Genomic DNA, 72,089 nt, shown 5'->3' on the forward strand with positions numbered 1-72,089 from the left:
GCAAGCTCCCCACCACCACCCTTTTCCAAGGGGTGAAGCGTACATGTGGGTATGCATACTTTTCCATAGCTGACTAAAATATGAAAACACACATTGTCCCATGATGCATATTAAAATGCACATTTTCCTAAAGTATACATTTTGTGAACAAGCCTCACAAGCTCAGGAATGTACAAGCTTTGCCCACAAAATGTGCTTGCATTTGCATTCAGAGAGGATCCAAACAGTGCAAGTTCTGGTCTTAAAGGAAAGGAAAAGGAAATTTTAATACACTCCTGTTCTAAAGTACAACATGAATCTATTTTTATTTTATTTATTTCTCTCTAAGCATTTTATCTTACTGGTTTCATTTATTTTTCCATTACCGTTTTGGTAAAGTGATGATTGGATTCCTGGCTTTAATTGCAATCTGTTTATTCCTTGAAAGAACTGAGAAGATTTTTTTAAATTAAGATATTAAGGGCACAGTCCTATGGGGCCGCGGTGGCTTAGTGGTTAAGACACTGAACTGCAGACCGGAAGGTCAGCAAGACAGCAGTTCGAGACCTGAATGCCGCATGACGGAGTGAGCTCCCGTCTTCAGTACCAGCTCCTGCCAACCTAGCAGTTCGAAAGCAAGAAATTGCAAGTAGATAAATAGGTACCACTTCGGAGGGAAAGGTAACAGCATTCTATGCACCTCGGTGTTCAGTCATGCCGGCCACATGGCCACGGAAGCGTCTTCGGACAGCGCTGGCTCTTCGGCTTAGAAAAGGAGATGAGCACCACACCCTAGAGTTGGACACAACTGGTTGGGGACACCTTTACCTTTTTTTTTTCCCTATGGGGATAGTCCTCCACTGCCTCCAAACTTGGAGGCAGCCAACTATCCAGTCCAATCTTCTTCTCCCCACTCCAGCCACCCTGCAGTTGTGGCTAGATGGCTGATTTCAGCTGTCTAACCAGGGTGCCTCAGAGTGGGGGGGGGGAAGTTGGCTGGACAGTGCATAGGAAACATCATACCTGCACTTCTGCAATCCCCTCCCCGCCCCCAGGAATGCCCCCTTTCAGCCACTCCACACTGCTCTTCTGAGCACAGAGCTGGGGATGGCCCATGCCTCCTACAAGGTGGTTGGGGATGGGGCAAGGAGTTGGATTTCTGGGAACCAAGCTTGGAGCACTGGCTCCGAGCTCAGTTCCTACAAACCAAAAAATCCTATGGCCATCTAGATGCTGTCTAGCAGACATAGGATTGCGCCCTAAAGGAATCACAGGTTTTGAATCATGCATTTGTTAATGTCTAAGTCTTCCCTTTTATTCACTATCACCAGCTCCTGTCTTCTACATCTTTTAAATAACATGTTAGGTAAAATGAGATGTAGGAAAGGAAGACGTCAAGATTTCTTTTTGGAAGGTAAGGAAGTCAATGCCAACTCCAGATGCAGCACCTGGAGAAAGCTTTATGTAATGTGAATTAAATGTATCACAATGGAAATGAAAGTAATTGTAGGTTAGCTGAGTATTGCTGGTAAAATTTGACTCAAAGGCATGGCAACCAATGCCAGACAGATGGGACTGAATGCTGCATGGAAATTTTAAAAGGTTGATTGTGTGTTTGCATACAAAAGCAAATTGAAATACTAGTCTTTTAAATATTTGTTCTCAATAATTCTGAAATAACACCACATAAATGGTTGCAACTCGTATCGCATCATACCAAATCAAGAACAAGGGGGGTGGGGAGTGGGAGAATAATATGCTATTATATAATCTAAAAAGCAAATTTCTTACAGTGCATTCTGATTAAATGCATTCCAATAATGTATTCCAGTTTTCAAAACAGTTCCTTAAATGATGGCTTTAAACTTTAATGTCATGTTTTTTAAAAAAATCTTACCTACAGAGAGGTAAGACTTCTGAGACATCCTGGCATGCAAAAAATCCATGCTTCATTCCTGAGAACTTGCATTGAAATACCTTTGGGTGCAATCCTGTGCAGGTTTAGACAGAAAAAAATCCCTACAACTCCCAGCATTCCCCAGCACCAGCATGACTGGCTGGGGAATGCTGGGAGTTGGAGGAGTGTTTTCTGTCTAAACCTGCATAGGACTGTGCCCTAGGACACAGTGCTGGGAAAGCCACTACCCGTCAGAGTAGATTGTATTGGATAAGGGTTAGGGATGGACAAATCTGACAGTTGTGCTTTCTCTTAGTTTCTCATTTTTCCAGTCTGGAATTTGGTTCATCCTAAACATTGGGAAACTTCTCATAAGCATTTTTGTACACACTTCTCCTAATGCATTCATTTTTGCCTGACGGCACCACAAACAATGGTGCCGAAGCAGTGATCCCTGGGAAGGCACTGCGAGGAGGAGAGGAGACTTCAGCACAAAAGCAGCCAGCATCGCTGCTTTGTTGCCACCAATAGCGGCACTGAAGCAGTGGTGCCCATCAGACCACTGGGAGGAGAAGGAGGAGGCTGAATATCCTCCTCCCTGCAGCAACCCAGCAGCAGTTAGCATCAACACTTCTGTGCTGCCATTATTGCTTCTTCTGTGCCTTCTGCACCACCAATGCCGGCCGGGGACCCAAAATGGCAGATATTGCTGTTTCTGCAGTGATGGGGAAGCAGCACTGCTGGGGGAGGAGGCTTTAGCCTCCCCATTCCTCAGCAAGCCAGAAGCCGTCTCCCCCAACCCTAACCCCAGCAATCTTGCTGCAGGAAGGCTGAGATGGTGGGGCAAGGTTAAGGCCTCCCACTTAGCGTGTGTGTGTGTGTGTGTGTGTGTGTGCACGCGTGTGCACGCACTGATACCAGATGTGGTCCTTGGTGCTAAAAAGGCTGTGTGCCCCTGCTATATACAGTGCCTTGCTGCCGTGCAGTGTCCACATCTAGAGGGAGGTATGAGGGGAAGAGTATGAAGGGTAGAGTTCAGATCTCAGGACATGTTTGCATGATTGGCAAACAGGAATGAAAGTGCTGTGCATCCCTAGTGTCAGATTCAGATGCTGGAAAGGTGTTAAACAACAAAAGCAATCCAAGGCTTACCTAGAGGGAAGTATCAGTGGACCAAAACTAATGTGAAGAGAATCAAGAGATTATATAGATCAGAAGGTATCAAGGCAGCCTTCCCCAACCTGGCACCCTCCAAGAGTGTTGAACTACAACTCACATAATACCCAGCCAGCATGATCATGGGCCGTGCTGCCTGTGGTGATGGGAGCTGTAGCCCATCTGCGGGGGGAGGGGGAAACCAGGTCATTGTCATAGCTAACTATACTTTTAAGCTCAGGATATCAGATAGCTCCACAGCCATTAATTCTGACATCCTAAGCTGAGCCAAGGATTTAAGAGTTTCACACTGCAATTCTATACATTCTAGTTGGGACTAGGTCCCACTGATTTCAATGGGGCTAACTCAGGAGTAGGGATGTACAAAGTCATTTACCTTTTCGCGGAATTTTTCACGGTGGGGGGGAGGCGCTCCTTCCCTCCCCCCAGAATCCTCTACCGGGGGGAGGCGATCCAGTCCTCTCCCCCCCAGAATCCTGCCCGGCCAGCTCCACTCCGTGGCGGCTCTTCGAGGAAGCCGGCCAGGGCCATCCGCAGCTGGACTTCTGGCTGTGGACGGGCTGCTGTGGACGCAAATAGTGGCCTCCGTAGCGGCCGCCATTTGCGTCCTTCCAGGCTGCCATGATAGGATATGTAACTATTTATGTAGCCTATCACGGCATGCCCCCCCCAAAAAAAACAGCATACGCAAATGGGGGAAGCTAAGACAGCTGCCATTTACATTCCCTATTTTTCACCATTTTATCCTATGTAAATATTTACGTAACTTGGAAATAGAAGGAGAAAACATGGAGGCAATGACAGACTTTGTCTTTTTAGGCGCAAAGATTACTGCAGACACTGACTGCAGCCAGGAAATCAGGAGACATTTACTTCTTGGGAGGACAGCAATGACAAATCTCGATAAAATAGTGAAGAGCAGAGATATCACACTGACAACAAAGGTCCGCATAGTTAAAGTAATGGTATTCCCCGTAGTAATCTATGGCTGCGAGAGCTGGACAATAAGGAAGGCTGAGCGAAGAAAAATAGATGCTTTTGAACTGCTGGAGGAAAATTCTGAGAGTGCCTTCGACTGCAAGGAGATCAAACCAGTCCATACTCCAGGAAATAACGCCAGACTGCTCACTTGGGGGAATGATATTAAAGGCAAAACTGAAGTACTTTGGCCACATCATGAGAAGAGTCTAGGGATGTCAGAGAATTTCTCCACGAATCTCCGGGAGGCCGAATGCCAACGCATTCGGCCCCCCGAAATTGGTGGGGAAATTCTCTGACACCCCCCCCCGGGATGGGACTTACCTCGCGCGAATGTCCCTCGCGGCGGCTGGTCCCAGCGGCGCTTCGGCTATTTGCGTTGCCCTTATTTTCACCGTAGTCTATGAAAATCTTTATGTAGACTACCTGTGCCCAAATAAGGAACGCAAATGGTGGCGCCCATGGGCGCCGCCATTTACGTACCTGCTTTTTTTCTTTTTTTCAACGTCAGCCTTGATAGGCTACGTAAAGATTTATGTAGCCTATCACGGCTGACTTTGAAAATCAAGCCGTGATAGGCTACGTAAATCTTTACGTAGCCTATCACGTTTTTTTTTTTTTTTTACTTTACTTTTTCATTCGCAGCCGGGGAGACGGGGCGCTCCCCCCGGCCAGAATTTCGGTGGGGAGGGGTGGGGCGCCTCCCCCCCGCCAAGAATTTCGGGGGGAGAAACGGAGTGCCTCCCCCCACCGAAAAAAGCTGTGGGACCAGGTAAGGGACTTTTGTCCATCCCTAGAGAAGACGGGATACCCTGGAGAAGATGCTGATGCTAGGGAAAGTGGAAGGCAAAAGGAAGAGGGGCCAACTATGGGCAAGATGGATGGAAGATATTCTGGAGGTGATGGACTCAACCTTGGGGGAGATGGGGGTGGCGACGGCCAACAGGAAGCTCTGGCGTGGGCTGGTCCATGAAGTCATGAAGAGTCGGAAGCGACTGAACGAATAAACAACAACAAAATATTTACGTAGGCAATTAGGGCAAAAAAAAGGGAACGCAAATAGGGCCCACTATACTATTTGTGGTTCCCTTTTTTTCACCATAATTGCCTACGTAAATATTTACGTAGGCTAGAACGGCGAAAAATAGGGAACATAAATGGCGGCCTCCGTAGCCGCCGCCATTTGTGTACGAGGGTTTTGTTTGTTTGTTTTTTGCTTGGCTTGCCATGACAGGCTATGTAAATGCTTACGTAGCTTATCACGGCAAAGACCAGGATGGAAATGGCGGCTGTGGCAGCCGGTCGAAAGACCAGCTGCCGCCGGAGCCACCGCAGCTGGAGCTGCCACCGGAGCTGCCGCCGTCCGGAACATCCACCCCAGGTAAGCTTTGTCCTGGGGGAATCCGCGGGGGGGGGGGTGGCAGGCGGTTCCGCCATGGATTTCGGGGGGGTGAATGCCAGTGCATTCGGCCTCACTGAAATCCGTGGCGGAATTCTCAGCCATCCCTACTCAGGAGTAAGTCCTGTTGATTTCAATTGGGCTTACTCAGGAGTTAGTCCCATTGATTTCAATAGGGCTTAATCCCAGGTAAGTTGGGCTACGGCTGCAGCACTGGAAACAACAAGGTAGTAGCTGGATCTGATAAGGAAACACACGAGCCCCTTAAGGGTAACAAAGGTGAATGGTGGGCAAAATGAGATCCTTACACATAGGCAACCTAGACATCAGGGGCAGCAGAGTTAAGAAGCACAGTCAATTGCTTGTTTGTTGGTGCTCTGGGGTACTTCTCCTTTTATAAAATCAAATAGAAAAATTAAGGGCCACTACACTGTCATTTTTAAAATTGCTGTCATTTAATTATGTATTATTACAGGCAAAACCACAACACCATCATTTGATTATTCATGGTTCTGCTTTCTCTAGTGGTTTTAAGTGAGTATATAGAATACCTCATTGTCTACCTAATGCACTGCTCTGAAATATCCGTATAATCATAGGACAATGGTTAACTTGGCCTTCATATGAATTGTTAACATGTTCATGTTCCATGAGAGTGTAGTTTTGTAAATTCTATAAGGCTATCTCTGTTAGTCTCTTAAGCAAAAGCGAACAAAATGTCCTTAAAGACTATCTCATAACATTACTTTTTGTAGGGAGGAGGCCACTTCAACAGTGCATTGTTCTGACAGTTCCATTGTACCCAGAGCAACGTTTAAAACCAAAGGGTTTTGCAAGTATAAATGAATTTAAGACATTTTCCTAAGCTGCAAATATCCAAGTGGCTAAGTAGAGTAATAGAATGAAAAAGTGGAACTCATACATATGCGTATTGCAGCTGAAATAAAGTGTGTGTGTGTGTGTGTGTGCACGTGCATGTATAAATGCACCCACACCCCTTAGAAAGGAATCCCATGGCCCCTAGAGGGTGTCTCTCAGGCCATAGACAGAGCTTCGACCTCAGAGGGGAGAACCCCTGCTCAAGTTTCCACTGGGGTGATAATCTAATTTCAGTTAGAATTTGGTAAGGATTTAATAAAATTTGTGAAGTTCTCCATATTCAAGATAAAAAGAACACGAGATTTAAGAAATTCGGATGTGGGAGAAACCAAAACTGACAGATTCATCCATCCAAGCCCAGGGTGTTGAGTGCTTAGCGCTGTGTATTCAGCCATGTTAGAACTCAATTAGGGTTGCCACCTCTTCTTTATGACAGACTCCTTAGCTTTAACAGCTCTGCAGTAGGCAGGCACATCGTGGGCTTCTCTGCAGCTATACCTCTTGAATTACTGGAATGCGTTATAGTAGGGATGTACGAAACCCCTACCTGGCTCCACACTGGGCAATCTGCAGTGGGGGGGAGGCATTCTGTCCCTCCCCCCGGAATCCTCGATGGGGGGGAGGTGCTCTGTCCCTCCCTCCGGAATCCTGCCTAGTTATATGTAGGGATGTTACAGAATTCCGCCACGGATCCCAGGGGGGCTGAATTCCAGTGAATGTGTCCCTCCAGAATCCGTGGTGGAAGGGAGCCCCCACACCCCTCCACCCCACAAAAGCCCCGAGAAACGGAGCCTACCTGGCTGAGGCTCCGGCTCTGGCTTCGGTGGTGGTGGCGGCAGCAGCAGCGGCTCCGGCTGCTGCTGGGCTGGTGCGGACACAAATGGTGTCCTGAGTAGGGGACACCATTTGCATTCCCGTTTTAGCAGTGATAGGCTACATAAATATTTACGTAGCCTATCATGGGCTATCATAGGGATGTAAATGGCGTCCCCTCCTCAGGACGCCATTTTCATCCGCACCAGCCAGGCAGCGGGCGGAGGCCCTGCTGCGGGTTGGCCCGGCCAGCGGCTCCGTGGCCTGGCCACAGAGTGGAGCCAGCCAGGCAGGATTCTGGGGGAGAAGAACCAATCTCCTCCCCCCACCTGCAGAACCCAGCGGAACCAGGTAAGCAGGGTTTCGTAAACCCCTAGTTATATGGGGGGCTGTCTTTGAAAACAGTCTGGAAACTTCAGCTGGTCCAGAATAGGGCAGTGAGACTATTAATGTGGACTGGCCAATGTGATCATATTATGTTAGTGTTTGTTCATCTGCACCAGCTGCCAGTCGATTCTGGGCCCAATTCGAAGTGCTGGTATTAACATTCAAAGCCCTAAACCAGCGTGGTGCCAGTTATCAGAAGGATTGACCCCTCCCATATATACCTGCCCAAACCTTAAGATCATCTTCAGCAGTCATTCTTCAGGAATCCCCACCAAAGGCAGTGAGTGGGTGGGTGGCTACTAATAAGAGGACCTTTTCTGTTGTGGCACCCCGTTGTGGAATAAGCTTCCCAGACAGACTTGCATGGCACCTACATTGCACTCTTTTTGGTGCCAGTTGAAGACCTTCTTATTCCCTCAGGCATTTTAGACATCCAGCTTCTGTTGTTTTAAAACTGTTACTGTATTTTAAAATGTTGCACCGCTGCCGGGTTTTTTATTTTTTATTGTAGTTTTAAACTTGTACGTTGTATTTTATCTTGTTGTATTTCATTGTTTGAATTGTTGTGGACTGCTGAAAGAGCTTCAGCAGCTACTGGGCAGTAGGGCTGTACACCGCTTCAGCCCGAGGCCTGAACCCCAAGTTGAATTGGGCTGCTTTGGGCCACTTTGGGCCCCCTCCGAGGTGACACGGAGGGGGCACAAAGTGGCCCAGAGTGGGTTGGGGGCTTGGTGCTCTTTGGCCCCCAGCCCAGCCCCCCTGGCACCTCCAGGTCCTTACCTGAGCCACCTTCTCTTCACCGCTACCTCAGCCGCCGCATGGCCTCCTAAGGCCTGGACACGCAGTGACTCTTCTTCTAGGGATTCACCATTTTAAAAATGGCAACCTCCTGGAAGTTCCAGGAAGTTGCCATTTTAAAAATGGTGACTCCCTGGAAGAATTGTCACCGCGCATCTAGGCCTCAGGAGATGGGGCACCGGTGGGGATTGGGGTCACCGAAATGAATGACACTGCACAATCCACAAAACACACACGGGACAGATTTCACAAGAACTGGACATCCCTAGTGCAAATGGATGAGAATGCTGTTTCAGTTCATTTTTAGTCAGGATTTTCCTGGATTTGCAAAGTTCTTCATATTCAGGAGAGAAAGAACTTGAGGCTTAAATAAAATTCAAAAACAAGAGAAAGCAACACTGATCAATTCACCTATCCCTAAGGGGCAGGGGCTTGGCAAGTGGGGCTTGGGGTTGTGGGCAGGGGCAGTTCCACCAGATTCTTGCATAGAATCGGGTGCCCGCACCATCCCTACCCCACCTAGCCTGAAATACAACAAAGGTGGATGGAGAGGCTGTAAAAGCCTCCATTGCTGTTCCTGCCCTGCCTGGCTCTTGGCTAATAAGCATCTAATGAGCACCAAGCCTATAGGATTGCACTCTTAATTTATTTTGGCTGCAATCCTATATACGCTACCGGGAAATAAGTCCCACTGAAGTCAATGGGGCTTACTTCTGAGTGGACATGTTATTGTACTTATATAGCTTACATCCTCAGCCTATGCAGGTTTAAATGAAGAGGCCCATTAATAGAAAATGTACCAATTAAAATATAGCCACTTCACTGCAATAGGTCACACACACACACACGCACACACACACACTGCCTTCTACTCTAAGTGAGAAAAATGTGAAACACTTAAAGCCTTGCGCGTTGCTCTAAAATGCAGCTTCTGAACACCCATGTTCTGCATCAGCAACAGAAAGCAAATTCACAGCCCAGTCATTCACTTTGTGGGTCTTCCCCATAGGTCAAGAAAGCTGCCAGGGGATTCACAGTATTTTCAGGCCTAGCTGTTAAAATGGATGAAAGGAAGCTCCTTTGAGACTGCACGAAAAAAGCTTCTTTTTATTATTATTACTTCACTGCAAAAAAACTGTCCACTGGGCAAATGCAGCTTCAACTCTGGCCTATAGAAGGGCCCTTTTTGGAGGATATTAGTGTTTGGCTTTTTCTTTGTTTAATGAGAGGCTGTATTTGACTAGGATGAAGATTAACATAATGCAGTCATTGACTTAGACATTTTTTTTTTTAAAGCCATCAACTAATACGTTTGTGCCCCTCAAGGAAAACCACAATCATTAAACGATTATGAAAAAAAGGATACGCGTACATCTTAAATCACTGAATTAGAGGTTATTAATGTACTTCTTTCCCCATGCATTCAAGCAGAACATAATCTTTCCCCATGTACTCAGACACAATCCCGTTCATCCAAAATATCCTTCGCAAGTGGTCATATATATATATATATATATATAATGAAACAATGCCACTTGTAGTCAACCGAGTCAGGAGGCAACAAGCTGCGTGCTCCAAATATGAATAAACCTGAAAGGGATGATCCACACAAAGTTATGTACTGTAAGTCCTATTGATTTCAATGGAAGATAGATAGCTGTGGTTGTGGAAGGCATGGCATGGCAGAAGCTGAGAATTTGTTTCTGCACGGTGGGCGGGATGGGGTATGCAAGATGCTACTGTATTTTCATGCAGGTCACCTAGTTTGCATGGCTTATTTATTCATGTATTTATTATTGACATGTATTGATATCTGCTAAAAAGCCATCAAGGCATAGTTAAGTATCCAACACCACACCTCTGTGAGTGTCAGGGGTCCATAGCGGAGAAGGATAGTGGAGCCCTGAGTGAATCTCAGTAATGAATCCTGAGTGAACTGCCTGAGCCCAAGTAGCCATTCCAGCTCTTCTCCTGACTCTGTTCATCTCCTTTATGGGTGGTTTCTAATACTGCTTTGCCAAAAATTTCTCCTACATTTTTTGACAATTCTCATTCAATTTGATAGAAGAGAAATTGCTTTCAAAAAGAAATTCAAAGGAGGAGAAATTTCAGAAAAATTCCCATGGGTTGAGTTTGGATTTCTTGGGCTGACCTTACTTAGGAGGTGGCCGAACAGTGAGCACAAGTGTCCTGTTTTTCATTGTACAGTCACCCCTCTGGCAGCCTGTAGCCTCCTCAACTCCCTACACTTCAGTTAAAGCCCAGTTTAAGGCACCATGAGGTAATTCCTCCCATAGGGCTTTCTCAGACCAGGATGTGCAGGCAGCCCCAGATGCTAGCTGTGATTAGGTTAGGGATGGTGGAGAATTCCACCACGGATTTCAGTGAGGCCGAATGCACTGGCATTCGGCCCCCCAAAAGCCATGGCAGAACAGCCTGCCCCCCCACTCCACCCCGCAGAATCCCCCAGGATGAAGCTTACCTGGTGCAGATGTTCCGGATAGCGGGGGCTCCAGTGGTGGCTCTGGCGGTGGCGGCGGCAGCTGGTTTTTCGACCAGCTGCCGCAGCCGCCATTTCCCTCTTGGTCTTTGCTGTGATACGCTACGTAAGTATTTACGTAGCCTATCACAGCAACCCAAGCAAAAAAAACACAAAACGACATACACAAATGGGGGCGGCATTTTTCGTCGTTTTATCCTACGTAAATATTTACATAGGCAATTACGGCGAAAATAAAGGGAACCGCAAATAGTGTAGTGGGCACTATTTGCATTCTTTTTTTTCGCCCTTTTATCCTACATAAATATTTATGTAGGCTTTTTAGGGATGTCAGAGAATTTCTCCATGAATCTCAGGGAGGCCAAATGCCAGCGCATTCTGACCCCCGAAATTGGTGGAGAAACGGTCTGCCCCCCCGCCCCCCCCGGGACGGGACTTACCTAATTAGGGATGTACGAAAGGGACTTACCTGGTCCCGCAGCTTGCTTCACGGTGGGGGGGAGGCGCTTCGGTTCTCCTCCCGAAGTTCAGGCCAGGGGGGGAGGTGTCCCGCCTCGCCTGGCCGAAATTCAGGCCAGGGAGAAGCGCCCCGTCTCCCTGGCCGCAAAATACAAAACACACACACACACACACACGTGATAGGCTACGTAACGATTAACGTAGCCTATCATGGCTGACTTTGGAAATCTAGCCGTGATAGGCTACGTTAATCATTACGTAGCCTATCATGGGTGTGTTGTTTTTTTTTACTTTATTTTGTAATGGCAGTGGCGGCAGCCGGTCGAAAGACCGGCTGCTGCCCCCGCCCCCGACGAAACGCCCCCGAAATCCTGCGGGGACCTGCCGCCGAGAGGGACATTCGAGGGAGGTAAGTCCCATCCCAGGGGGCTGGGGGGGGGAGAATTTCACCAACAATTTCGGGGGGCCAAATGTGTTGGCATTCGGCCTCCCCAAGATTCGTGGAGAAATTCTCCACCATCCCTACTTACCTTGCTCGAATGTCCTTGGTGGCGGCGGCGGCTCTGGCGGCGGTTCAGCAGCGGTTCAGCGGCAGCGGCAGCCAGTCTTCCGACATGCTGCCGCCACCGACATTTCCAAGTAAAACAAACAAACAAACAAACGTGATAGGCTACGGAAAGATTTACATAGCCTATCACGGCTAGATTTTTAAAAAACACTGTGATAGGCTATGTCAAATGTTTACGTAGCCTATCATGGCTGACTTTGAAAAAAAAAAGCGCGTACGCAAATGGCGGCCACCATAGGGAGCTGCCATTTGCGTTCCTTATTTTGGCACGTGTAGTCTACGTAAACATTTACGTAGACTATGGTGAATATAAGGGGAATGGAAATAGCATTGCCCTTATTTTCGCCGTAGTCTACGTAAATGTTTACGTAGACTACATGTGTCACAATAAGGAACGCAAATGGTGGTGCCCATGGGCGCCACCATTTCCGTACGTGGTTTTGTTTTGTTTTTTTCCAATGTCAGCCATGATAGGCTACGTAAACATTTACGTAGCCTATCACGGCTGACTGCAGGGACGCAAACAGCGGTGGTTACGGCCGCCGCCATTTGCGTCCCGGCAGGAGACGAGGTTTCGCAGCCGGAGTGACGGGGCACCTCCCCCCCGGCCAGAATTTCAGGGGGAGAGACAGAGCCCCTCCCCCCCACCGCGAAGCAAGCTTCGGGATCAGGTAAGTGACTTTCGTCTATCCCTAAGGCTTTTACGGCAAAAAAAAAAAAGAAACGCAAATAGCGCCCACTATGCTATTTGTGGTTCCCTTTTTTTTTGGCCATAATTGCCTACCTAAATATTTACGTAACATAAAATGGTGAAAAATAGGGAACGCAAATGGCGACCACCGTGGCCGCTGCCATTTGCGTACGCTGGGGTTTTTTTTAGCTTGCCGTGATAGGCTACGTAAATAGTTACGTAGCCTATCATGGCAGCCTGGAAGGACACAAATGGTGGCCACTATGACGGCCACCATTTGCGTCCGCAGCAGCCCATCCGCAGCCTGAAGTCCGCCTGTGGACAGCACTGGCCAGCTGCTCCGCGGAGCCGCCGTGAAGCGGAGCCAGCCAGGCAGGATTCCAAGGGGGAGGACAGGATTGCCTCCCCCCCCATCGAGGATTCCAGGGGGAGGGACGGAGCAAAGTTAAGTGAGTTTTGTACATCCCTAGATTAGGTAAGTTCAAACACACCACAAAAATAAACTATAAACCATCCTGAATGAAGGAGAACAATGGAAGCCTCTTTCATGGGGTTGGGAGATAAACCTTTCAGGAAATTGGAGGACAGATTTTGGCAAAGCACTATCTCTACCTCATCTCTAAAGCTAGACACAACACTGCCCCCACCTGCTTTGCAGTGGATGCAAACTGGGGGCCAGCTTGCCAAGGCAGTTGATGCTGTTGCAGCACCCCATCCCCCCAAAAAAACCCTTACCAAAAAAGAAAGAAGCTGTGCTACAAGCCGTGCCAATGGGGAGCCCTACCTGGGAGAACTGTTGAGAATTTCTCTTCCCTCTGGAGAAATTTGATGAAATTGTCTCCCAAATTCCTCTGCCCACAAATAAGATGGAGAATTTTGAGAGGCCATTTGCACACAGCTCTACTTCCGAATCCTGTCCCCCATATCAACTTCCCCCTCATTTCAATTATTTGGCTCTGCAATGAACCAATTACAGGTATGCAGCTCGTAGACCTGCTCATTCTTTTTGTTTCTTGGTGTTCCTCTTTCTCTTCTGGCTCTTTAAGCCTAACCTCAGTTGGTTCAGTCCACTGCTAGTTTTTCCTCCATACTCACCTGACTGCTTTGACTGGATTTGAAGCCTGGCTTGCATTCTCACTTTGCTCTTTTGAACCAGGTGCCTTTACTCTCCTCCCTCCTGCACACGACAGAGGGGATCCATGGTGTTGATATAGAGTCCTCACTACATGGGGGGCTGGGGGACAGAAAATTCTCTAGAAACAGGCTCTATGGTTCCTGCCATAGGAGTTTCATTCCTAGAGCATCCCAGGAAGCAATACCCAAATGTGTCTGTGTGCTTCCTAGGATGCTCCAGGAATGAGGCTTCTATGGCAGGAATCATAGAGCCCATTCCTAGAGCATTCTTTTCTTTGTTTTTTTCAGAGGTGGTGGAAGGAAGGGTTAAAGCTGTGAGTGAATAGATGTGTAGATGTGTGAGTGAGTGTGGGGAAGTGACAGTAAGTGAGTGAGTGAGTGAGTGAGTGAGTGAGTGGATAAGTGAATGGCTGTATGTGAGGGTTAGTTTGTGGGTGTTAGGAGGTGCACAGGGGAACACCAACCACTGACAGATTATCCTGAAGGAAATGCAGCACAGGTTGCCCACCCCTGTCTTAAACTGAAGGGTTTTCTAAAATAAGCAAATAAATATTAGAATGACCATAAGAGAAGCACAGTGTGTGAGTGAGTAGTGTGTGTGTGAGAGAGAGTGAGTTGTATATGAATGTGTGTGCGCACATATGTTGTCAGTTCAGCCCTCGGTGCTGAAAGTTTTGTGCACACCTGCACTACACTATGTGGTTGAGCCATATGGGAAATCAATTCCAGATGTCATAAGACATCCTGGAATGCCCATACCACATGTACTTTGCAGAGAGAGCTCCCGCTGTTTGAAAGTCTCCCTCAGGCTGAGATTATAAGATATTGAGGATATGACTTTCCATGGACCACTGCATAGTTAAATCAATCAGAGAGAAATCCTGATTCCATTGAAGTCTAATAAACAACCAGATATAGGGGAAGGAGAGGGGAATGCCACCTCTTGCAACTAATAATCTAAACACATGAAGTTACAAATATCTAGAGGCATATTAAGAAGATATACTGACGAAGAACAATTGGTGAAGCATTGCACAAGCCATTTCCCATACATCTCCTATGAAATGTTCTTCTGAGATCTGCTTGGGAGCAATAGCAAAAAGATGGAATTTATCAGAATCAATCATTAACCATGGTTTCCCCACCACCACCACAGATCTAATAATAAGTTGCTGTTCACAGATGTCATTGAAGTACACTATCTTATCTTTCAGACTCCTGATGGTAATGCAGCTGATATGAAGCTGAAGCCAGACCTTCCAAGTACAAATTACTTGTGTGTCTCAGAACCCAGTGTGGCTGCAGCTGAACTTACCTCCCCTCAGAGTCTGTCTGACACATTCCTCATCACTGAACGCAACCGGCTCCTTCCCAGCATGGGCCTCCTGAAAGGAAAAGTACTCAGGAGGAAAATACACAGGGACTGAGGAGGAAAGTTGAGTGGATCAAACATAACCTCTGGGGAAGTAGGAAGGGAGGTGAGAGTGGAAAGCAGACATTTTCCACACCTGCAGCAACAGGAGGTTCAAAAGAGCAGGGACGCAAATGGCGTCCCCTACGCCGGACGCCATTTGCAGCTGCGTGGCTCCATGGACTCACCACAGAGCAGAGCCAGTCAGGCAGGATTCTGGGGGGAGGGATGGATCGCCTCCCCCGCCGCGGATGCCCAGACAGGAATGGGGTGGCTCACCTGAGGAAGCATAGGACAGAGCAAGCCTAGGGATGGGTGAGAATTTCATTTCTGTTCATGTTTTGATAAGAATTTACCAACATTCACATAGTTCTTCATATCTGCTATGGAAAGAACTTGAGATTAAAAAAGGGGAGGGGTGCAGGAGAAACCCAAACTGACAGATTTGTCAGTCTATGCCCAGGCCTTTGAGTTCTTAGCAATTAAAAGTCTGGGTTTGAATCCCTGTATATCCAACCATGTTAGGGCTAGGGATAGGGGAGAATTTCTCCCCGAAACTTCGGGGGGCCGAGTTCCAACGTATTCGGCCCCCTGAAGTAGTTTAGGGGAGAAATTCTCTGCCCCCCCGCCCCCCCCCCCGGGATGAGACTTACCTTTCCCGAATGTCGCTCCCGGTGGCAGGTCGCAGCGGCGCTTCGGCAGGGCTTCGACAGGGGCAGGGGCGGCAGCCGGTCTTTTGACCGGCTGCCGCCGCCGCCATTCCAAGAAAAGTAAAAAAAAAAAAAAACGCCCCCGTGATAGGCTACGTGACGATTAACGTAGCCTATCATGGCTAGATTTGCAAAGTCAGCCATGATAGGCTATGTAAATCATCACGTAGCCTATCACGGGTGACTTAAAAAAAAAAAAAAGCACGTACGGCTAATGGTGGCCCCCATAGGGAGCCGCCATTCCCATTCCTTATTTGGTCGCCGTAAAAAGATTTACGTAGACTACAGCGACCAAATAAGGAATGCGAATGGCGGCTCCCTATGGGGGCCGCCATTTGCGTATGCGCTTTTTTTTTTTAAAGTCACCCGTGATAGGCTACATGACGATTAACGTAGCCTATCACGGCTGACTTTGCAGATCTAGCCATGATAGGCTACGTAAATCGTCACGTAGCCTATCACGGGGGCGTTTTTTTTTTTTTACTTTTTATTTCGCAGCCGCGCGAGGCGAGGCGTCTCCTCCCCGGCCTGAATTTCGGCCGGGCGAGGAGGGAAGCCTCTCCCCCAGCCTGAACTTCGGGGGGAGCAGCGAAGCGCCTCCCCCCCACCGCGAAGCAAGCTGTGAGACCAGGTAAGTGACTTTCGTGCACCCCTAGTTAGTGCTGAATTAGGGCTGAATTAACCACCTCTTCCCCCCCACGCACACACACCTCATCTTGGACAGCTTTATAGCAGACAGGTACAACATGGTCCTCTCCATGCTGGGAATAGCTTTATCAATTGAATTTGGCTAGTGAAGATGGATGAGAATTTTGTTTCAGCTCAGTTTTGATAATATTTGCACACTTCTTCATATTCAGGGTGGAAAGAGCTTGAGATTGAGCAGGAGGAGGAGAAGGAGAGGGGGGAGAGAAAGAAAGTGGAACTGACAGATTTATCCATCCCTAAGCATATCTAGGGAGGTGAAAGACTGTACCCAACCATAGCCCCGGGCCCCCAGTGCAGTAACTCAGGGTTGACAATCAAAAGGCATTGAGTTGCTAATTGATCTTTTCTTCCTTCATGATAAGAATGGGCTTTTTCTGATAATAAAAAGACGGGTAGAAGAAACAGTAGAAACAGATGGAAGGGCTCCAAGGTGGGGACACTGTCATCTGGACTCCTGCCTCTATATAATTCCATGAACGAGGCAGTGCAATTGCACAGTAAAAGCACCCCTGATGTCCAGAGAAGTGAGCTACTTACTCAAGAAATGGACCATGCAGGGTCCATCACTATTATACCTACATACTTACTTAATCTACTACAGCCCCAGAGATAAGCCTTTTTTTCAAGCCCTCTCTGTATGCTGGTATAATGTAGAGTGAGATGTGATTTTTCTCATGGGGTCGACTAATGGTTCCATTGACTTACAATTATGTAGAAGGATAGTCCAGAGTTATGCTGCTCCTAGTGCTTTGAGAAGCAGCACATAAGGGTATAGCTGTATTGTTACATGTCCATCCACCCCCCCCCCACCCCAGACTGATGAGAAATTCTGGGGCAGGGCTTACAGGGTTGGCTTTCATTAGAATGAAAGATTGCAAAAGGGTTGTGGTGTTTTGTAATATTAGGTTTATTTATAAATATGTAAGTTGAATGTATAGATTAGAACAGCACAACCCCTCTCAGCAAGTAGAAGACACATTGTTCTACATTAGATTCTCAGAAAGAGGCATAATTATTCTAGTAGGTGCCTTCAGCTCATAATCCCCCCCCAAAAAAAACCCTCTGCCTCATTCTGTCTCTCTTTATTTTTTTAAAGCACACTCCTATTGTTTCCTCACACATACACACTTGAAGATCCACCCTTAGTGTGGTGGTGAGAAAAATTACCTTCGCTGAGCTCTGATGGGTTTCACCATTAACAATATTCCAGAGAAAAAATATTTTCTATCCCTTGGTTCCAATTAAGAAATCATCAACAAGGCATGAGCATTCTTTTGCCTGACAATAGGGATGTTAGAGAATTCCACCATGGATCCCAGGGAGGCCGAATTCCAGTGAATTCAGCCCCTGGAAACTGTGGTGGAATGGAGCCCCCTGACCCCACCACCCCACGAAAGCCCCACGAAACAGAGCCTACCTGGCTGCAGCTGCGGCTGCAGCTCCGGCAGCAGCAGCTCCGGTGGCATTTGCGTCCCTATGTCCCTACGTCGGCCCATGATAGGCTACATATATATTTACTATCACAGCTAAATCAAGGACATCCCCTACGTAAAACCCCCCACTGTGGGTTGGCCTGGCCAGCGGCTCCACTGCCTGGCCATGGAGCAGAGCCGGCCGGGCAGGATTCCGGGGGGGAGGAACGGATCGCCTCCCCCCCTGTCGAGGATTCCAGGGGGAGGAATGGATCACCTCCCCCCACCTACAGAACCCAGCGGATCCAGGTAAGCGGGGTTTCATACACCCCTACCTGACAAAGAATAAGTATCAGGGTGGAAACTGAGCCCATAGAACCCCCGAGCAGTTCTGATTCTGAGGAGGAACAGCAATCCATGGGATAGGAGCCCACTCATCCCTCACAGGCACAGCAGCTGGCAGAGATTCCTCCTGCCAGCATTCCTGAGATAGATAGTGACCCTGGCAGTGAGAGAATGCGGGAGGGGGGCTTGCTAGACGCTCGACGCAAACGCAGGGAGCGATGAGTGATGGAGGGCGCAGAAAGGCGTAGCACCCGTTTGGCATGCGAGCAACGGTGGCATCCCGTGGACCCAAGGGAAAGAGGGAGAAACTCTCCCTATCCCATAAGTTCAGGGTCTGCAAGTGATTCTCCTTCAAACAGGGACCAACTGCCTAACCCGGAGCATAGGCTACTCTGCTGTTCATTGCTTAGTCACTGGTGATTGGCATCTGAAAGAGTCATTAAGGTGTAAAAGGATTAAAGCCTTGAAAAGAATCCTTTTGTCTGTGTCTTGAGTAGGGTTGGCAGAGAATTTCTCCCTGAAACTTCGGGGGGGCGAGCGCCAATGTGTTCGGCCCCCCGAAGACGTTTCGGGGAGAAATTCTCTGCACGCCCCCCGCACCCCCCCCAGGACGGGACTTACCTTTCCCAAATGTCCCTCCTGGCGGCGGGTCCCGGCGGCGGTTCGTCGGGTCTTCGTCAGGGGTGGGGGCGGCAGCCGATCTTTCGACCAGCTGCCGCTGCCGCCATTCCAATAAAACTAAAAAAAAAAAATGCCCCCATGATAGGCTACGTGACAATTAACGTAGCCTATCATGGCTAGATCTGCAAAGTCAGCCGTGATAGGCTACGTAAATCATCACGTAGCCTATCACGGGGGCGTTTTTTTTTTTACTTTTTATTTCGCGGCCGGGCGAGGTGAGGCGCCTCCTCCCCGGCCTGAATTTCGGTCGGGCAAGGTGGGAAGCCTCCCCCCCAGCCTGAATTTTGGCTGGGCGAGGCAGGAAGCCTTCCCCCTGGCCTGAACTTCAGGGGGAGAGCAGCGAAGCGCCTCCCCCCCACCGCGAAAAGCTGCGAGACCAGGTAAGTGACTTTCATGCACCCCTAGTCTTGAAGTTGGCTATTGGAGTGGACTGAAAGAGGCCACTAGGGTGCTCCTGACAATAAGGTCAGACCAGGGTTCATAGCACAAAGAGTTGTATCCAGACTCAGTCATACTTAGACTAGACCCAGTAAAAAAGTCTTAAGTAAGTCATTACTAACTTAAGTCTCACTGATTTAGGGATGTCAGAGAATTCTGCCACGGATCTTGGTGAGGCCGTATGCCAGTGCATTCGGCCCCCCAAAATCTGTGGCGGAACGGCTTGCCACCCCCCCGCCCCCCGCAGATCCCCCCTCGGGATGAGATTACCTGGGGAGGATGTACCGGACAGTGGTGGCTCCAGCGGTGGCTTCAGTGGAGGTGGCAGCGGCGGCTGGTTTTCCAACCGGCTGCCACCGCTGCCATTTGAAGTCTTCTTCTTTTTTCCCCCCATTCATGGTAAGCTACATAAAGAGTTACATAGCCTATCACGTCTGGGTTAAGAAAAAAACAAAACCATGTATGCCAATGGCGGTGGCTACAGCCACCACCATTTGCGTTCTCTATTTTTGGTTGTCTTAGTCTACGTAAATATTTACTTAAACTAAGATGGCGAAACTACGGGGGAACGCAAATAGCATAGCGGACGGTATTTGCATTCCTCCTTATTTTCACTGTCTTAGTCTACATAAATATTTACGTAGACTAAGACAACCAAAAATAGGGAATGCAAATGGCGGCAGCCGTAGCTGCCACCATTTGCATACGTTTTGTTTTTTGTTTTTAACCCAGACATGATAGGCTACGTAAGTCTTTACGTAGCCTATCACGGCTGAATACAGGGACGCAAACGGTGGTGGCTACAGCCACCACCATTTGCATCCCTGCTAGCCAGCGGCCGGATGTCCGGCTGCTGGTGGAGCCGGCCGGCGGCTCTGTGGAATCCCTGTGGAGCGGAGCTGGCTGGCCAGGATTCTGGGGGGAGGGACGGAGCACCTCCCCCCCTCAGAGGAACTCGACGGAGCCAGGTAAGGGGGGGTTTGTACATCCCTACATTGATTTCACTTTGTTTACTCAAAGTATGGCTAAGTCAGCATCAAACCCTATGTGTATAGAGGTAACCAACAGTGTTTGGTATTAAATAGCTTGGTTTTGTCAACTTCCCTTTTTAGCCCTTTTACAATGTGTCGTTAAGGTGCATATGATTACTGGTTCGGAATCCAAGCTAATAACACTTGATTGCCATCAATTAAAGGATGTAGCTAGAGTTGAATTTTAAAACTTGAAAGTATGCTGGTAACTCAAGATCATTTGGCCCATGTATTTTAAGAGACATGTATTTTGTCTCTTAAAGAGTAATATTATGGTCCCTGAGCACACTTCCAGCTCACTGTCTGTCAGCCACACTTCTTGCAGTTAGGGATGTACGAAAGTCACTTATCTTTTCGCAGATTGTGTTCATGGTGGGGGGGAGGCGCTCTGTCCCTCCCCCCGGAATCCTCAACAGGGGGGAGGGGATCCTGTCCTCCCCCCCAGAATCCTGCCTGGCTGGCTTTCCTTCCGCAGCTGGATTTCTGGCCGCGGACTGGCTGGTGCGGATGCAAATGGCGGCCACTGTAGCGGCTGCCGTTTGCGTCCAGCCATACAGCCATGGTAGGCTACGTAAGTCTTTATGTAGGCTATCACGGCTGGGCCAAAAAACCAAAAGTGTACGCAAAGGGCAGCGGCTGTGGCGGCTGCCATTTGTGTTCCCTATTTTTCTCCATTCTAGCCTACATAAATATTTACGTAGGGAATTACGGCGAAAAAAAAGGGAACTGCAAATAGCATAGTGGGAGCTATTTGGGTTTCTTTTTTTTCGTCGTAAAAGCCTGCATAAAGATTTATGTAGGATTAGGGATGTCAAAGAATTCCACCACAGATCTCGGGGAGGCCGAATGCCAGTGCATTCGGCCCCCCGAAATCGGTGGCGGAACGGTCTGACCCTCCACCCCCCCGGTATGGGACTTACCTTGGGTGGATCTTCCTGGTGGCGGCGGCTTCGGCGGTGGCTCCAGCGGCGGTTCGGTGGTGGTTCGGCAGCGGTTCGGTGGCAGCAGCTGCGGCAGCCGTTCTTCCGACCAGCTGCCACCACTGCCATTTCCAGTCTTGTCTTTTTTGTCTTTTTTTTAACAAGACATTATAGGCTACGTAAAGATTTACGTAGCCTATCATGGCTGGGTAAAAACAACAACAACAACAAAAATGCGTATGCACATGGCAGCGGCGACGGCTGCCGCCATTTGCGTTCCTTATTTTTGGCCGTCTTAGTCTACGTAAATATTTACATAGACTATGACAGCAAAAATAAAGGGGAATGCAAATAGCGTAGCGGGCGCTATTTGCGTCCCTTTTTGATTCTCCGTTTTAGCCTATGTAAATATTTATGTAGGCTAAAACGGTGAATCAAAAAGGGATGCAAATAGAGCCCGCTACGTTATTTGCGTTCCCCTTTATTTTCGCCATCATAGTCTACATAAATATTTACGTAGACTAAGATGGCCAAAAAGAAGGAATGCAAATGGCGGCGGCCATAGCTGCCGCCATTTGCGTATGCAGTTTTTTTGTTTTTGTTTTTTTACCCAGAGCCCTCCGCGGCCGGAAAACCAGCTGCGGACGGCTCTGGCCTGGGCCTGGCCAACTGCTCCACGGAGCTGCCGCGGAGCACAGCCGGCCATGGAGGATTCCGGGGGGGAGCAACAGATCGCCTCCCCCCCCGTCGAGGATTCCGGGGGGAGGGACGGAACGCTTCCCCCCCCATCAACATAATGTAGGCTAGAATGGTGAAAAATAGGGAACACAAATGGTGGCCGCTGTAGCTGCCGTCATTTGCGTCCACTGGTTTTTTTGGGGGGTTGGCCGTGATAGGCTACGTAAATTGTTACGTAGCCTATCACAGCTGCAAAGATGCCAGTGGCGGCCACAGCAGCCCAGCTGTGGCCGGCCACGAGACCAGCTGCTGCCACTGCTGGAGCTGCCGCCAAAGCCACCGCCGCCACATCCACCACATCCGCCCCAGGTAAGTGCCATCCCAGGGGAGTCCGTGGGGGGGGGGCAGGAGGCCATTCTAAAGAATCCAGCATTGCTGGAATCCGTAGCAGAATTCTCTGCCATCCCTACTTGCAGTGCACCTCTTTTCCTGTCTTGAAGCCTTCTATGAGTTTTCTCCTAGCCAAATGGACCTTTCACTTTACCCTCAAGAGCAGCAACATTTGTAAGCATTATATGGCTGACCATTCCAGAACACCACTACTACAACTAGGGATGTTGGAGGAATCTGGTTAGTGGGTGGAGCTCTACAAGCTTTCATCAGCTTGGCCCTCCGGCCTCTGTTCTCTCTTCCACCACCTGCCCCAACTCGATGTGCAAAAAGTCAGGCCAGCTGGTGGAATTTCCATGTGTGTGTATGTGTGTGTGTGTGTGTGTGTGTTTGTGTGTGTATATATATATATATATATATATATTTAAAAATGCAGAAATTGTGGCTATAAATTGTGCAAATTTGCATAATTCACACAAAGTACAGCCATAATCTGCACAAATTATGCAAATTTGCGTGATTTACAGACAAAATTTGTGCAAATTATGTAAATTTGTACACCACGAGTTGTGCTAATCCCTATTTGCACAAATTACAGCCAAAGACACCCCTCCCCCCAGCATTAGAAGTCCCTGGAACTCAGGGAAAACTTGTGGCTCAGCTCGCAAGTGCAAGCTGAGTTGGATGAACCACAGAACTCCGGCGAGCCCAAAAAGGGCTGGATTTCCCAGTGACAGACATCCCTATCCCTGGGAGAGTATACCAGGGACCATAGGATATGTTGGATCCCCCTTCCAAGGCTATAGACACTCCTATGACCTCAGGAGGGTGAATCTGAAACCAGATCCTTCCCCACTTCCCTGCCCCCTTGCAGCCACTGCACCATGGTGGCTACATGCCCAGGTTGCAGCAGCATCCTTGGATGATCACATAGAGATCACAAAGAGGGCATTCAGGGGGTCTTGAAGGGGAGTGGAGATGAGAGGCAACCCTTGCTCACAACTAAGTAAGTCCGCTAGATAGGCTCATAGGCTTGTCTAGCTGAATGTTTTATTTTCAAAGAGGGATGGAAGGAAGCCCTCTATCTATCTCCTTGTGTCTGTATCATAAAACCAATAAAAGCTAAATGTGACTTGGGCAACAGAGTAATGGAAATAAAAATACTGATTTATAGAATCAAATCATTCTTAATATTTGGCTCAATAAAGAATGTCAGAAATAATAATTAAAAAAATGAGTTTATTTACAAATGTATAGGTTAAGCATAGGTGAGCCGGAGTCCACTGTCCCACATCATATATCCAGAGAGAGGCACTCCTGACCCCCTGATGCTATTAATTTTTTTAAAGAGACTGCAAAACTCACTTCTTGCCTTGTCCTGATATCGACAAGAAGCCCACAGGATACAATAAGACAAGGTGAGCTGGTAGCTGCAGCACCATGGAAAGCTCCAAGCAAGAGTCTTGCACCAAAGGCCTCTCTTTCCCTCTGACTCTCCCATACATCTCCCCAAATTGATTTTTGTTTTCCTGCTCATACCTCCCAGGAAGAACATCACAAGAAGAGCAAGACAAGCCTAGTTGCATGCATCAGCCAGAGAAGGAACAGCTTGTTTCACCCTTCCATGCCAGAAAGAACATCTGTAAGAACTTTGAAATTAAGAACGAGTGCCTCAGTTTTGCTTCCCCCCACCCTTCCTATTTCTTTTCCTTTCACGTTGTGCATTTTAGGGCAGGGACTGTCTCCATATTAATCTTCCTAAGCTGCTCTGGGAGCCTTTGGGGGCTGAAAAGTGAGGTACAAATTCTGTGAATAAATAAAATAAATGATCCCCTAGCTTTCATGGGGCATCTACCTGTAGCCTCCCTAGCAAAAGATGTCCCTGGCAACTTTGCCATGGATGATTAAGAGCCTCCTACAGTACATCTGGCTCCATTAGCCTTCTCTTGACCAAACACCCTATCTTATTCCTACAACAGCACTTGCACTTCCTTGATATGTCTGGAGAATGGATTAGCAAACAATGTAATGGACTGAAGACATTTGTCTTTTTAATGTATAAAAACAAAGCAGAACCATTCCTGTATAAGAATCAAATGTAGAGCTACATAAATTCTACTGATGACATTAACATGTGAAAGAAATAGCAAATTTTTCAGAGTTCAGTTGGGGGATAATGGAATAAGACAGACTTCTGTGATACATTGCTGTTGTTCTTAGGTATATTTGAACACAGACATCCATTAGAAAACAAACAGCAAAACATTATCTAAAGAAATGTCACCTTACACCTGTATTCTTCACTGCAAGGCCTGAGGGCCACTGGTGGGTCCAATCACCTCACGTGTGGCTCTCTGCCTCTGCCTCTATCTCTCATTCTCACTCACTCACTCACTCACTTTTTTCAGTAGCTGCTCACTCTCAGCAGGAGCTCTCGAGCTTTGCCTGGTTCTTTGCTTTAGCAGTGGCCTGGCTGCTGAGACCTGGGCTACTGGAGCATGCTTTGGGGGAGGGGAGTCAGGAAACATACCACTTGTCATCTGTAAGGTGTCTGGGTGTGAGGAGAGGAGAATGCAGGAGCAATCCTCCAATGAGCTCTGTTGTGGGCAAACATCACGAGGCAAAGAGCAATGTGATTGGCCAGCTGCAGTGGTGCACTGCGCAGGCACCAGATGTGGAGAGGAAATTGAAGGTGCGGGAAGGAGAGTGAAGAGCGTGGAACTGCACTGCAAATTTTTTGCAGCACAGAGCAGAACGTATTCCAATTCAAGGACCAAATGGGCCTGCTGAAATTTGCCTGCTGGGTGGGGGGGGGAAGAGGAGAGCACCCTCCCATGTCCCAGAAAAGGCCTGCAAGTGGCCTCAGCAGAAGTGATTGGGGTCAAAGAAATGGTCTTGGTCGCTTTGGTGGATGATATGAGGAGAGCTTTGGATAGGGGCGAATGCTCCTTCCTTGTTTTCCTCGGCCTCTCAGCGGCTTTGATACCATTGACCACGGTATCCTCCTGGACCGCCTGGAGGGGTTGGGCATTGGAGACACCATATTATGGTGATTCCAGTCCTTCCCCTCTGGCAGGTACCAGAGGGTAGCACTGGGAGAGGAGGTGTCAGACCCGTGGCCGCTCACATGTGGGGTGCCACAGGGTTCCATCCTCTCCCCGATGCTATTTAACATGTATGTGAAGCCACTGGGAGCTATCATCAGGAGGTTTGGGGTGTGGTGTCATCAATATGTGGATGACACACAGCTCCACATCTCGTTCAAACCTTCACCAAGGTTGGCTGTGGAATCCCTGTCTAAATGTCTGGAGATGGTGAGTGGCTGGGGAGGAATAAGCTGAAGCTGAACCCTGACAAGACTGAGGTACTTTTGGTGGGAGACAAGAGGAGGTTGGGGGATGTTGACCTGGTGTTCAGTGGGATACAGCTACCCTTGAAAGACCAGGTCTGCAGCCTGGGGGTCATTTTTAGACTCCCAACTGTCCATGGAGGCTCAGGTGTCAGCTGTGAGCCAGACAGCGTTGTACCAACTCCATCTGATACAGTGGCTGCACCCCCAACTTCCTGACCATCTGCTCCCATTGGTAGTACATGCCCTGGTCTCCTCTCGTGTAGACTACTGTAATGCACTCTACATGGGGTTACACTTGAAGATGGTTCAGAAGCTGCAGCTGATGCAGAATGTGGCGGCTCGCCTGATTAAAGGCAGGCACCGGTGTGATCACATCACTCTGGTGCTGAAGGAGTTGCACTGGTTACCAGTTGTTTTCCGAGCTAACTTCAAGGTGTTGGTTTTAACCTTTAAAACTCTATATGGTTCTGGCCCAGACTATTTCACGGAGTGCCTCTAGCAACACCAGACAGGTCACTCAACAAGATCAGCCTCAGATGGCCTTCTCTCTGTCCCATCAGCCAGGACAGCTAGGGTGGTGAGGATGAGGGAGAGAGCCTTCTCTGTGGTGGCCCCCACTCTGTGGAACTCCCTCCCTAGGGAACTCTGCCATGCCCCATCATTAATGAGCTTCCACCATGCACTGAAAACTTGATTATTCCGGCAGGCATTTGGGGTGGGTTAGGGTATTTTAAAATAATGTTTTAATGTATACTTTTACTGTTTCAAATTGTACCATTGTACATCGCCCAGAGTGGCCAGGTGACCAGCCAGATGGGCAATTAAGAAATTTAATAAATAAAATAAAAGTGGCTTCTGCTTGAAAAATAGTGCAGATCACTGCCATAAACAAATTAAACCATCTACATGGGCCCCTTCTGACTTTACTTTAGCAGGAGTAGAGCTCCTGCCATTTGACGGAATTTTTCTGAGGCACCTTAAAAGCAAAGAAGGTGGGAGAGGCACGGAAACATAAAGAAAGGAAACTGTAGTCTGCATAGGTCCAGTAAATCAAATGCACGCAGAGAGTCCATGATAGATGCATGAAGCTTTATGTTTATGTTTATAGGCACTGCTCTATTCAATGGCAGGTGAATGCTCCATGTGCTTTGGAGTGCCCCCAGTGGTTTTTAGATGGTGTAGTTCAACCAGATATTTTGGACTCTAGCTCCCAGTCAGCATGGCCAATGGTCAGGAATGCTGGGAGTTGTAGTCCAAAACATCAGGTTTGGACTGTCTGGTGCAGTTGTTTGGAGTTTAATTCAGCATATGGAAATAGGAAAAGATCTTTGAAATACATTGAGAAAGCCATGAGCTAAATAGTATTTAAGATTAATGTATACATAGTAATCCTGACATTATCCTTCTAAGTCGTATTTAGAATGAGAGTATTAGTTTCTCATTCCTGAAAAGAGACTGATTAAATAAACAAATAAAATAAATAAATAAATAAATAAATATAGTATTTAGGGACAGAATTCTGCAAACATCAGTTTGATTATTTTAAAATTCCCAATTATTTATTTTTCAAAACTTTTCTTTGGCATGCCTCTCCAATACTTACTTTGCATAGCTCCAGCAGCACTAATTTTTCATCAAAAAGTTGCTAATTTTAGGACTAGCGGGAATATAAAGTGACAGGTGAATAGATTCTTTATGAAATATTATGCTGAATTCTCAGTTCTGAATTTCAATATGCGAGTTACTAAATCTATATGAGAAAGTATACACACAGTTAGGAAACAAACAAAAGAAGAGCTCTCATGCATAAAATGTGCTAAAATAAAGTGTATGAGACAAAATTTGTTTTCCAACTTCTTCGTATTTCATCACATTTTATAGCTTTGGTATCCATAAAGTAGACGGAAGCATCTTAATAAAATGAACTCTAAATCCTTTGTCCTAAGGTGCTGTGGCATTTGCGTATATTACAAATGGTAGTTCAATTTAAACATCCTGTTAGGGAGAAAAGGCGGAAATATATGCAGTGCACGGATTATGAATCAAGCCACAAGCAGTACACTTTTAACTTGGCAGTCACACAGCAAATGAAGAACTACAGTACGTTAGGAGGTAGGAATGTGCAATCTGATTTGCAATAAATAAATAAATAAACTGCATTCAGAGCAACTTGGTCTGTGTGTGTGTGTCTGTGCGCGCGCGCGCATGTGTGCACTCACACGTGTGTGTATGAAACTGGATGACTACAAATGAGCCCTACCCCTGACAGATAAAACACCACAGGCAGAATATCTTCATCACGCCAAACACACTACTTGAAGGCAGTTCACATGCTCAGCTCACAGCTTAAGAGTTGAGTTATGAAGTAACAAGAGACATATATAAAATCGTACAGTTGGAACAGGTCTTGGAGGTTATCTAGTCTAACCCCCTGTTTAAGGCAGGATCTACAATGCAGGTTCTCGTCAAAGTTCTTGTTTTTCCTCCTCCAAGCTTGTTCAAGTCCCAGTTCCATGCAAACTCCCCCACACACACACACACACGCGCACAAATGCGTACATATTTTTGTACACATTTTTGGTGCACATTTTTCAAATATATGCATTTTTGTACATGCACTGATTGACGAGGGTGTGTTTCTGTGCATTTTATATATGTACATATGTTTCTTTACACAGTTTTCCAATTTGTGTAATATCTGCTGGAGCTACTCTGCCTCCACTGGTTCCATTGCACTTGTGAGACCCACTGCTTGTGCAACAGGGAAGCAGCGCTTCTCGAAGTAATGAGTGGAAACACTAATTATCTCCAGGCTTGTCAATGGAGCTTCCATCTGTCAGGTCTGCTGATCTGCGCCCTTTCAGAAATGAGCATTTCAGCCCATTTCTGATTGCTTTGGGAACTACTCCATTCCCACTGTGCAAATGGGAGGTCCTTCTAGCAGGTAGGCAGTACTGGATACTATCCATTGTTGAATATATGTGTTTTCTTTTCTTTCTTTTTTTTGCAGAACACATCTCAAGTTTCGAGATGTACAGATTTCTCACCACAACTTACATTTGGGTCCATGGTCATTTCTGGGATAGGGCTGGCCCTTCCACGAGGTGGGGTGAATCCCTGTCTCAGGTAGAAGGTCCCAAAAGGCAGCAGATCCCATGTGCCCTGAGCCACCACTGCCAGAAGAATGGTGTGCCCTGCCCAACACTCCAGAAAGCCACACGGCCGCTCTCCTGCTGTGGCAAATTCCATAGCAGGAGGCAGGTATTATCTGATGTGCCAGCCATCCAATGCATCACTTTGAAGACCTCTCAGTGTGTCATCCAGTGGGTAGGTGGGTAGTCTCTCTGGGAAGCCCTGCTGACTGCTCAGAATAGAAAGCTGAAGTATGGCTCTCCAGAGAGCCTGGCCCAAATGCCCCACTTGTGAGGGGTCCATCCTCAGAGTGAGGCCTTGCTCTGAGGAAGGACCCATCACAGTGAAGCATCCAAGGAGAGGCCTGAGGCATGCTGCTGTGGTGGCCACTACCACCAAAAACGGAAAGGGAGGGGGTGGCTGCCACTGCCATCATAGTCATTGTGGGGAAGGGACGGGGAGGCTGCTGCCACCACTATCATCATTGCAGAGTGGGGGAGAAAAGAGGGCAGCAGGAGGAGGTCTTGCTCTGGCCTCGGGTGGCAGGAGGTTTTCAGCCGTCCCTGCCTGGGAGGTTCATATTGGGTAATCTCACATAAAAAAATGCAAACCTAATTAATGTCTTACCCATTCCTAGCCACAACTACATCAGTAGATTTGGGGGTATTTATTTGTGCCTAAGTTATGTCCATCTAGTTTGCTCTGTCCTGCAGTCTTGAATTCTAGTTTAACCAGGACAATTTCTAAAATTAATTCCAGAACTGGAGCACGCACAGTGTGTGGCACAGCTTTCATTCTCCTCAATGCATTGACATCAGGCTGAACGACAGAACAATGGATATTTTTTTTAATGAATCCATTCCTCTTTGGAGACAAACCAGGTAATTCAGAATTCCAAAATGTGGGAGAATGTCTTATGCAGAAAATGTCAAAAGCATCCCTAGAGTCTGGTATCCAGACAACCTTGGAATAGTCCATCTGTGTGCATTTGGCTGCCTCTGCCTTAAAATGGGTTGCTGAACTGGGGCTTGTTTTTACTGCATCTCTTTGCCAGTCTTAATACCTTCCACCCAAGGCAGCTAAGTCATATCTTCAGGAACAGTATGGTACAGCGAGTCCACAAATGTCACTGAGGTTTGCATTTGTCCCCTTCCCTGGTCCTTTCATTGAGCACGATCTCTCAGCAATTTGTAGCAGCTCATTGATTTCTCTCCCTTGTTGCAGCCATCTGAAGTTCTTGGCTGTTTGTAAAAATAATTAAAAAAAACCCCTGCAAAATCTCCAAGTGTTTGATACCACTGTTTAGTAAATCTTTTGGCGTGTAGAACGATGTCACTAAAAGAATCCATTTTAAAGCAATTTCAACTTGGCTCAACATAGCATAAAAGCTCTCTTTAAGGCTTTAATGGCCCAGTCCTAAGACTTGCTGCACCAGCAAATAAGACATAGGATGGTGTATTCTGCTGACCGCCATGCCATCGCAAGTTCACAAGTCATGACATTACACTTTGGGTATAGGGATGTTTGGCTGGCAGCCTAAGAAGATGTGCCGGAACAGTGTCAGCAAATGCTTTCCACCCCTGCTTTCACCCACAGTTATTTGTATGCCTGTTCCACAGTAGCTATCAAGCATCTGTATTTGCATAGTTGCATAGTTCCTCCAACAGGGACTATGAATTTAATCTAAGTGCAACAAATGAATGTGTTTTGCCAGGTTCTGTAGGAAGGTGTGTGTGTGTGTGTGTGTGTGTGTGTGTAAATCTATGCGTACAACCTGGCACTCAGAGGAATGAGCAAGAGTGCCAAACGCAAGAACAGAAGTGTAGAGAAGATTATGCATACAGACACTCCAGGGTTCATTGCAGAGGAGGAGAAATCAGCATCAATACCAGGGCTTTCTCTATCCGGTTCCATTGCAGGATTAGATGGGGCTCCTTTACACTGTTGTTTCCATCTTGTTATAGTCCATTCCTTACCTTTTCATGGGGTGGCTACGTTTCCGCAAAAAGTCATTAAACACACTGTGGACATTGCAAAATTTCTTCCCTTGATCCTGTCCCTTTCCCTCCCCTAGCAGATTACTGGTGGTTTGGTTGTGATTGACATGCAATGCAGGCAGACAGCAACCTCCACCAAACTCCCTGAACCTCACCCCCATGGGCACCAGCTTCCCAGTGAACAGCTGGCAGGCTGGCATGCCAGCATGCTGGCCATTCTGTGTTGTGGAGTAAACTGAAGGTGGGAGCAAAAGTCAGTGCATTGCATTTAGGGATGGCATGACGGCAAGCTGGCATGGCAGCAAGCTGGCAGGTCAGTATACTGACACCCAACACCCTGATGTCACTGCCATTGTCATCATGACCGCACCCCCAACAAGCCAAAACAACTGCCCACAGCTGCACATACACAGTGGTTTCTTCCCACTATGAGAGAAATACATGGGGAGGTCATGGCACTCCTGTTGCACAGGCTGAAAAAATACTGCTTTTTTCCATTTGGGGATAACATCAGATAGGCAGGGGGAAGTGGCAGAAAATTACTGGAGGATTATGACGTGTAATGGACCCATAAACTTCCATGAGTGGCCAGTCACAGATGTGTGATAACTTAGAGATGCCCTCGCAAATACAATGTGTGTCATCTCCTTTTAAACAAGATAACAGCAAGTAAGGCCGGGGGGGGGGGGGGACTGGATGCTTCTCAGATTGCGGAGATTTTGAAGTAAATGCTGTAGACCGGGTGTTCTGAATAGGGATGTGCGAAAGTGACTTACCTTTCCGCAGATTATGCTGATGCTGGGGGGGAGGCATTCTGTCCCTCCCCCCGGAATCCTGGCCAGGGGGGGAGGCGCTCCGTTCCTCCCCCACGGAATCCTGGCTGGCCGGCTCCGCTCCGCAGGGATTCTGCGGAGCCGCCGGCCGGCTCCGCCAGCAACCGGACATCCGGCCGCTGGCTAGCAGGGAAGCAAATGGCGGCGGCCGTAGCCACCGCCGTTTGCGTCCCTGCAGTCAGCCGTGATAGGCTACGTAAATGTTTATGTAGCCTATCACAGCTGATTTTTTAAAAAAACAAAAACATGCGTACGCAAATGACGGCGGCCATAGCCGCCATTTGCATTCTTTATTTTGGCATATCTTAGTCTATGTAAACATTTACGTAGACTAAGACGGCGAAAATAAGGGGAACGCAAATAGCGTAGCGTCTACCCTATTTGCGTTCCCCTTATTTTTGCCGTCTTAGTCTATGTAAATGTTTACATAGACTAAGACATGCCAAAATAAGGAATGCAAATGGCGGCGGCCATGGCTGCCGCCATTTGCATATGCACTTTTTTTGTTTTTTGTTTTAAGTCAGCTGTGATAGGCTACGTAAACATTTACGTAGCCTATCACAGCGTTTTTTTAAAATCTAGCTGTGATAGGCTACGTAAATCTTTACTATCACTTTTTTTATTTTGTTTTTGTTTTAACTGGAAATGGTGGCGGCTGCAGACGGTCGGAAGACCGGTCGCCGTAGCCGCTGCCGCCAAACTGCCACCAGAGCCGTCGCCACAAGGAAGATCCGCCCAAGGTAAGTCCCGTCCCGGGGGGGCAGGGGGGCTGGCCATTCTGCCACCGATTTCAGGGGGCCAAATGTGCTGGCATTCAGCCTCCCCGAGATCCATGGCGGAACTTCTGTACATCCCTAGTTCAGAAGCTCTTTCAGCCCAAGGGCCAAATTCAGTTTCAGAGAAACCCTCAGGGGCCACATTGCAGTGGTAGTCAGGAGGGCAAAGGCAATACAGACCCAAAGGCAATAGAGCCAAAATACCAAAAATAACAACATATAAGAAGATAAGAAGAGCCCTGCTGGATCAGACCAAGGGTCCATCTAGTCCAGCATTCTGTTCACACAGTGGCCAACCAGCTGTTGAACAGCTGTTGAACAGGAACCCACAAGCAGGGCATGAGAGTGCAACAGCACCCTCCGACCCATGTTCCCCAGCAACTGGTGTACATAGGCTTACTGCCTCTGGTACTGGAGGTAGCACAGAGCCATCAAGACTAGTAGCCATTGATAGCCTTCTCCTCCTGGAAATTGTCCAACCCTCTTTTAAAGCCATCCAAATTGCTGGCCATCACTACGTGTTGTGTTAGCCAATTCCATAGTCTGATTATGTGCTGTGTGAAGAAGCACTTCCTTTTATCTGTCCTGAATCTCCCACCAATCAGGTGCCTGGGAAGACCCTGGGTTGTAGAATTGTGAGAGAGGGAGAAAAATGTCTCCCTGTTAGGAATGTACGAAACACCTACCTGGCTCCGCACCGGGCAATCCGTATGGGGGGGAGGCACTCCATCCCTCCCGCCGGAATCCTCAACGGGCGGGGAGGCAATCTGGTCCTCCCCCCTGGAGTCCTGCCTGACTGGCTCTGCTCCTCAGGACATCCGGCCGCTGGGCAGCCCTGCAGGGATGCAAATGGCGGCTTTCATAGCCGCTGCCATTTGCGTCCCTGTATTGAGCCATGATAGCCGCCGCCATTTGCAAACACTGGGGTTTCCTCCCCCCTGCCATGATAGGCTATGTAAATACTTACGTAGCCTATCACGGCCTCCGCAGGGATGCCAATGGCATACCTGCATTCGTCGTGATAGGCTACGTAAGTATTTCCCTAGCCTATCACAGCTATGCAGACAAAGCGAATGGCCGGCCACCATTCACAAAGCAGCGCAGACGGGAGCAGGGAAGTGCTCCATTTCGCGTGCCTTTTGTGGGGTGGGGGCGGCAGGGACTTCATCCTGCATGCCTTTCGTGGGTTGGGGGGTGGGGGCTTCATTCCGTGACAGATTTCGGGGGGCTGAATGCACTGGCATTCGGCCTCACCGAAATCCGTCACGGAATTCTCTGACATCCCTACTCCCTATCCATTTCTCCACACCATGCATAATTTTGTGTACCTCTATCATGTTTCCCCTTACCCTAGGGATGTTCAAAATCCCTACCTGGCTCCATGATGGTCAATCCACGGTGGGGGGAAGGCGCTCTGTCCCTCCTCCCGGAATCCTCCCCACCCACCTCCACTCCGCGGCTGCTCCTCAGAGCTGAAAGCCAGGGCCAGTTCTGGCTGCTGCCAGGCTGCTGCGGCTGCAAATGGAGGCCGTCTTAGCAGCCACCATTTGCACCCTTGCAGTAAGCCATGACAGGCTACGTCAGTATTTACGTAGGGATGTACAAAACCCACTTACCTTTTTGCAGAATCTTTCACAGTGCGGGAGGATGGTGGGGAGGCGATCCGGTCCTCACCTCCAGAATCCTCGATGGCCAGCTCCACTCTGTGGCCAGTAGGGATGGCAGAGAATTTCGCCACGGATCTCGGTGAGGCCGAATGCCAGTGCATTCACCCCCCGAACTCCGTGTCGGAACGACCTGCCCGCCCCTGCCCCCCCGCGGATCCCCCCCGGGATGAGGCTTACCTGGAACGGATCTTCCAGGCAGCAGCGGCTCCGACGGCGGCTCCGGCGGCGGCTCCGGCAGTGGCTCCGGTGGCGGTGGCAGCCGGTCTTCCGACCGGCTGCCACCGCCGCCATTTCCAGTGTTAAAAAAGAAAGAAAAAAAGATGTAATAGGCTACGTAAATCTTTACGTAGCCTATCACATCTGACTTAAAAAAACACACACACGCACATACGCAAATGGCGGCGGCTACGGCCTCTGCCATTTGCATTCCTTATTTTGGCCCATCTTAGTCTACGTAAATATTTACGTAGACTAAGACGGTGAAAATAAGCGGGAACGCAAATAGCATCCGCTACGCTATTTGCGTTCCCCTTATTTTCGCCGTCTTAGTCTACGTAAATATTTACGTAGACTAAGACAGGCCAAAATAAGGAATGCAAATGGCAGCCGCCGTAGCCACCACCATTTGCGTATGCACATGTTTTTTTTTTAAAGTCAGACGTGATAGGCTACATAAAGATTTACATAGCCTATCATGGCTGACTACAGGGATGCAAACGGCTGTTGCTAGGGCCACCACCATTTGCGTCCCTGCTAGCCAGCGGCCGGATGTCCGGCTGCTGGCGGGGCCAGCCGGTAGCTCTGCGGAATCCCCACGGAGTGTAGCCTGCTGGCCAGGATTCCGGAGGGGAGGCGTGGAGCGCCTCCCCCCCAGCGAGGATTCTGGGAGGAGGGATGGAACGCCTCCCCCCCCCAGCGGAACCCAGAGGAGACAGGTAAGGGCAATTTCGTACATCCCTAGTGGCCAGACCGCATAGCAGCCAGCCAAGGCCGTCCACAGCCGGATTTCCGGCCGCGGACAGGCTGCTGCGGAAAATAAAAACAAACCCCAGCATACGCAAATGGCGGCGGCTATGGTGGCTGCCATTTGCGTGCCCTATTTTTTGCCGATTTATCTTACGTAAATATTTATGTAAGATAAAATGGCGAAAAATAGGGGAACGCAAATGGCGGCCGCCGTAGCTGCCGCCATTTGCGTACGCTGGTTTTTTTTTTTCTTACCTAGCCATGATAGGCTATGTAAATTTTTACGTACCCTATCACAGCTGCAAGCCAGGATGGCAGTGGTGGCGGCAGCAACTCGGCCATGGCTGGCCAGGAGACCAGGCGCTGGAGCTGCCGCCGGAGCCACCGGCGGAACCACCGCCACTGTCACTGCTGTCACCAAATCCGCCGAATCCACCCCAGGTAAGTACCGTCCTGGCGGGATTTCATGGTGGGGCAGGAGGCCGTTCGGCCAAGGATTTCAGTGGGCCGGACTCTAAAGAATCTGGCCTCACTGGAATCCGTGGCAGAATTCTCTGTCATCCCTAATCTTAGCATTTAGAATGGTGGTGGCAGGGGTGATGTACAAAAGCTGGGAAACCGCCAAATGATTGTTGGTTGAGAGAAAGGGGAAGGGGGAGTCGCCATCTGGGGAAACTTGGCAGGCTGGATTTGGCCCATGGGCCTGAGGTTCTGCACCTTTGCTGTAGACCTTCCAAGTTAGTGGAATTTAAGACATGAAGATTGAAGACATCATAGAATAGCAGGGTTGGAAGGGGCCTATAAGACCATTGAGTCCAACCCCCTGCTCAATGCAGGAATCTATGTCAAAGCATCCCTGATAGGGATGTGCGAAAGTCACTTACATTTTCGAAGCGGGTGATTCATGGTGGGGAGGAAGCGCTCTGCACCTCCCCCCAAAATCCTAACCTAGCCGGCTCCACTCCGCGGCAACTCTGCAGAGCCACCGGCTGGGTGCATTCGCAGGTTTGCGGAGCCTGTGGATGCAAATGGATCAAGTCAAGGATAGCCAATCCTCTAGGAAATCATCAGCAACACAAGTCAGGAATCTCTTGGAGGGGCCATGTTTTGCAGAATTTGTCTCCCAACAAATATTGGGGAAATTGAAGTCCCCCAATATTACTACATCATGCTTCTTTGAAGCCTTGGCTATTTGCTTTCAAAAGTTTCATCCTCGTCTTCTCCTTGATTGGGTGGCTCATAGTAGACTCCAACCACCAGATTCCTTTTATTCTTTGCTCCATTTATGTTAACCCAGATGCTCTGGATGGGGCTACCAAGCTCATCCTCCTGTATTTCTGTGCAGAGATACATATTTTTAACATATAGTGCAACTCCACCTCCCTTTCTGTTCCTCCTGTTCTTTTTGAACAAGTTATATCCTTCAATTGCTGTATTCCAGTCATGGAAGTCATCCCACCAAGTTTCAGTTACATCTATCAAGTCATAATTTCCCTCCTGTATCAAGTTCATTCTGTTTGTTTCCCATCCTTTTGGCATTAGTGTATAGACATGGAAGACCATGTGCTTCATACTCTGGCTTTCTTCCTACATATGTCTGAAGACTGTTACTGGGTTTAATTGTACAATTGTACAAGTACTTCAAACACATTGAAGTCAGAGTCAGATTTAAGAATGCTTTGCATTTAGTCCACTATTTACTCTCACTAGCAAATAGAAAGTTTGCTCATAATGGGTTGGATCTGTTTTCCATTGACGGAATGCACACAAACATGCTTTAGTCAATGGGTGCGTGTGTCCAAAAATGGGCATGTTTAAAAATGCATATGAAAATGCATACATTAATGTGTACATTATGAAAAATGCATACACATTTCTGGACAGATTTTTTTTAAAAAAATATAATTGCAGGGTTGTGCAGAAATGGATTGGAATGAAACTGACCTGAAAAAACCCACATGGCAGTGAGACCAAGGCCGTGTTTCCATGGCAATGGAAGGAGAAGCTAATGGAGAAGTACCAGATTTTTTTTAAAAAACAGCTTTGCTGCCAGCAGGGCCCTGTGAGCAGGTTCTCCGCACTGGTAAAAATCACTTCACAGACAATACTTCTTGGTGGGGGTGGGGGTTGAAGTGACTGTCATCTGACTGGCAGGGGCTGCTCAACCAATAAGAGAGGCTTCCCCCCTGTCCCCCCCTTTCTCCTTTCCCCTGAAAGTCCAGATATACCTGCATTTCAGGAGCAAGCCTCATTGAGCACAATTGAGGGGGATCTTTGTAAGTTCTGTGGGCATTCAGAGGGCAAGCCTCATTCAGCACAATGGGAGGAAACACCCTTGATTGGGGTCATGGTGAAAGACACAGCCCTGGGCAGGCCTAGCATACTCGAGGTCAATGCAGGGGTTGGGGCACACAGCAGCTATACTGGGGTGAACCTGACTTAAGGAAAAGTATCAGACTTTAAGCAATCTTAAGAAATCCAGTTTTTCCCTGATAAGCTGCAGGGTGGCTGCTGGATGGCCACAATGCCATGTATCCCTAACAACTTCACCACACAGCCAGATCAGAGTAAATCGCTGGTGGAAACACTGCCCAAGATGACGGATGTGTCCATCCTTCATCTGCATGGAGGACATTCCATGGGAGAGACTGTAGGTGAATATGATGGAGACAATTTGTCCACTCTTGAGTGGCAGCAGATGAGGCCAACTGTTGTTCTTACATGAAGTGGTCAGCTGTCCTATTCAGCTCCTTGCTATGTAAACACACACATTTAATTGAAATGGAGGAGTCAATTAAGCCAAGAATGAAGCAGAGTTTTTACCAGCAAACAAGGATTTTCCAGAGATAAGTCAGGGATGCACCCAAGGTCAAGCATGCAGGGTAATAGGCAAGTATAATCAGAGTCCAGAGGCAGTGTCAGGCAGAAGTCCAAGGTCAATAATACAGAGGTCCAAACATGAGTAAGAGTTTTGCCCCTCGACTTTCTCTTTACTTGGAGAAGTGGAGAGAGTGTAACAATGAGTTGTAACCAATGTTAGTCAAACTTAAGCCCCATTCATTTCAATAAGTCTACTCTAAGTATGATTACACTGGATATAGCCCAATATGCTCAATCTAGTTTTATGGACATATAAAGGTTTTCCCCTATTTACCACAGATAATTTTAGAGGAGTGCCCAGTTTGGACTTCTTTTTGCCCTCTGGCCTATTTTTTCATAGGACCACTTCTTGCCATCATTGAGTTTCACTGTTTATGGATTGTGTCAGGTGCCTCTGTTTGTCTTTCTGCACATGACAACTAATGTTGTTCTCTGTAACAGTGCATTCTGGCAAAAACAGAGACCTCCACATGTTCTCTTCCATGAAGGATACATGTTTAAAAATAAAACGCCTAGATGTCTGCTCCCAAACCCAGGTAATTAATCATAGAACTATAACCACACACACGTTGACTGTGTAAATTCTGCTGAGATCCCAGGCTTTTCATTGTTCCATACTGTCTCCACTCAGAAGTCACTACATATATTATGTACAAATATATCAGGGCTGTTTCACACAAGTAGGTATATACTTAAGTGTGAAAACATGTTCAGAAACAGATGTATTACACAAGTACACTTGTCATCAGGATTGACTGCAGCTCCCCATAGAACATGGGTTTGGAACCTGTGGCCCTCCAAATGTGGGTGGACTCCAGACCCAGCCAGCATGGTAAGTAGTCAGGGATGATGGGAATTGTAGTCCAAGAACAACTTGAGGGCAACAGGTTCACTACTCCTGCTATAGAGTAGGGATGCATGAGAATTTCATTTCAGTTCTCAAATCAGCTGAACTTCTCCCGTTTGCAAGCCAAACACAAATGGGAGATTTTTTTCCACATTCCTGAACTTGCAGCTGCATTTGAAAAGTGCGTGTGTGCGTGTGTGTGTAGAGCACTTTGAAATGCACATTTAAAAAAAAAAGAAAAGAAATACTCATTTTCCAACTTTAGTCAGTCAGGGGGAAGTGCACAATTTTGAAAAATGGGCACAGAAATGCACAATTTTCCTTTCAAATTGCACACCTCAAACAAACTGGAAAACAGATTGCAAATGAAAATGGGAGCAAGCTGAACTGAGCTTTGAAGTGAAGTTTGGAGAATTTTGGCAACCTCAACGATCCCAGGTTCTCCCATCCCTACTTAAGAGTATAAACTTGGTTTACAACCCAAGTATGCTGCCAGGTTATGTGTAAAATAGCCCTCACAATTCCTTTAAAAAAACTAAAACAAACTTTTCTCAGTCTACTCCAAACTCTTGTTCTGAGGTAAGCCTGTGTTACTTTATACTTCATTATGGAAGGCTCATTTGCCACATCTTTTTCCAGTAGAAAACACATAAACTGTGAAGAAGAGGGATGTGCATCTCCAGACTCACAGCAGACACACCAAATGGAGCTAGGCGAATTGTGGCTCTTTAGCATATATCCAGTGAGTGTTGTCAAGAGTTTTCAGACATGCAAATGTCAAACTGTATCTATTGTAAGTAATTTGTTCATTAGTTTCATTTATATCCTACCTTTCTCAGCATGGACCCCTTATGTGGTGCCCAGAAAGAACAGTGGACTATGACATATGATCCTAAGGCTGTACAGTATAAAATGTCCTTCAGCCGTAATACTTACCAGTCAGCAATTGTGAATGGTGTGCTGGACTCACCCTAGGGTACCCAAAACTCAAATGCTACCCAAGCCTCCATGGTCTCTCCCAACTATATTTCTCCTACTGTAAAATAGTAATGACTTTCCTTGAAGAATAGTTTGTGAGGAAGAATTAGCTAAGAATTTTAAAGCACTTCATGCACTAAGGTTGCTATATAAATGGTAATCAAAACAGCAGTTTTGGTGCTGGAATACAAAATAACTTCACTTTTATGGAGTGTTAGCACCAGATGCTTTATAAAATGTAAAAACACTGGGGGCTTGCTATAGAAAAGAGTTACTTTTCCATCATCCCAGCATGTTGTGGCTGGGGGCGGGGGGGACTCAAGAAAAATAGAAAGGGAAACTGAAATAAATATTTAACAGGACTTTCAAACTTGATGGATTTAATGAGTTTGAAAGGCACATCTTCAAATGTAGCATACACTTTATATCTGCAACGTTGAGTATTAAAGTCATCATGCTGGTTTTGCACAATTAAGTCAAGCTTCATACTATATAAACACACCAGAAAAGGCAACATTTACAAATATTTCCAAAAGGTATAAATCAATAGACTGCATTTAAAGCATTATCAGGGAAGAGGGAAAGGAAGCAGAAGAGAAGGGAAAAGACAATGACAGAGGAAGCTTATAAATTTACTCAGAGCAAGCTTATAGATTTACTCAGAAGTAAGTTCCATTGTACTCAATAGGGCTTCATTCCAAGTGTTGTAGCCTGAGAGTGGAGAGGGAAAGGAGGAGAGGTAAGAATGAGACCAAGGGCGCATTTTCATCCTTTGCTATGTGCTCCGTAGATTAGTAGTTGCCTCTGCTACTTAACTGAATTCCCTCTTTCCCCTGACACCCACCTATTTTTTGAACTTTTTATTGCAAAGGGGCATGGGAAATAAGCAAAAGGGGGTGAGGTTTTTCACCCCTCTCTAGTTGTTTTCTACACCCTTTTATAAACCAAGGTACAAAAGGAGGTAGATGTCAGGGGAAAGACAGGATTCAGCCCTGTAGCCAAGTCAATGAGGCCTGGTGGTCCCTGGCTCCAATCCAAGTGCATGCAATTGACTGGTTGCAGTGGGATATGAATGTGGATGTGCTTCTCGATGTTCACCTCATTGAAAGTACTCTACTACGGTCGGATAACATCTATATTCAGGTATATACCTGAACATGGATCTGCACTGCATTACTTTTAGAGATGGATAGACTTACTTCAGTCCATCTTCACTGGCTGCTCACTGAAGCATTGGCCCCACCTACCCACACCCACCACGCGAGCCACTGGATGGCCTGCCGAGCCCCTGACACAGGGGCTCGGTGAGCGCGGCTTGAGGGTGTGGCTGGGGGGGGGGGTGTCAGCCAGATCCCTGGACAGAATTGGGTGCTCACACCATCCCTAGCCTGATGTGGTACAGTCAGGAATTTCAGCATTCTGTTCTTAATGTGGGACTTTGCCCAAATATTCATAGAATCATAGAATCATAGAATAGTAGGGTTGGAAGGGGCCTACAAGGCCATCGAGTCCAACCCCCTGCTCAATGCAGGAATCCAAGTCAGAGCATCCCTGACAAATGGCTGTCCAGCCTCGTCTTAAAGGCCTCCAGTGTGGGAGAGCCCACCACCTCCCCAGGTAATTGGTTCCATTGCCGTATTGCTCTGACACTCAGGAAGTTTTTCCTGATGTTCAGCCGGAATCTGGCTTCCTGTAACTTGAGCCCATTATTCCGTGTCCTGCACTCTGGGATGATCAAGAAGAGATCCTGGCCTTCTTCTCTGTGACAACCTTTCAAGTACTTGAAGAGTGCTATCATATCTCCCCTCAGTCTTCTCTTCTCAAGGCTAAACATGCCCAGTTCTTTCAGTCTCTCTTCATAGGGCTTTGTTTCCAGTCCATGGAAATATTCTATGCATTTTAGAATCTTCTGTAGGGTACAAAAACCTTCAGATGCTGGCAGCCAATGTAATGATGAAATGTTATCTAAAAACGGGCTTTTTCCAGATTGGAATTTGATCTAGGAAAGTAGTAACTGTAAAGTCATACAAACGTTTTAATAAGCCCCTACATATTCCAACTAACCAGGGCATTTGATGTTTCAGAATCACACCAACCTTTAAAAAAAAAAAAAAATCTCTGCTGGGAACTCAGCATATTTTAATTAGGGATACACTGATGCCCCCCCCCATCCAGGTTATCTGGGTGCCTGCCCAGCTGCTACCCCCACTCACGTGCCCCTGGACCTGCTCACCCCCCTCATGCTTGCCCAGCCCCCGGCACCTGCCTGGAGCCCTTCCTGAGTGCCTGTCCTTCCACAGGCACCATTTTCCCCCACAAAATGGCAACTTAAGAACTTCTGTAAATGTAACATTGCACACATAGCAGCCATAAAGGCCCTATCTATGTAATACAGGTGTAAATAACCCATTTATGCCTGTGATATTGAGTCAAAGGGGCCTTCATAGCTGCTCTGTATGCAATATTACATTTATGAAAGTTCCTGAGTTGCCATTTTATGGGTGGTGGTAGTGGTATTTAAAACATTTGTATCCCACCCTATATCAATAGATATTCAGGGCTGCATACAGATAAATTTAAACAGTATAGAACAATAAACAATTTAAACAGCTAATAAGATATTAAACCATTAAACAAGCTAATACCAATTAAAATCTAAAACAATAAAACAGTTAAACCAGTGTGCTACTTTAGGGAATGCATTTAGCCCTCAAAAGCTTTGGTAAAAAGCCATGTTTTCACTTGGCAACAAAATGAAAACAATGTCTGTGCCAATTGGGCCTGCAAGGGGAGGGCATTCCACAACCAGAGTGCCACAGCAGAGAAGGCCCTCTCCTACGTCCCACCATAGTTTATGTGTCGCACTAATGGTGACCACTGGAATGACAGGATCTTGGGAACAGCCCCAGGTAGGTGCTGGAAGCTCAGCAAGCATGGGAGGGGGCAAGGAGGAGCAGTGGCTTGGTAGGTGTGGCCCACAAGCATGAACGGGGGTGTGTGTGGAGTCCAACAGACTCCTGGACTGAGCTGGGGACCTGCACCATCCCTAAAGTGCTAGTTCCTGTTTCGCAAGGAGGGGGGGAGTCCAACTGGTGCAACAGTTCTAACAGAAGTGCAGCAGCAATATTAGGGATGTACGAATTACTTACCTGCCATTCCGGCTAGCGTATCGCGTGAAAACCCCCAGACACAAATGGCATAGCAGATAGGGATGGTGGAGAATTCTGCCATGGATTCTCATAAGGCTGGATTCTGTAGAATCTGGCCCTCCAGAATTCATGGCAGAACGGTCTCCTGCCCCCAGCCTCCAGCGCGGGTGCAGTGGCGGCGCTGGGGGTGCGGCAGCAGCGGGTGCAGCGGCTGGTCTCCTGGCCGGCCATGGCCGGGAGCAGTGTACGCAAATGGCAGCGGCTACATATTTACGTAGGCTAGAATGGTAAAAAATAGTGAATGCAAATGGTGGCCACCAGAGCCACCCCCATTTGCATATGCGTTTTTTTTTTTTTTTACTTTGCCGTGATAGGCTACGTAAATATTTACGTAGCCTATCACGGTTAAATACAGGGATGCAAATGGCAGCTATGGCTGCCCAGCAGCCGGATGCAGATTTATGGCTGCATTTAGCTTAATCTAATTGCTTTCTGGCCGCAAATGGCATAGCAGACACCATTTGTGTCTGGAGTCACTCAGCCTCAGCCAGCTGTACGGCAATGGCGGCCGTATCGCTGGCACTACAGAGCCAGTTGGCGAGGAGGATCCGGCTCCACGCAGGTCTGGAGGGAGGAAGAGGGAGGTGAGGCCATTCCCTCATGGACTCCGGAGGCCAGATTCAAAAGAGTCCATGGTGAAATTCTCTGACATCCCTAAGCAATATAGGATAAGCATCCCTGAATAACTGTGCTACTAAAGGTTATTTCCCTGCTAACCATGTTCTACACTATGTGGAAATTCACACTATCTGTGGATTTCCTTTCCTTTCTTTCATTTTTTTTGTCCTAATTAATCATTGCAAGATAGTAAGATACTTTAGTTGGCTACATAAAGTTTACCAAGTTAGACTCAGTCTCTAATTTTCTTAAGCCTTTCTGTTTGCATGGGTTGTTAGGGGTTATTTCAGTGTTCAGTGGAAATTAGGGATGTACGAAAGTCACTTACCTTTTTGAAGGGTGACATTCACGGTGCGGGGGAGGCACTCCATCCCTCCTCCCGAAATTCTCTCTGACCGGCTCCACTCCATGGAGATTTTGCAGAGCTGCCGGCTGGGGCTGCCCCCAGCCAGACATCCGGCCGCTGGGCAGCCTGCAGGGATGCAAATGGTGGCTGCTGTAGCCACCGCCATTTGCATCTCTGTATTTTGCTGTGATATTTACGTAGCCTATCACGGCAAAATAAAAAAAAAATACAGCGAACGCAAATGGCAGTGGCTACAGCGGCCGCCAATTGCGTTTCCTTTTTTTTGCCATTTTAGCCTACATAAATATTTATGTAGGCTATTACGGCAAAATAAAAAAAGGAACACAAAAGGCGGCCACTACACCATTTGAGATCCTTCTTTTTTTTTTTTGCCATAATAGCCTACGTAAATATTTATGTAGGCTAAAACAGAAAAAAAAGGAACGCAAATGGCAGCCGCCGTAGCCGCTGCCGTTTGCATTCCCTTAGTTTTGCCGTGATAGACTACATAAATACTTATGTAACCTATCACGGCTACATGGAAGAAGCGAATGGCGGCCGCAGACGCGGACGCCATTCGCAAGTCAGCGCGGACGGCAGCAGGTAGGTGCTCCGTTCCAGGCCCATTTCGTGTGGTGGGGGGGTGGAGGAGCTTCATTCCACCATGGATTTTGGGGGGCTGAATGCACTGGCATTCGGCCTCACTGAGATCCGTGGCGGAATTCTCTGACATCCCTAGTGGAAATCAAAACAGTGTTTATCATTATGCGCCATTTGAAACAATGCCGAGACAAGGAGACTTGTATGTTGAGCATGCTGTCTAAAAAAGTAGCTCACAGACAGCAATATGGTAGTAAGTATCATCTCTGCACAATAAGTCCTTTATGGTACTTGTTTTAGAGCTATTATATCACCACATCCAGATGTTCCAAATGCAATGCTCACCAAAATAACTGTTTCCTTACTGCTGAATACATTCCATTTAATGTGTCAATGTGATTCCCCCCCCCCCCGCATCTTTGAACATCTATGAGAAGTGGATTTGGATGTTGGGTGAGTAGAAAACTTCAGATATGTTTTTAATAAAGGATGTTTTACTCACTGTACTGTGTAGTACCCATGAGCCAATAAAATATTTCATCCATGGAGGACAATCCTATTAGTAGTTACTAGTTATCATGGGTATATGCTACCTCCAGAAGCAGAAGGGCAACATGTCTCTGAATACTAGTTGGTGGGGACAATGGGAAGAATCCAACGGGGCACATACACCCCCACCGAGTCTCCTATGCCCCACCAATTCGGTTGCACAAAAGGCCCCCACCACTTGCGCAATGGCAATTTAGTGCTTCTGGGGCAATTCGAAAGAAGCAGAAACAGCTCCACTGACCTGTCTCCTTACAAAAATGAGCTTTTCCATACATTTCTGGGCTTCCTTTAGGAAAATCCTGTTTTCAAATGTTCAAATCCCTGTTTTCACCTCATTGCATGAGTTTCAGCATTCTCTCTCTCTCTCTCTCTCTCTCTCTCTCTCTCAGCCTAACCTACCTTACAGTGCTTTTGTGATAATTAAAAAGATGGGGAAAACCCATGTACTCCACTCGGAGCTAGGGATGTTGGAGAAATCCACCATGGACTCCAGTGAGGCAGGATTCTTTGAAATCCAGCCCCCCAGCATCCAAGGAGGAATGGCCTCCCCCCGCCACCCCCCAAAATCCCCCCCCCAAGATGGCCCTACCTGGTGGCAGATGCGGCGGCAGCTCTGGCTCATTTTCTGGCCACTGCCGGGCTGCTGCGGCCGCCATTTGTGTGCCTGCATTAGGCAGTGATAGGCTACATAAATACTTACATAGCCTATCACGGCAAAGAGCAGGGGCACATATGGCGGCTGCCATTTGCGTCCCTGCCTTTTGCCATGATAGGCTATGTAAATACTTATGTAGCCTATCATGCTTGGCAGGGACGCAAATGGTGGCCAGCGTAGTGGCCGCCATTTTTGGCCGCAGCAGCCCGGCAACGGCTGGAAGTCTGGCTGCGGCCGGTCCCGGCTGGCGGTTCCACAGAGTCGCCACAGGGTGGAGCTGGCCAGGGAGGATTCCAGGGGGAAGGATGGATTGCCTCCCCCCCTGTGGACCCCTGCAGATGCCAGGTAAGGTGGTTTCGTATACCCCTACTCGGAACTCCAAATATGATGGTGACGATAACTTTGGCTTCATAGATCACAATTATTTCCATTCATTATGTGTTGATATACTATGAAGAGCTTTAAATACAGCACAGGAACACCACACCACACCACACAGCACAATATCCCCAGTCAGAACATACAATACAAGGCTGCATGAGAGGCGATCTTTTTTCAGAGATATGTTATCCAGAAGTCAAGTAAACAGATATAATTGAACCTCCAAGGAGCAAAACAGATCAGGTGGAATATGGTGCACCCACACAGATTCAACAGCTTGCCTCTTTCCCTGCTGATTCTCCCACCAGCTTATCTGAAGAAGCAATGGGAGACATCTGGTACTCTGTGTGTGGCATGGCAACTCTCCAGGAGAATCACAGAAAGACTGCCTGATCTTCCCTTGTGCAACTGTGCATTTAAGTTTAAAGAACCCAACAAAGCAACCATAATGTATGCTCATTATGTTCTCGCTCATTCCTTCCCACTTCTCCCAAAATGGCTTCATGATAGCCATGTAAAAGAGAGATCCAGGCAAGTCTCACAATCTATCCCCAGGAGATGCAGATGGTGCACGGATAGTTTCCCGCCCCCCAAAAAACGATTCATGGGAAATGGTCCAAATTAAAGTATATTTTTCAGTGTCTGACTAAGCTGAAATGCGGAAATGTTTTGCTGTTGTTGTTTATTCTGTAAAAGGTTTTGCATTGTAAGTGCCATCAGGAAGTGAACAATCTTTATCTTTATGGTTATTGATAATATGACACATGGCAGAGCTATCAGAGCTAGGCAATTGCTGAGGGCCCACGCTCCAGCAGGGGCCCACTGACAAGAGCCCCGTGGAGTTGCTCCTCTTCACCATTGCAACCTTCCTGGTCACCTGCCTCTCTCTGGCCCAGACAACAGTAGTGATGAGAAGGAGGAGCATTAGATGCCACGGCCTACTAGCTCGCTGGCTTTCAGCCTGTCAAGGAGGCAAGTGGTAGCAATGATAAGAAAGGGGATGAGAAGCAGAGGTTGACAAGAGTGGTGAGAAGGTAGACTCACTGAGGGAGGGGCACATTGAGGGCATCTTGCTGAAGGGCCCTCAAAAACCTGAAGCTGGCATTGAGCACCATCCAAAGCATGTTTCTGAGATGTTCAGTGGGACTTACTCCCTAGGATTACATAGGAATACAGGCAGGTGTCTGAGCTACATGGAGTGGAATGAGGTGGTAGAATGGAATGTACCATTTTAAATTTATTCACCTTTGTGAAGAATAATAATAAAAAAAACTCTCACTCACTCACTAAACTCTCTGCAGGTAGAAAGCCAGCACAGCAGCGAGCAAGTTGGGCTAGAAACTTTCCCCCATGTAGTAGTTTTAGTTTTACTTCCAGGAACTTGCCCCCCCCCCAAACAAGGCAACATTTTAAAAAATTAGTATCCCCTACCTGCAGTATGCGGGCAGAATTCAATGGGCTGCTTACAACCCCGCTGATTCTCTTGTGCCCCACAGATTCTGTTGCGCAAGTGGTGGGTCCCACCAATTCTTTTGTGCAAGTGGGACACCCTGACTTGCACAACAGAAAGTTAGTGCTTCCCAGAAGAAGCTGCTAAATGAGCAGAAACACTCATTTCTCAATTGGGACAGGTCAGTCAGGCTTCCTTATATGAGCTCCACTGACCTGTCCCACACCAGAGATGAATGTTTTTGCTCATTTCCGGTTGCCCCTGGAAGCACTAAATCTTTGTTCTGCAAGCAATGGGTGCTATTTGTGGCTGGGAATTGCCAGGATGCAAGAGAAATGCCCTAACCCCAGTGCCAGCTTGTCTGGCTGAAAGCGGGGGCCATTGCGGGCGGGTGGGGTGACAGGACGCAGGGGCCTCCGATTGGTGCACCCCAGTGGGACCACCATGCAAGGAGGCGCAGGCTGAGTTGCCTTAAACTCAGCCCCCCTCCCAATCTCAGCTGTCTGGCTCGACTCAGCTAGAGAGAGCTATAGCTCCACTGGGAAAACAACGAGGGACACCTGACTGCTGGAGACCACCTGCCTGCTCAAGAGTTCATCCCGTACCAGCTAGGATTGGCGGAGAATTTCTCCCCGAAACTTCGGGGGGCCGAGCGCCAACGTGTTTGGCCCCCCGAACAAGTTTCGGGGAGAAATCCTCCGAACCCCCCCCCTCACTCCCCCCCCCAGGGACGGGACTTACCTTCGCCGAATGTCCCTCCCGGTGGCGGGTCCGGCTGGCGGTTCGGCGGGTGTTCGAGCGGGGCGGGAGCGGCAGCCGGTCTTTTGACCGGCTGCCGCCGCCGCCATTGCAATCAAAGAAAAAAAAAACGCCCCCTGATAGGCTACGTGACGATTAACGTAGCCTATCACGGCTAGATTTGCAAAGTCAGCCGTGATAGGCTACGTCAATCGTCATGTAGCCTATCACGGGTGACTTAAAAAAAAAAAAAAGTGTGTATGGATAATGGCGGCCCCCATAGGGAGCAGCCATTCCCGTTCCATATTTGGTCGCTGTAGTCTACGTAAACATTTATGTAGACTACAGCGACTAAATAAGGAACGCGAATGGTGGCTCCCTATGGGGGCCGCCATTAGCGTACGCGCTTTTTTTTTTAAGCTTTTTTTTTTCCCCGCCGGTGCTTGCTGTGACGGTGCGCCCGCCCCCCCTTCACCTCCTCCTCTTCCGCCAGCAGTTGCGGCTCATGCTGCAGCGGCCCCAGAGTTGCCGGCACTTGCAGCAGGCACGCTTCCTCGTGCGCCGCCCCTCACGGCCGAGGCTTGCCGAGCCGGCGGGACCGCCGGCGTTCATTGCTGCGGCATGCGTTCGTGTGTGCCACCTGTTCCTGCCAGCGTTTGCCGGCCCTGGAGGACGCTGGCACTTATGGCGGTGGCGCGCCTGCCCCCCCACTTCTTGCTCGCCAGTGGGTGTGGCGGCGGCGTGCGTTCGGGCACGGCGCCTGTTGTCACCGGCGCTTTCTGCCCTGCGTGTGCGCCTACACTTGCAGCGGCGGCACCCTCCTTCCTTAGACGCAGCGGCACAGCGGTCAGCTTCGCGGCTGTAGGTGGCCTTCCTTAGTGGGCAGGCTGCTTGCTGGAGGCACTGCTGCCTGCAGCGTGGCAACCGCTGGGCCTGCCCTCATTTGTCGCCCCTGGGCCTTCTCTTGGGGCTTCCACCGCCTGTGCCAGGTTCCTTTGGGCCTCTTGGCCCACAGGTTTGGTCTGGTTGGGGGAGGGCAATTGCAGCTCCCCCCCTTAATGAGCCTTGTGTGGCGCAGAGTGGTAGGTGGCTGTATTTCACCCGAGACTGTTCCCACGATCTGAGTTTAATCCCAGCGGAAGCCGGGTCTTGGTTAGCCGGCTTGGGTCAACCCAGCCTTCTGAGGCCGATAAATTGAGCACCCAGCTTGCTGGGGGAAAGGTAGTCACAACTGGGGAGGGCAGTGGTGGACCACCCCGCTTTAGTCGGCCATGAACATGCCTGCGCTGGCGGCGTCCCCCTAGGGGTCAGCAATGTCCCGGTGCGTGCACAAGAGGAACCTTTCCTTTCTGGAGGGGAGTCTGCCTGGCAGCCATGTGTTGCCACCTTTATTTCCATGGGGGGGGGGAGAGAATGAAAGAAAGAAAGAAAGAAAGAAAGAAAGAAAGAAAGAAAGAAAGAAAGAAAGAAAACCCAGGATAAATGAAATGAACAAATGCCTCGGGGAAAGGAGGTGGATCCTGGGAAGAGGGGGGGCTTGGCCTTCTGAGGAACCCCAAAGGGTAGGATTTAGCCCCCAGACCTGAGGTTTTAGCACCCCATGCTAGCCTTTTCCTCCCATGTCTCTAAGGGCTGGATGCTCCCAATCTCTTCTGATCTCGAAACTGGCAGGGTCAGCCCTGGTTACTACTTCCATGGTTACTACTTGGATGGGAGACCACATGGGAATCAGGCTTCCTGCATCAAGCTGGGGATTGGACTCGATGGTATTGTAGACCCCTTCCAACCCTATGATTCCATGAATTAACTTCCTCGTTCAAGCAGCTCCCTGGGTTGCTGTATGGGATCCCCCTGTTTCTAACAACATCATGCCCAAAGAGGGGATGGGGCAGTAGCACAGGTAAAGCCCTGCGACGCCCTCACAAAATGGCCTCTACATAGGCATGATTCTGATAGGGATGTATGAAAGGGACTTACCTGGTCCCACAGCTTGCTTCACGGTGGGGGGGAGGCGCTTTGGTTCTCCCCCCGAAGTTCAGGCCGGGGGGGAGGCGCCCCACCTCACCCAGCCGAAATTCAGGCCGGGGAGAAGCGCCCCATCTCCCCGGCCGCAAAATACAAAGTGAAAAAAAACAAACACCCGTGATAGGTTACGTAACGATTTACGCAGCCTATCATGGCTAGATTTCCAAAGTCAGCCATGATAGGCTATGTAAATCGTTACGTAGCCTATCACGGGTGACTTTGAAAAAAAAAAGCGCGTACACAAATGGCGGCGCCCATGGGTGCCGCCATTTGCTTTCCTTATTTGGTCCTGGGTAGTCTACGTAAAGATTTACGTAGACTATGGAGAAAATAAGGGCAACGCTATTACGTAGACTACCAGGACTATCTTTACGTAGACTACCGGGACCAAATAAGGAACACAAATGGCGGCGCCCATGGGCGCCACCATTTGCATACGCACTTTTTTTTTTTTTCAAAGTCAGCCGTGATAGGCTACGTAACGATTAACGTAACCTATCATGGCTGACTTTGGAAATCTAGCCGTGATAGGCTATGTTAATCGTTACGTTTAAAATGGCGTAAAATAAAAAATGGCGATGGCAGCAGCCGGTCGGAAGACCGGCCGCTGCTCCTGCCCCTGCTGAAATGCTGCCAAACCATCGCCGGGACCCGCCGCCAGAAGGGACATTCGCAGGAGTTAAGTCCCATCCCGGGAGGGGCGGGGGGGGCAGAGAATTTCACCAACAATTTCGGGGGGCCGAATGCATTGGCATTCGGCCTCCCAGAGATTCGGGGAGAAATTCTCCACCATCCCTAGATTCTGAGTGAAACCAATGTTGCGGGCCCAGTCTCGGCTTCCATTCTCATGCGTCTGGAAACAGCTGAATGTACTCCCGGGATCACCTCCCCTTCCCCCGACTGTGCCCAAGTAAAGCCATGGCAGTCCACACCAAACAGACATGACAACAGACACAATGTTCACACTTGCTTTCCATTGCAGTGCACCTGGACGCCATTGAGGCCTCCACCTCGCCTTCGCAGGCTCACCATGGCAACACACCACCGCTGCAGGTAGTCCACCCTCCTGCGGCATCTCCGTCAACAGTGATCCAAGCAACATCCTCCTCCTTGTGGTTTCGCCCAGGTGGCACACCACAGCTGTAGGTGGTCTGCCCTCCTGGGGCATCTCCGTCAGTAGCACTGCAAGCGGCATCGTCTCCCTTGCTCCCAGGGACCCGGACGTCACTGCTCCGGATATGGGTGAGATGACTGCACCTCGCCTCACTTGTCCAGATGGGCGACCTTCAGGGCCTTGGGGTTGCCACCTTAGTTTACCGCCCTGGGGCGGCTGTCCCTCCCAATGTCATATCCCTATACAACGCCTGGGCCGCCTGCAGCTCCGTCAGTCACACCCCACTGTAAGCCCCAGCCGCTTAACTCGGCATCTTTTAAGCTTCTGCTGGATTAATTCAGGATCCCTCGCCCTGCCCCCGCCCGCTCGGGCATCCACTTAAGCAGCATATCAAATCCCAATGCTAATCTGGCGAGTTGCGATGCCACCGGGACTACTCCTTCTCGTAACGGCTTTCATCCGGTGGGCCCATGCCCGGTTAGGTTGGCGCCGCTACTCCAGCTTTAAGACGCTACCCCAACAGGAGGAATGCATTTCAAATTTGAACACGGTTTAATGCTAGGTTCTAGGATCCCTCCCCCTTTTTTCTAGGTCAATATAGGCCATCCTTACCTCATAAGCAACATTTCTCCTCACCAGGCGTCGACAGCTTCGTGAGAGGTTTAACAAGGCAATACTGACAGAAGGGTTATAGCCCCCCCTTTTTCCACACCCTGATATCTACTCTAGAGATTTCCCTTCTTGGAATGGTGCCCAGGAAATCCTCTAGGGAGTTTATCCGATTTGTAACCTCTCTTCCTTGAGGGCCAGTCTGTTAATCACGAGATCCCTGATCATCTGTGCTCAGTGCGATACACTTCGTCGATGTGGCAGTTGTCTTGGTTTGGGATCCCAGCCACGGGTCCTTGAGGGGCATATCCTACATGTCCAAATATGGTGGTCAATGTTCTGACCTAACACAAGTATTGCTTCCCTTTCCTTTTACCTCGGTGTCCCTTAGCTCACAAGAGGCTGAGGGCCCATCTCCCACATCAACATTCGGTGAAGCCAATCTGATACCCCTAGGCATTATTCTCGCCTCCCTCAGGACAACTTTCAGGTCCTTTGGGCATAGCTCCAAGCATTTACACATCTTCCTAGGGTTTCCCTTGGATGCCATGCAAGATATTGTAGGGCATCTTCCTTTCACAGGTCGGGTAGCAGCCCCTCGCCATGCCTTCTTGCACCGGCTCAGTTTAGTTAGTGCAGGGACTGTGGCTGCCCCACCATCAACCCTGGGTCACTTCAGCTGTGCGCATGTATCCATGGGCATGTCTTCAACTTAGTAGGGCTTTAATGGCACCTCCTTCCAGAGGCGTGAGCCGCTCTAAAGCCGGACTGCAGATTCACGGGGTTCCGCCGCTACCCTGGGGGGTTTCAAACTCATAGGGCAGGTCCGATCATGCTGTGGGTAGTGGCCTGTAGAGTGGAGGCTGCCGCCGCCAAGCACATTTTGGATGACCTCAGCAAAGCCAGTAACCCCCCCTTTTGGTATGACATCATGGCCACATTATTCATTCCCCGTCCTCCTGAAATCGGAGGGTCACGTCATGTGTCAGTGTGTTCATGCTCCAGTGTTGGTGTTACAACATCTGGTTCTGGGTCCGCCATGTGCCGGGTTAGGCAAACCCACTTGTTGATGATTTGTCACGAAATCAGGTCAACGACTGCCGGGCCTTAGTCCTGCTGGTGCCCATTCCCAGATCCCATCCTTGCAGTACTATGGGAGACTGGGAGACTGAAGCCAGGCATGCCATACTGCATTCCATAACTTCCAGTACAGGAGCTGCCCAGAACATAGGGGTGGACGAAAGTCACTTACCTGTCATCGAAGGCCGTTCGCGGTGGGGGGGAGCGCTTCGCTGCTCCCCCGCTAAGTTCAGGCCGGGGGGGAGGCTTCCTGCCTCGCCCGGCCGAAATTCAGGCCGGGGAGGAGGCTTCCCGCCTCGCCCGGCCGAAATTCAGGCCGGGGAGGAGGCGCCTCACCTCGCCCGGCCGCGAACGCGAAAGTAAAAAAAAAAAAAAAAAACTTCCCCTGATAGGCTACGTGACGATTCACGTAGCCTATCACGGCTAGATCTGCAAAGTGAGCCGTGATAGGCTACGTGAATCGTCACATAGCCTATCACGGGTGACTTTAAAAAAAAAAAAAGCGCGTACGCGAATGGCGGCCCCCATAGGGAGCCGCCATTCCCATTCCTTATTTGGTGGCTGTAGTCTACATAAATGTTTACGTAGACTACGGCGAAAATAAGGGCAACGCAAATAGCTCAAAAACCTGCCGAATCGCCGGCCGGACCAGCCACCGGGAGGGACATTCGCAAAAGGTAAGTCCCGTCCCGGGGGGGGGTGCGGGGGGTGGAGGGTTGCGGAGGATTTCTCCCCGAAACTTGTTCGGGGAGAAATTCTCCGCCATCCCTACCAAAACAGGTAGGGTGTGCCACGCATTAGGCAAAGCTTTAGCAATAGGGTTCATGGCCCTACCTATAGACCATTGGCCGCAATGCTGCACCTCCTTAAGGAACAACAGACTATCGGGGACCATAAGTCGCAAGCTGGCCATTTAGCCTTTCGGCCCACAACACTGGGATTCACTGACTCCATGTCAGATTTTAGGGTTCGGCGTGCAATATAGGGTTGGGCACAGATGACGCCTGTTTTAGTAAATTTAGCCACCCTCTCTCCCCGGATACCCCCTTTGGGCTCCGGTGGTAATGGCCCTCCATTTGCGCTTTCCAGTAAGACGTTCCCCTGTTCCATGCAGCAGCCTTAACAGCCTTCTTCAGCCCCCCCCCCCTTAGGAAGTCAGGGTTGGGCTGGGCTCCCAAGTCGAACTGGTCCCGGAGGGCCTTGATATACTTCAAGGTTCAGGTCTGGCCCAATGTAACCCTCTTACGCATTTGGTGATCAAACCGATTGGTATGGCAAGGGCACGGCAGTGGCCCACGGCCAAATGCAAGTCAATGGGTTATGCCCCGTTGGCACCTTATGGGTTTTAGGGAATGCCGCGGGTCTGAGGAGGGGCCTCCGTTTTATCACTTCAATGGCTTAATGTTGACATAAGGGCAATTTGGGCAGTTTCTACATTAGCTCTACCCCGCTAGGCCAAGGTAATTTGCAGTTCTGAACCCACTGTTGTTACATTGAAGCAGTCTCCATGGTAGCCACTGGAGGTTTATTTCACAGGCGCGTTATGGCAATTTGAAAATGGGGCTTCACAGCATTCTGGCCTGCGTTCACAAATTGTCTGCTTCTTCCTAACACAATTTTTGCTTTGCTGCCCTAATGTGCTTATTTCTTAGACCAGCAGACTCGACGTACGCCAGAACAGGTGCTCTTACAGGGGCACGTTATGATGTCTTGAGCTGCACAAAGGGCTTGTATGTCATCTTCAGAATTCAGCTTCTGTCACCCCGACACATTAAGTTCCAGTGGCTTCACAGATGAGGCATATGGTGGGAGTCCCCTCCTAGGGATGCACGAAAGTCACTTACCTAGTCTCGCAGCTTGCTTTGCGGTGGGAGGGAGGCGCTTCGCTGCTCCCCCCGAAGTTCAGGCTGGGGGGGAGGCTTCCCTCCTCGCCCGACCAAAATTCAGGCCGGGGGGGAGGCTTCCCGCCTCGCCCAGCCAAAATTCAGGCCGGGGAGGAGTGCCCCGTCTCCCCGGCCGCGAACTTAAAAAAAAAAAAACGCCCCTGTGATAGGCTACGTAACGATTAAAGTAGCCTATCACGGCTAGATCTGCAAAGTCAGCCATGATAGGCTACGTTAATCATCACGTAGCCTATCACGGGTGACTTTGAAAAAAAAAAAGCGCGTACACAAATGGCGGCCCCCATAGGGAGCCGCCATTCGCATTCCTTATTTGGTCCCTGTAGTCTACGTAAAGATTTACGTAGACTACGGCGAAAATAAGGGCAACGCAAATAGCGTTCCCTTATTTTCGCCATAGTCTACGTAAATCTTTACGTAGACTACAGGGACCAAATAAGGAACACGAATGGCGGCTCCCTATGGGGGCCGCCATTAGGCGTACATGCTTTTTTTTTTTTAAAGTCACCCGTGATAGGCTACGTGACGATTAACATAGCCTATCATGGCTGACTTCGCAAATCTAGCCGTGATAGGCTACGTTAATCATTACGTAGCCTATCACAGGGGCGTTTTTTTTTTCTTTTTACTTTTCTTGTAATGGTGGCGGCGGCAGAAATTCAGGCCGGGGGGGGAGGCGCCCCGTCTCCCTGGCCGCGAAAGAAAAAGTGAAAAAAAAAAAAAAGCCGTGATAGGCTACGTAACAATTAACGTACCTATCACGGCTAGATTTCCAAAGTCAGCCGTGATAGGCTACGTTAATCGTTACGTAGCCTATCACGGGTGACTTTGGGGGGGGGGAAAGCACATACGCAAATGGTGGCGCCCCATGGGTGCCGCCATTTGCGTTCCTTATTTGGTCCCGGTAGTCTACGTAAAGATTTACGTAGACTACGGCGAAAATAATGGCAACGCTATTTGTGTTGCCCTTATTTTCGCCGTAGTCTACGTAAATCTTTATGTAGACTACCGGGAGGAGGAGGAATTAACATCTGTCATCTGTCACCTGTAATTAAACATCTTTAATTAACATTAAAAGTGGAGGAATTAACATCTGTCCCTTTGTCATGGTCAGATCACTTTCTGCTGAGGTTTAGACTCCTGGCAGCCTTTCCCCTCTGCAAGGGTGGGGGTCCTATTAAAATGGTCTGCCCCAGGAGATTAATGGATTCTGATGGATTCCAGAGGGCTCTGGGGGACTTTCCTGATGGTATGGCTGGTTCTCCTGTCAAAGCCCAGGTCGCTCTGTGGAATGCAGAGATGACTCGGGCGGTTGACAGAATCGCGCCCAAGTGCCCTCTCCCTCTGAGCAGAGCCCAGCCAGCTCTTTGGTATACACCTGAGCTGAGGACAATGAAGCAAGAGGGGAGACGGCTAGAACGCAGGTGGAGGAAAACTAGGGATGGAGGCCCCCCGAAATCAGTGGTGAAATTCTCCGCCCCCCGCCCCCCCCGGGATGGGACTTACCTTTGCCCAATGTCCCTCCCGGCAGCGGGTCCCGGCGGCGGTTCGTCGGGTCTTCGTCAGGGGCGGGGGCGGCAGCCGGTCTTTCAACCGGCTGCCGCCACCGCCATTACAAGGAAAGTAAAAAAAAAAAAAAAAGTGATAGGCTACGAAACGATTAATGTAGCCTATCATGGCTAGATCTCCAAAGTCAGCCGTGATAGGCTACGTAAATCATCACGTAGCCTATCACGGGTGACTTTGAAAAAAAAGAAAAGAGCGTACGCAAATGGCGGCCCCCATAGGGAGCCGCCATTTGCGTTCCTTATTTGGTCCCGGTAGTCTACGTAAAGATTTATTTGCTATTTGCTACGTAAAGATTGCTATTTGCATTGCCCTTATTTTCGCCATAGTCTACGTAAATCTTTACGTAGACTACAGGGACCAAATAAGGAACGCAAATGGCGGCGCCCTATGGGGGCCGCCATTTGCGTACACGCTTTTTTTTTTTCAAAGTCACCCATGATAGGCTACGTGACGATTAACATAGCCTATCATGGCTGACTTTGGAAATCTAGCCGTGATAGGCTACGTAAATCGTTACGTAGCCTATCACGGGGATGGTTGGTTTTTTTTTTGCGGCCGGGTAAACGGAGCGCTTCTACCTGGCCTGAATTTTGCTGGCGAGGGATGGGGCGCCTCCCCCCCAGCATGAACTTTGGGGGGAGAAGCGAAGCACCTCCCCCCAAATGCGAATCAAGCTTCGACGACAGGTAAGGGACTTTCGTCCATCCCTAAGGAAAACCCGTGCCGAGTCTGACCGAACACAGGTAAGAGCCCACTATCGAGCCTACTCTGTGGCGGTGAGGGTGGCAAAGAGACAGTTCTTTTCCACCAGCATTGCATCTTCTCAGTGTCATCCAGCGGAGCTTTTCTGAGTGGTTTGTGGCCTGTTACATTCTGGGCCAGGGAGAGAGACTGTGGAACCCTCCGTAGCACGCTGCGACAAGTTTGCACAGCACTTTTGAGGATAAAGTTGCTCAGATTCGTCATGAATTGGACACCACCATTAATGGTGTTCTATTGGTAGAGGCGTTCAGAGCACCGTCTGGTCCAGTTTTATTGGATGAGTTTCAGTTACTGAGGCCTGAGGATGCGGACAAGGTGCTTGGCCAAGTCCGATAGACCACTTGTGTGCTTGACCCTTGCCCTTCATGGCTTATTAAATCAAACAAGGAGGGGTTGTCCGGCTGGGTCCAGGAGGTTGTAAATTCCTCCTTAAGAGAGGGAGTGGTACCTGCCTCTTTAAAAGAGGCAGTAATTAGACCACTCCTGTAAAAGCCTAACCTGGACCCAGAGGATGTTAACAATTATAGGCCAGTGGCCAACATCCCCTTCCTGGGCAAGGTGCTTGAGCGGGTGGTTGTAGGACAGCTCCAGGCACTCTTGAATGAAACGGATTATCTAGATCCATTTCAATCAGGCTTCAGGCCTGATTGAACGGAAACTGCCTTGGTCGCCCTGTGGGATGACCTTTGCCGGGAGAGGGACAGGGGGAGTGCGACCCTGTTGATTCTCCTGGACCTCTCAGTGGCTTTCGATACCATCGACCATGGTATCCTTCTGGATAGGTTGTCTGGGTTAGGAGTTGGAGGCACTGCACTACAGTGGTTCCGCTTCTACTTGGATGGCCGATTCCAGAAGGTGGTGCTGGGGGATTAATGCTCTGTGCCATGGCAATTGTGCCATGGGGTTCCACAGGGCTCTATTTTATCCCCCATGCTGTTTAACATCTACATGAAACCGCTGGGGGAGGTTATCCGGAGGTGTGGGCTGAGGTGCCATCAATATGTAGATGACACCCAGCTCTACCTCTCTTTCTCATCAAAACCAGGTGAGGCAGTGGCTGTTCTGAAGCAGTGCCTGGGCATGGTAATGGACTGGATGAGGGCTAATAAACTGAAACTCAATCCAGACAAGACGGAGGTACTGTTAGTGGGTGGTTCGTCTGCCTGGCTAGGTGATATTCAACCTGTTCTGGAGGGGGTTGCACTCCCCCTAAAGGATCAGGTTGGTAGTTTGGGGTGCTCTTGGATCCAGAACTGTCACTTGAGGCACAGGTGAACTCAGTGGCATGGAGCACTTTTTATCAGCTTAGGCTGGTATACCAACTACGCCCTTATCTGGACAGAGATAGCCTAGCTACAGTGATCCATGCTCTGATAACTTCTCGTCTGGATTACTGCAATGCGTTATACGTGGGGCTGCCTTTGAAAATGGTCCGGAAACTTCAGCTGGTCCAAAATAGGGCAGCAAGATTGTTAACAGGGACTGGCCTGCGAGCTCATGTTACGCCAGTACTTTTCCAGCTGCACTGGCTGCCAGTCCATTTCCGGGCCCGATTCAAAGTGCTGGTGTTAACATTCAAAGCCCTTAACGGCTTGGGGCCATGTTATCTGAAGGATCTCCTCCTCCCATATGTGCCTGCCCGGAACTTAAGGTCATCATCAGCGGCCCTTCTCCGTGAGCCCCTGCCAAAGGAAATGAGGCAGGTGGCTACTAGGAGGAGGGCTTTTTCTGCTGTGGCACCCCGGCTCTGGAATGAGCTCCCTAGTAAGGTTCGCCTGGCGCCTACGTTGTATTCCTTACGGAGCCAGGTGAGGACCTTTTTATTTTCCCAGGCATTTTAGCTTTCTAATTTTTTATCTTTGCTGTCTTAAATCTGTATTTTAAACTCCTGCACTACTGCTAGGTTTTATTGTGGTTGTATTGTTATATTGTGGTTTTAAAGTTTTATATATTTTAAATTGTTTTATTGTGTGTTTGGTTTTAATTTTTGTGAACCGCCCAGAGAGCTTCAGCTATTGGGCGGTATAGAAATAAATAAATAAATAAATAAATAAATAATGCAAATGGTGGCGCCCATGGGGCGCCGCCATTTGCATACGTGCTTTTTTTTTTCCTTCAAAGTCACCCGTGATAGGCTACATAATGATTTACGTAGCCTATCACAGCTGACTTTGGAAATCTAGCTGTGATAGGCTACGTTAATCGTTACGTAACCTATCACGGGGTTGGTTTGTTTGTTTACTTTATTTTGTAATGGCGGCGGCGGCAGCCAGTACGAAGGCCGGCCGACGCCCCCGCCCCCGACGAAATGCCACCGAACCGCCGCCGGGACCCACCGCCGGGAGGGACATTCGCCAAAGGTAAGTCCCATCCTGGGGGTGGCGGAGAATTTCACTGCAAATTTTGGGGGGCCAAATGCATTGGCATTCGGCCACCTGGAGATTCAGGGAGAAATTCTCCGCCATCCCTACTAGGGATGTACGAAAGCCATTTACCTTTTACGAAATTTGATTTGCGGTGGGGGGGGAGGCGCTCCATCCCTCCCCCTGAAATTCTGGCCAGGGGGGAGGTGCCCCATCCTTCCCTCCTGAAATTATGTCCGGAGGGGACGCGCCCCGTCCCTCCCACCGCGAATCCTGTCCTACCGGGTCTGCAAATGGCGGCGGCCATAGCCGCCGCCATTTGTGTCCCTGCAGACAGCCATGATAGGCTATATAAATGTTTACGTAGACTATCATGGCTGAGTTAAAAAAAACAACAACAACCGCGCATACGCAAATGGCCTACAAATATATATATTTGTTCAGTCATTCAGTCATGTCCAACTCTTCATGACCCCATGGACCATAGCACACCAGGCCTTCCTGTCCTGCGCTCTCTCCTGGAGTGCGCTCAAGTCCATATTCATTGCACTGGTGATGCTATCTAGCCATTTCATCCTCTGCCGTCCCCTTCTCTTTTTGCCTTCAATCTTTCCCAGCATCAGGGTCTTTTCCAGGGAGTTTTCTCTTCGCATTAGGTGGCCTAAATATTTGAGCTTCAGCTTCCATATCTGTCCTTCCCATGAGCACTCAGGGTTGATTTCCTTTAGGATTGAGTCATTTGACCTCCTTGCAGTCCAGGGCACTCGTAAGAGTCTTCTCCAGCACCACAGTTCAAACGCATCGATTCTTTGGCACTCAGCCTTCCTTATAGTCCAACTCTCACAGCCATACATTGCTACTGGGAAAACCATAGCTTTGATTATACGAACCTTTGTTGTCAAGGTGATGTCTCCGCTTCTTACTATGCTGTCTAGGTTTGCCATAGCTTTCCTCCCAAGGAGCAAGCATCTTTGAATTTCATGGCTACAGTCAGCGTCTGCAGTGAACTTGGAGCCCAAGAAAGTAAAATCTGTCACTGCTTCCATTTCTTCCCCTTCTATATGCCAGGAAGTGATGGGGCCAGATGCCACAATCTTAGTTTTTTTAATGTTGAGTTTCAAACCAGCTTTTGCACTCTCCACTTTCACCCTCAACAAGAGGCTCTTGAGATCCTCTTCTCTTTCTGCCATTAGGGTGGTATCGTCTGCATATCAGAGGTTGTTGATAATTCTCCCGGCAATCTTAATTCCGACCTGTGATTCATCCAACCTGGCGTTTCTCATGATGTACTCTGCATATAAGTTAAATAAGCAGGGTGACAATATACAGCCTTGTCGTACTCCTTTCCCAATTTGGAACCAATTGGTTGTTCCATGTCCGGTTCGTTGTTGTTGTTGTTCAGTCGTTCAGTCGTGTCCGCCTCTTCGTGACCCCATAGACCATAGCACGCCAGGCCGGCTCGTACTGTTACTTATTGACCCTCATACAGGTTTCTCAGGAGACAGGTAAAGTGGTCTGGTACTCCCATCTCTTTAAGAATTTGCCACAGTTTGTTGAGATCCACACAATCAAAGGCTTTAGCGTAGTCAATGAAGCAGAAATAGACGTTTTCTGGAATTCTCTTGCTTTCTCCATGATCCAGCGAATGTTGGCAATTTGATCTCTAGTTCCTCTGCCTCTTCGGAACCCAGCTTGTACTTCTGGTAGTTCTCGGTTCATATACTGCTGAAGCCTAGCTTGTAGGATTTTCAGCATCACCTTGCTGGCATGTGAAATGAGCGCAATTGTACGGTAGTTTGAACACTCTTTGGCATTGCCCTTCTTTGGAATTGGAATGTAAACTGAACATTTCCAGTCTTGTGGCCATTGTTGAGTGTTCCAAATGTGTTGGCATATTGAGTGCAGCACTTTAACAGCATCATCTTTTAGGATCTTAAATAGCTCAGCTGGAATACTGTCATCTCCGCTAGCTTTGTTGTTAGTAATGCTTCCTAAGGCCCACTTGACTTCACTCTCTAGGATGTCCAGCTCAAGTTCAGTGACTGCACTATCATGGCTATCAGGGACATTCAGATCTTTCCTGTATAGTTCTTCTGTGTATTCTTTCCACCTCTTCTCAATCTCATATGCTTCTGTTAGGTCCCTGCCTTCTTTATTTGTATTTATTTATTTTATTTTTAACATTTCTATACTGCCCAATAGCCGAAGCTCTCTGGGCAGTTCTTTGTCCTTTATCATGCCTGTCTTTGCACAAAACGTTCCCTTGAGATCTCCGATTTTCTTGAAAAGTTCTCTAGTCTTTCCCATTCTATTGTTTTCTTTGTTTGTTTTTCATTGTTCATTTAAGAAGGCCTTCTTGTCTCTCCTTGCTATTCTCTGGAACTCTGCATTCAGTTGGGTATATCTTCCCCTTTCTCCCTTGCTTTTCGCTTCCCTTCTTTCCTCAGCTACTTGCAAAGCCTCATCAGACAGCCACTTTGCTTTCTTGTATTTCTTTTTCTTTAGGATGGATTTAGTTTCTGCCTCCTGAACAGACCTCTGTCCATAGTTCCTCATGTACTCTGTCTATCAGGTCTAATGCTTTAAATCTATTCATCACCTCCACTGTATATTCAGACGGGATATGATTTAGGTCATACCTGAATGGTTTAGTGGTTTTCCCTGCATTCTTCAATTTAAGCCAAAATTTTGCAATAAGAAGCTCATGATCTGAGCCACGGTCAGCTCCAGGTCTTGTTTTTTACTGACTCTATAGAGATTCTCCATCTTTGGCTGCAAACAAAGTACATAATCAATCTGATTTCAATATTGACCATCTGATGATGTCCATGTGTAGAGTCACCTCTTGTGCTGTGGGAAAAGAGTGTTTGCTATGATCAGCGTGTTCTCTTAGCAAAACTGTATTAGCCTTTGTCCTGCTTCATTTTGTACACCAAGGCCATGCCTGCCTGTTATCCCTGTTATTTCTTGACTTCCTACTTTAGCATTCCAATCCCCTATGATGAAGAGGACATCTTTTTTTGGTGTTTGTTCTACTCCAGTGGTTAGTGGTTGGGGCATAGACTTGAATGACTGTGATGTTGAATGGTTTGCCTTGGATTCATACTGAGATCATTCTATCGTTTTTAAGATTGTACCCCAGTACTGCTTTTCCCACCCTTTTGTTGACTCTGAGTGCTACTCCATTTCTTTTAAGGGATTCTTGCCCATAGTAGTAGATATAATGGTCACCTGAATTAAATTTGCCCATGTCTGTCCATTTTAGTTCACTGATTCCCAAGATGTCGATGTTCAATCTTGCCATCTCATGTTTGACCACCTCCAGCTTACCTTGATTCATTGATCTTACATCCAGGTTCCTAAACAATATTGTTCTTTACAGCATCGGATTTTCTTTTCACCACCAGACACATCCACAGCTGAGTGTCCTTTCGGGTTTGGCCCAGCCGCTTCACTCTTTCTGGCGCTACTTGGAAATTCCCGTAGCTCTTCCCCAGTAGTATATTGGACACCTTCCGACCTGAGGGGCTCATCATCTGGCGTCATATCTTTTAGCCTTGTGATACGTTCCATGAGGTTTTCTTGGCAAGAATACTGGAGTGGGTTGCCATTTCCTTCTCCAGTTGACCACATTTTGTCAGAACTCTCCAATATGACCTGTCCATCTTGGGTGGCCCTGCACGGCATAGCTTATGGCTTTACTGAGTTATGCAACCCCCTTCGCCACAACAAGGCAGTGATCCATGAAGCGGATATATATATATATATATATATATATATTCATTTTCTTAGTAGTTTCAGTTAATCAGTTGTGAATGATGATGAGACTAGAGAGAACTGAATACATTTGGACAGGAGCTGACAATGATGTCCTCTCCTAATTATGCTCTGTGGTGTGCTGAAGTGGCTGCTCAGGGCTATTTAAATGACTGACATTAGTTCTTAAACAGCAATGGTGTACAGATAGTTGAAACCCCAAGTTCATTGACCCAGGTATATAGTAAGTACATATCACACATTAAAATGTTCAATATATCCAGTTGTTGCTTTCCGCACCCATAAACTACATAGGCAGACATAGGTCTGATGTTTCCTATTCAATCAAAACCCTCTTTTGATGTAATGCTTAAATGCTGGCCAACTATTGTGTCTCCACAGTGTGATCCAATACTATTGTTCTGGGTAAACTAAATATGGATGGATAAATCTGTCAGTTTCTGTTTCTTATTTTTCCATTCTTAAATTGAGTTCATCCCAAACTTAGAAATTCTCTAGTCTTAAAGTTGGTTAGGGGTGGACGAAAGTCCCTTACCTGTCGTCGAAGGACATTCGCGGTGGGGGGGAGGTGCTTCGCTGCTCCCCCCGCGAAGTTCAGGCTGGGAGGGGAGGCTTCCCGCCTCGCCCCGGCTGAAATTCAGGCTGGGGGGGAGGCTTCCTGCCTCGCCCCGGCTGAAATTCAGGCCGGGGAGGAGGCTTCCCGCCTTGCCCGGCCGCGAACGCGACAGTTTTTTTTTTTTTTTAAAAACGCCCCCTGATAGGCTACGTGATGATTCATGTAGCCTATCACGGCTAGATCTGCAAAGTCAGCTGTGATAGGCTACATCAATCGTCACGTAGCCTATCACGGGTGACTTAAAAAAAAAAAAAAGCGCGTACGCTAATGGCGGCCCCCATAGGGAGCCGCCATTCGCGTTCCTTATTTAGTCGCTGTAGTCTACGTAAATGTTTACGTAGACTAGGGGTGGACGAAAGTCACTTACCTGTCGTCGAAGGCCGTTCGCGGTGGTGGGAGCGCTTCACTGCTCCCCCCGTGAAGTTCAGGCCGGGGGGAGGCATCCCGCCTCACCCGGACGAAATTCAGGCCGGGGGGCAGGCTTCCCGCCTCGCCCGGCCAAAATTCAGGCTGGGGAGGAGGCGCCTCACCTCGCCCGGCCGCGAATGCGAAAGTAAAAAAAAAAACAAAACCTTCCCCTGATAGGCTACGTGATGATTCACGTAGCCTATCACAGCTAGATCTGCAAAGTCAGCCGTGATAGGCTACGTGAATCGTCACGTAGCCTATCACGGGTGACTTTAAAAAAAAAAAAAAGCACGTACGCGAATGGCGGCCCCCATAGAGAGCCGCCATTCCCGTTCCTTATTTGGTGGCTGTAGTCTACGTAAATGTTTACGTAGACTACGGCGAAAATAAGGGCAACGCAAATAGTGTTGCCCTTATTTTCGCCGTAGTCTATGAAAACATTTACGTAGACTACAGCCACCAAATAAGGAACGGGAATGGCGGCTCCCTATGGGGGCCGCCATTATCCGTACGCGCTTTTTTTTTTTTAAAGTCACCCGTGATAGGCTACGTGACGATTGACGTAGCCTATCACGGCTGACTTTGCAAATCTAGCCGTGATAGGCTACATGAATCGTCACGTAGCCTATCAGGGGGCCTTTTTTTTTTCTTTGAGTGCAATGGCGGCGGCGGCAGCCGGTCGAAAGAACAGCTGCCGCTCCCGCCACCGGGAGGGACATTCGGTGAAGGTAAGTCCCGTCCCGGGGGGGGGTGTGGGGGGCGGGGGGGTTCGGAGGATTTCTCCCCGAAACTTGTTTGGGGGGCCGAACACGTTGGCGCTCAGCCCCCCGAAGTTTCGGGGAGAAATTCTCCGCCATCCCTAAAGTTGGTTCATCCCAAAACTTGAGTTTGGTTTTTAAGTTTGCATGAAAATCCATAAGCCTTTTTGTGTACATTTCTCCTAACACATCCATTTTTTCATAATGTACACATTTCTTGCAAACAACATTCCTAATTTAATGCATTTTTACAAATATTTCCCCTAAACTTTCCTTCTTGGATGCAGGGGCGGTGGATTATTTTTGTTGTTTTTACTGGAGAACTCCACTGCAAAAATTGGAAAAGTGTAAATTTTGAGGGGATAACTGAATTTCGATTCTCACAGCAGTTTGAAAGTGTGAAATTAGGTAAGTAACAAATTTATCCAGCATCCTTCTTACTAAATGGCCCACCTCTATGCACACCCACTAATACATTTTGTCTGCTGTTATTTGTTTTCTACTTATTTAACATTCTGCTAGATATTTGGGTACTGGAGATTCAAAATACTAGGATTTGGAGTCTCATGTTTGTTGGTTTGTTTATTTATTTATTATGTATTTATTTTTGTACAGTTTCCTTGAAGAGAAGGAGGTAACCAGCTGTGAGCTGGGCCCATTGAGAAGACCAAGTCGGAGAAACTGGGAGTGATGCTGGTTGTATCATGGGCACAAGAAGGTTCAGCTTTAAATCAGCAGTTATTTGTTCTTGCTTAAGAGTCCAACTCTTAACATCGTTCCATCTCCAAGGGCCTTTCTTCAGTCTTTGATTATGGAAGAAAAAATATATTCATCTATTAGAACTCAGAGCAGTGAACATAGGATTTCCAGACAGACTTTCATCCAAGCACTAAGCAGACCCAGTCTTGGGGCATTTCTACACCAGCCTAAAATCGTGCATTTAAAATGGGGCTTTCTGCTTCCATTTTAAATGCAGGATCACAACGACTCGCTTTTTCATGTGCTTCCTTTTCCCCCACCCTGTTCCCCTCCTTCTCCCCATATCTGAGTCTTCCATTATCTTTCATTGATCTTGCGCCTCTTCTTGCTGCTCTTCCTCGTTTCATGGAGGAAACTGAAGCGGACCACAACAGGGTAATTTGATGTGGCTGCAAAAAAGGCAAATGCTATTTGGGGCTGCATTAATAGAAGCATAGCTTCCATATCCTAGGAAGTACTAGTTCCCCTCTACTCAGCACTGGTTAGGCCTCATCTGAAGTACTGTGTCCAGTTCTGGACACCGCACTTTAAGAAGGATGCAGACAAGCTGGGGAGGGTTCAGAGGAGGGCAACAAAGATGATCAGGGGACTGGAAACAAAGCCCTATGAAGAGAGACTGAAAGAACTGGGCATGTTTAGCCTTGAGAAGACTGAGGGGAGATATGATAGCGCTCTTCAAGTACTTGAAAGTTTGTCACAGAGAGGAAGGCTGGGATCTCTTCTCGATCATCCCAGAACACAGGACATGGAATAATGGGCTGAAGTTACAGGAAGCCAGATTCCAGCTGAACGTCAGGAAAAACTTCCTGACTGTTAGAGCAATATGACAATGGAACCAATTCCCTAGGGAGGTGGTAGGCTCTCCCACACTGGAGGCATTCAAGATGAGGCTGGGCAGCCATCTGTTGGGGATGCTCTGATTTGGATTCCTGCATTGAGCAGGGGGTTGGATTCAATGGTCTTGTAGGCCCCTTCCAACCCCACTATTCTATGATTCTTTGATAGCTCATTATCTGCGATGTATTTAAAAATGGAACAAGGGGCATTTAGTGCAGGAGATGCCTTGAATGATCACAGCGTCCTGTAAAGAGCCCACAAATGTCCGTGAAGGAGCAATCTCAATTGCAGGATAAAAGTTCAGTGTGAAGGAGCCCTTGCTATTGCTGTATCATGTACCTTCAGATTATGCCCTGGGACCAAACCAAAGCTTTAAATTCATACGAATGACATCAGATTCCCAAATCTATGTCCAGTTTCCAAGATTCATATTGCATTGCTTTGTTACCTGGTTAGCAGGTGACTTCCAGAAAGAATGATGCCCCATTTTTCATATTAAATGAAAATTCAGTGCCTTCTGTGGATGGAAGGGCTCTGCTCAAAGGAGATGCCCCATCCACTTTGGGTGGGTGGGGGCACACATACCACATGAACTGCAACACACACATACCACAACTCAACCAATTCAACAGGGTCCCCTGACCCTCTATATGGCATTTGCAGCGAGCTGGAGGGGCTGCTGTAGAGAAGATGGGGTGGGAAGTCCACTTCAGCCAGCCCAGTTGCACATACTAAATCTAGATCCAATCTCATGGGATGTTTGTGGTACAATTAGAAGACCACACTCTGTAAGATTGCCCTTGCACAATTTCCCTTCTCCTTGGTAGGCAATACACATAATTAGGCACCAGAGAGTATTAGTGCACTGCCAAATTTGGAAGTAGCTTGGCGACTGATGTCTTTTCTCCATATTAGCTGTGTTGTGTCATCATTGTGTGAACTGCTTCATTTAAATACACCTTCAAATACAAATACGATGCACAAGAATACACCGATGTCATTAAAATACAATGTAAGATGCAGCCCTGTGTGCTACTGATGGTGAACGTTTCCAGTGCAATGACAATGATATAGGGATTAGGGATGGCGGAGAATTTCTCCCTGAAACTTCAGGGGGCCGAGCGCCAACGTGTTCGGCCCCCCAAACAAGTTTCGGGGAGAAATCCTCCGCCCCCCCTGCCCCCCGCCCCCCCCCGGGATGGGACTTACCTTCCCTGGATGTCCCTCCCGGCGGCGGGTCCGGCTGGCAGTTCGTCCGGTGTTCGAGCGGGGCGGGAGCGGCAGCCGGTCTTTCGACTGGCTGCCGCCCCCGCCATTGCAATGAAAGAAGAAAAAAAAAACACGTCACGTAGCCTATCACGGGTGACTTTAAAAAAAAAAAAAGAAAGCGCGTACGCGAATGGCGGCCCCCATAGGGAGCCGCCATTCCCGTTCCTTATTTGGTCGCTGTAGTCTACGTCAATGTTTACATAGACTACAGCGAAAATAAGGGCAACGCTAATAAGGGAAAATAAGGGAAGCCTCCCCCCCCGGCCTGAACTTTGCAGGGGGAGCAGCGAAGCGCTCCCCCCCACCGCGAAAAAGCTGCGAGAAAAGGTAAGTGACTTTCGTTCACCCCTAATAGGGATGCTTTGTGAATTCTTCTATGAAATGCCCTGATCTGTATCACTCAGACTAATGTGCAGACTGGAACTTAGCTCCAAGAGGTTTTACACTTCTCCAGATGTTGCATCATATTTCTCAGAATGGATCAAAACATGCATTCAGTATTTGAGAGAAAATATGCATTGAAATAATATTTTCAAAGGAAAATAGCATTTAAATATGTCCTAAAATACTACCTAAGTATCTGTTTTGGAATTATTGAAAAATCGCAGATGAATGTGGAAGTGAAACGGAATAGAACTATGGGGAAAACATGGGTCAGTGACACAGGCTGGGAAAATACAGATTCATCTGTCCCTTTAATTGTAGTGTTTACATTGTTGTTTTAACATTGTTGCACCTTGGATTGTTGTTTTGACATTGTTGCTATTTGCACTGGGATTTTTATGAAGGGCAGGGTATAAATGGAAATAAATAGATGAATAAATAAAAATGATCAGGTTTTGTTTACTGATTATTCTGCAAACATGATTACTGAGCTTCCAGGAATTATTTTCTGAAAAAAATATACTTGTTTCCATTTTGTTATTCCCTTTGTTATGCTGACATAAGAGACTGAAGAGAATTTACTTAAAATAACTGATAACATGAACTTACCAAATGCAGTTGGTAAATAAATAAGTAAGTAAATAAATGAATGAATGCATGCATACACAAATTGTCTATTTCAAAAGGCGTGTACAAAACTGTGTTCATTTCAAAAAATGTACATAAAAACATTTTCTTCACTTGTGGGGGGTTGTCTACATTTGCAGAAGTGCATGCAAAAGTGGAAGCATTTGGAAAAAACCTAGGGATGTACAAAAGTGACTTACCTGTTCGTGGATTATGTTGATGGTGGGGGTGGTGGCGTTCTGTCCCTCCCCCTGGAATCCTCGATGGAATCCTCGATGGGGGGGAGGCAATCCGCAGACTCAAAAAATACCCCAAAACCATAATGATCTGATGTAGAATCAATACAGAAGAAACTTAGAATGGAAAACAAAATGAGAACCTGAGTAAAATTGAGCTTGACAGATTCTCCCATCCCTATTCACCACCACCCTTTCCCAACCTCAGTAAGAATACCGCAGGGCACTGGATTTTGGCCTTTCAAAAGAACAGCATTGCGGCTACTGTGATTCTCATTCTGAGTTTCAGAAAGGCTGCTGTGCTGAAAGTAGTTGGGGTGATGGTGTAGGGCATATAAGTAATCAATCAGTCAGTCAGAAGGTACTGCCATTCACACCAGGGCAGATTCTCTACACCTTAGGAGTTCAGGAAGTGACAGATTGCAGCCTTCCTGGAAAGTTATTTGGTGCCACTGTAAACTTGTGTTGTCTTTTGAATATTGTTGATTTAGACTTTGCAGATCTAGCCGTGATAGGCTACGTTAATCGTACCTATCACGGGGGCATTTTTTTTTTTTTAACTTTCGCGTTCACGGCCGGGCGAGGCGGGAAGCCTCCTCCCCGGCCTGAATTTCGGCCGGGGCAAGGCAGGAAGCCTCCCCCCAGCCTGAATTTCAGCCGGGGCGAGGCAGAAAGCCTCCCCCCCGGCCTGAACTTCGCGGGGGGAGCAGCGAAGCACCTCCCCCCCACCGCGAACAACCTTCAACGAAAGGTAAGGGACTTTCGTCCACCCCTAGTCTTAGCACTCCTCAGTGGAGTGTCCCCTTTAAATGGAGTGGAAAGAAAATCAGCATTAATTGACACTGACTTGTTTATGTTGTTTAAGAAATCATGATGAGCTTGATGGAAAGGATTGCAAGAAACTAAATGTTACAGATAATATTTAGAATGATATGAACAATGGGCATGCACAATAGCAAACAGGAAAACCTTTACACCAGCTGTTAGCTAACATTTGAAAACCAAATGAAGCAACTTGGAAAATAACGCACCAGATGGAGAAATAATGCACACCGATGGAATAACTGTGATGCTTTATCTGTCAATCTGTCAAAAGTATGTGCTGTTCAACAATTAAATGTGGATGTGATAAAAATGGCTTTCCATGCATGTAACATATATGAGCAAAGGACACTCAGATTAAATTTCTGTTATCAGCTGTACTGTAGCAAAAGATAGATAGAAAGATGATAGATAGATAGATAGATAGATAGATAGATAGATAGATAGACAGATAGATAGACAGATAGACAGATAGACAGACAGACAGACAGACAGGAACCTGATTGGAACATCCTGATTGCCTCTGATTGATTGCTATAAACCAGACTAGCAATGAATGCAAGTGGTCCCTAAAATATACATATAACTGTGCAGCTTAAAGAAACCAATCATATTCTGGATGAGCAACATTCCCTATGGAGTACACAGGAAATATCTTATGCAGCTAAATAGTTGGAAATAGTTGGGCAAAGACAGGAAGCTTTGCTCGTAATACTGAAATGCAAAATAAATGTTCCTAAAAATTATGGTGGCTCATGGAGCTCAAAGACATGGGGTTGTATCCAATGTTAGTCCTAATTAGAGAGCAATGCTATGGTCCCTGGGCAAGAGTCCCAGGAACCATAGGATGGCTCAGAAAATCCTTTCCAAAGTCAGAGACAGCACTCCGATCTTGGAAGGGGGAGTCAGAAATCTGCCCCCCATCCCTTTGCAGCCAAATACAGAGAGAACTGTGCCAGCTACCTCTCCAAGGTCAGAAAATTGTCATCAGAGAGGGGGGGAAAGGGGTGTTTCAGTGGGTGGGGAGGGGAGCAGACTGGAGAGGCTGGGATACAATTTATCCTGAGCTTCCTCCAGCCTCCTTCCCTCCCCCTCTGAAGCACCCTCACTAAACAAGCTGAAAAGCTTGTCTAGTGAAAATAAAGAAGATCAAAGGACAGAGAAGCAAAGATTGGCTCCACTATTCTTCCCACCCTGCCAGCCTCAGCCCAACAGGGCACAGGAATCTCAGAAGTTAGGGGGCTTCTGAACAGCAGGGGCACAATCCATGGGACTACTGAAATGAATAGGACTTAAGTTAGGGTTTTTATATATGAAGCTTTTAACCTGCCACTATACTGAGGCTTCTGTTTCCGAATTTTTTGTGGGATGAAGATCAGCTCCTTTACAGGTGTCCCCCCTGGGGGGGGGGGGTTCTTTCTCTACCTTTCTATATGTTCCATTACACAACCACTAGGTGGTAGTGTAGTAAAGCAGAATTGTACAAATACTAGGGATGTCGGAGAATTTCTCCATAAATCTCCGGGAGGCCGAATGCCAATGCATTCTGCCCCCCAAAACTTGTGGGGAAATTCTCCGCCCCCACGCCCCCCCCGGGATGGGACTTACTTCGCGCGAATGTCCCTCTTGGCGGCAGGTCCCGGCGGTGTTTCGGCAGCATTTCGGGGGCGGCAGCGGCTGGTCTTCCGACCGGCTGCCGCCACCGCCATTTCCCAGTAAAGTAAAAAAAAACAAAAAACGTGATAGGCTACGTAATGATTTACGTAGCCTATCACGGCTAGATTTTCAAAGTCAGCCGTGATAGGCTACGTAAATCA

The sequence above is a fragment of the Heloderma suspectum genome, chromosome 4 (genome assembly GCF_057233095.1).
Source record: "Heloderma suspectum isolate Gila_16-S chromosome 4, 16-S_ref, whole genome shotgun sequence".
NCBI classification, from domain to species: domain Eukaryota; kingdom Metazoa; phylum Chordata; class Lepidosauria; order Squamata; family Helodermatidae; genus Heloderma; species Heloderma suspectum.